Here is a 72,089-nt window from a genome sequence, read left to right on the forward strand (position 1 = left end):
CTGAAACAGAGAACACAGGTTGTAATGTAATGACGCTGAGATTCTGCTGGCCTTCAGCGTATAGATGCATCAGGATGTTGGGTATGCCTTAGTCTCCGTCTTGGAAAGGGATATACTGCCATCTGCCTTCACCACCGGTGCAACCGTAAGGACTAACATGCTGATGTGACATTTGGTTTAAAACCCACCATCATACTCTGTTTTAGAGAGACAACTTCAAAAGTTCAGAAGCTGCACGATAAACCAATATGACAATATATAAATCATCATAGAAACATTTTGGGAAAAAGGTCTAATTGTAAGTTTATTTCCCCATGCTGAATGGAAGCCTTTAAGTTCCACCAAGCAAAGCAATGTAAACCTACACAAAGTAACGCACATACACAAAGTGAAATAATATGTGCTGACAGTATGAGTGTGCATGAACCTATTGGCTCTGAGCCACACCAAGGTTATCCGTCTGTGGGAGATGTCAAGCACCACAGACATTTCTGAAGCTCCTTCCCTTGGAACAGGGGAACTCTGCTTGCCACATGGGGTGTAGATCTTAGTATGCTGAGCTATCTGTTGTGCAGGGTACTCATTCTAATTCTGGATAGTGTGACCACCACTCTTCCACCACCACAAGGAAGACTCTGTCTAAAAGGAGTGTGCCAAATTCCATTCTGAAACTCAACCAGGTATGATGTCCCGTGGTGGTGTTTGTATCATGGGGGTCATGTAGGTTTCCCAGTTTCTTGATGCCACAGGATGCAACCAACTGCTTCCTCAAACCTTGACTCCACATCGCGACCACACGTTCTCATATAGATGCTATTTGACAATGCTGAGCTCACCTTCTGCACCAAGTGCCTCCGCTGCAAGACAACAGCCTTCATTCTGCACGTTCATTTTCTTCTGTGCTCTCCAAACACATTGCACAGACTGTGTTTGCCAACCCATTTAGTGTACCAATTTGCACCAATGTTTTGCACCAAAGAGCTATAGACTAAACCACGTTGAATATTAGTAATGGGATAGCTTAGTGGGTTTAAGGGTTTATAATTGTTAGTCTTTATGCTTCATTTCAACTTAGTCCATATTACTGTTGTGTGGTGTAAAATTATAAAATCAGCTTTGATGCAGTGCCAGATTCAAACCCCCCTTTTTTACCTTGTATTTTTCAAAGGGTTCACGATACTGACTCAGACCAGATTCAGTTCACAGTCTCACACCTGAGTCTCACACTCTTTTTAACACATGATTCCGTCCACTGGCTCCCACTGCATGCACAAATCACCTTCAAGTCTTGCTGCATCATCTATAAGGCTCTGCATAAGGCTACGCATCTCCAGCAGACAGAGCACCACCAGAAGCCAGGACACACGCAGACTTGAAATCTGTGGCTGCAAAAAGGAAAAGAACAGAAAATAAACCTTCTCAGCGTACACCCCAAGACTACGGAACCTCCTCCCTATCGGCATCAGACTCGACCCCATGCTCCTCCAATTCAGAAACTAACTCAAGACACACCTCTTCAAGGAATCTCTCCTCTTCAACACCTAGGCCATCACAATGCCTCTTGTGTCACCTGACTCGCTAGATGCTGCCCGCCTCTCTCCTCCCTGCCACCCGGCAGAGCTGTAGTCCTCCTCTGTCCCCCTCTGTATCTTACCACAAGCTGTTTATCTGTTCTGTTTTACTACTGAAAACTGCTCCATTATGCATCTGTGATGTTGTACATGTGACAAATCAAGTGCTCTGTTCACTCAGAAGGTCAGGATCACAATGATATGTTATGTCATGTTATTTAGCTACTAATACAGCGCACCGTCACCAACAGAATTGGTCCCCAGGCACTCTTGTGTGAGTCGCACAGTATTATCCCTTCCTATGAGACTGTTAGCACAGCCTTCACTGCTGCTGATTTCTGTGTACCTGTTGCATTAGCAGGTATTTCCAACGTCATTAATGTATTACTCACTCCACCAGCTGACCTACTTTATAAAGCGGCATGGAAATTGGCACAGCTCCCCTGGGGCCAGTCTGATGTGGTCCTCTGCTCAGAGATGCACTGTAACTTTTATGTTACGCACAGCTCCAAGTGATGTGACCGCTTGTCTACTGGCTTGTCAGCACCTGGCTGGTAGTGAAGAGTGGAATGATGTCATATCCCTACTGCTGTAAAGCCCGCTTTCTACATACATACATACATCTTTATTTTGGAGTGCAAAACACTCCATAAATGTTCAGTCAATAAATTGGTCAAATACAGTCATAAGAGAAATGCAAAAAAATCCAGGTTCAGAATGAAAAAACTCCCCTTATTTTGGCAGAATTGCATGAATACAGGTGTAGTGCAAACTATACACCTGGGTTATTGCACACCATTAAAAAGGAAAGAGATAATCGGTAGCCCATAAAAGTAATTTCCCTTGAGATCGAGAGTATAGTTCTCAGCAGTATGACCTTGTACAGTGGGCAAAAGAAGATGCAATGAACCACGTCTTCCACCACCCTTGGATCATGCTTGCACCCAAAGGGTGCTTTGCCTTTGCTCCATTTACGTTTTTTTGTCTATAATGCTAAAATATTTAATCTGAATTGTGCTATCAAAGAGCAAGCATACCTCTGGGTGTCCTAAAATAGTAGATAAGGCTCACTACTACTGGTCCACTTCACAGAAGCATGGATTCTCAACCTTCGATTCCGAAGCTCAAAAACCTCTGTCTATTGCAGTTTTTGAAATAAGAACACTTGAGTCTATTTTTCAAGCAAGCATTCATTTCATGGGGGTTATCATACTAGTTAACTAAACCCAAACATGTTAACTGTTTTTTTAAATAACCATGCCATCTTTTTGCCTCTTCGGTTTTCCATAGATCATCCAAAATGTCTTGTGTTGGGGCACCCGAAGGGTTTGTCCAAATTGAGACCCATAACGGAAGATAATCCACAAAAAAACATAACTCCCAACTCTAAATGAGTCGAAAAGTTGTGGCCCCTTGCGGGATTCCTAATAGTTTCCAAAGGACCTAATTTCCACAACGTTCCAATGGGGCAGCCTTGGTATAGCCCCAAATGCCAGCACCGTGTGACAAAGTTTCCAGCATTTTGGTTCTGTATATCAGGATCATGTGATGTATGGAAAAATGCCAGATGTTTTTGGCAAAAATGGAAACTAGACGCATTTGCCTGCTTCAAACAGATTAGCACTTTTTCAACATGTTTCATCCATGACAAAGGTCCTTAGAAGGTAATGCCCAAATAATCATATTTAGGTAACCACTCAATCTTTTGATTTTTGCACCATTTAACGGTAGCCAATGGTTTCCTTTTCCCCACCATCATCACTTTGGACTTTGCACTATTTATTTATAAGCCTTCCCTGTCCTCCATCAATTTAGTAAATATATTGACAAGAGTCTGGAGGGCATTCCGAGCTAGCATAGAGGAGTAGCACATACAGACGACCAGCTACCCATGGGACATCATTGATGCCAGCAAGTTCTACTTGCAGATCATTGATGTATAGTTTGAAGAGCAGTGGGGCCAAAACACAACCTCTCTGTACTCCTCTCCCTGATGAAAAGGGTGTGGATAGCTTGCCATTTTATCCATATCTTACTTTAATTGTGAAGCCCGAATACAAGCTTTTCAAAACATTTAAGCAAATAGTGGGAATGTCTTTCTTCATCAATAGTGACCACAAGTGGGCCCTTTTCACACAGTCAGAAGCTGATGATAGATCCGTAAATGCTAAGTATGAAGGCTGTCCTTGGCCCACTGATACCTTACTAGTTCATACAAATAGATTCAGAGATGCTTCACTTGCGCCCATCTCCTTCCTAAAACCATATTGCATTTCTGCTAACGGGTAGACTTGTTTTGCCAAGTTAAGCACTTGAGTCTAGATTTCCAAACAACTTTGCTGCTGCATCTGACAGAGAGATGGGCCAATAGCATAATGGATCCACTCTATGATCCTTCTTGAAAATGGGGAACAGAAATGCCTGTTAACAAGAAATAGGGACTTCACTGGACTCATTAACTGCATTAAACACAGCTGTTAGAGTTGGAACCCAATACACAGGGTCCAGTTTGAATACATCAGCTGGAGCCTTATGATTTGTTCCTTTGAAGATCCTTGATTTCCTGGGTCAAAATTATACATCCTTCACTAGAAACAGCCAGGTTAGATATTAGCTCATGTGGCTTGCAGTTTGAATTTTGTAGCCCTCAGTCTACTCATTTAATGCCACAAAATGCTTAACTCAAGCAGCCCCAATTATGTTGCTCTTGAGTCCTGTTGTATCATGTGCACATCTAGTTGCTTCTGCTATTAGCGCCCAAAGCATGCAATGATAGCCTTTTTGGGCTGCTTCATTTAAGGTCTCCTATAGCTTTTCTTTCTGTATTTCCTCCCCTGGTTTATTGCCTTGCCATAGGCACACATTTTTGGGAGTTATTAACAACGTATTTCTTGTTTCCTTCTTTAGTTCCATCAGGAGTTCCATTTTTTGCTCTTTAACACGCCATGTTATACCACAGAGGAGCCTTCTGATTCCTACTCCGGGAAGATCATAAAGTCAAGCTCCACTGGGTGAATTAGTCTATAATTCTGCTTTAGCAAGTCACCTTTATCTGTTAACCTCCTTGGGACATTTGGGGGTTTCCTCCCATTAAGTGTTCTCAAGTCTTCTTACCCCCCTTTCACCAAGAAATTCCTCCCCCAACCATCCCTTCTGGGTTCAGACATCAAAATGTGCATCTGTTTCCTCGTCAAAAGGGTCTTCAGGTTATAATCCGCACAAACAGTATTCTTTCTTTCTTCCTATTCTCTAATAGGTTATCAATCGGAAGACTAAAATTATCAAGTGATTTCTTATCATTTAGACCCCTTGTTGCATTATAAGAATTTAACAAAATAAGGGTATCACAGCATTTCAATGTAATTTTTAGTATTAAAATTACATTTGTATCTAAGAGTCTTTTTGTGTTGAGTTCCTGATGATAAGACGCCCACCCCTGCTTATTTCATCACCTTGTGGATCTTTTTGCACTTGAAAATGCACACGAAAAGTAATCCAACTGTGGTGCCGTTTTGAACCATATTTCTTGGAAAAACATTAAGCCGCCGTCATTATCCATTTTTGAAGAAAGGCCTTCAATGTTCTAACTACCAATGCATCTGCTGGAATCTCTAAGTGAGGACCATCTTATTCCTGGGATTCCATCTTGTTGCTGAAATCAATCAATCTTATCCATGTCACTTCGGTTCCTCAAAACTATTTGAGCATGGCACTGCTATATGGGAGCCAAGAGACCGCTGTTTGGGCTCTAAGATTGACTGCTTATTCTTGGCGCTATTGTGGGTCTTATTACTTGTCTCTGACTCCGTTGACCAATCAGCTGGACCTACATTACGAGCAGGCTTGTGAAGCCCCTTGTATATCATTAATTGGAGTCTCGGTAGGAATTCTTCATAAGCCAGTTCCTTCTTTCACAATTCGTCAACAGCATCATTCTATGTTTACATGGCTTCTCCACCCACCCCATTGACTTCATTACTCGCTCACTTGTATAGGGTTTATAGAAGAACCGAAGTTGGACTGTCTTTATCTGAGAGAGGGCTGTGAAATCACCATTAAAAGATTTTAGAATGTTTAGAATTTTAGAATGTTTTTTGTAAATACAGATGATCTACATGTAATTTACAGCAAAAGCCAGCTTTCTGTTTGTGCAGCAGGCCTAGATACGGTGCCATGCATGAAGAGGACCAGATACTTGTACTCTGTGATGTTCTGTTTGGATGTAATGACGACAATCCCACAGGACTACAAAGGCCTCTTGCTCAATTTCAGTGTATCTTTGCTTCATTGCCTTAGCACTCTACTGTCATATACTATGGGGAGAATATTGTCATCTCTGCCCTTTTTTAACAGTACGGCTCCGACAGCATACACACTGGAGTCTACCGCCATTTCTGTGTGAAGCAAGGGGTTGATGTATGGAAACGTGGTCTCCCTGTCCAGTGCTTGCTTTGTTGCCAGAAATGCCATTTCGTCATGTGGCAATAAGCCACGAGGTGGCGGGCCAATACCGCCCCAGGCGAGTTATAGGCGCGAGCAAAGTGACAGCCTTAACAGTGCCCCGGGGGTATTACCTCGGGCGGTATTGGCCCGCCACCGAGTGGCTTATTGCCATTAGTACCCCGGCCCTTTAGCCCGGGGTACTAATTGCTTTTGTTTCTGTTCTGAAACGTACCGCTGTCTCCGGCGAGGGACGATGGAAGCCTCCAGCCGTGTGGAGGCTTGGAGCGAGTCTCCACATGGCTGGAGGTTTCCATCGTCCTCCGCCGGAGACCGCGGGATAGAAGGTAAGTGGGGTGGGGAGGGAGGAGGGAGTAGGGAGGAGGGAGGAAAGGCTGGGAAAAAAAAATCTTACCTGAGTCCCCGGCGGGGTACGAAGGAAGCCTCCAGCCATGGGGAGGCTCGGAGCGAGGATGGCCCCCCGCCGAGGACAAGGTGGCTGGAATCCCGGCCGAGAATCGAAGGATTGTCTCTCGCCGGGTACTAATGTTCGGTTCATGCTCAAGAATAGTCCTTCATTGTGAGATTCCTCTGGAGAGTCATAGATCATTGCTAAATTGGGGCAAAACCAACTGCCATAGTTTACATCCTCAGGCGGCTTCTGGCCTTTGATGGGTTGGTAGTGCCAGTGCCAGTGCCAACCAAATGTCTGCAACCTTTTTTAGGTCAACTGAGAGAGTGGATGCTTGGAAAAGGGGAAAAAAATATACCCAAATAGTCTTCTAACTGAGAAAATCCCATTTTGTCTGCTTTAGCTTTCGCCCTAACACAGTCGCTGCAATACATTTGACTATCTCTCCTGGTGCTCCAACTCGTAGGCAACACATTTCAAAACATCATCACTGACATATAGAACTCTTAGTAGCCTACTAAACAATATACAACATATGCGCTGAAACATCTCCGCCGCAGAAGAGACGTTGAAACTAAAATGTTTGCATCGCTAGACTTCCAGATGTGCAGAGAACATGGTTATGCATTTTGAATCGGATGGAGGGGGATCCTGATGAGATATCCAGCATTAAACTAGAGTGTTGACAACACTTGGGTGCCAGCTGCAAGCTCTGTAATCACTGGGGTAGGGTGGACTACCCTTTTTCCTTGTTAGGCTAGGACAGTTTAACACATATGCACAATAAAAATGGTTGATTCGATTTTGCAGCCACTGCTATAGGGGAGACCCATGGCATAGGGTCTGTCAATTTCTCTAGGACGCTGTCCTGCTCCATTTTGGCTAATTCCAGATCCACTGTTGAGCACAAATGGAAACGCAGTCTGGGGAGATGTAAAGTAATAGGCTGCACTGTAGCATCAATGTTAAGGTGAACTTGTTGTTTCTTCAGGCTGCTCATCTTCAGCAATCCTTCATTGTCTTGCAGGTACACTTCAAAAAAATCAAAATGGATGACTCTGAGCGCCTTTGCTGTCTCACACTGTAACAGCATGCCTTTATTGGCAGTCATTACGTTGTATTTGGCTTGCACCTGCTCCCAACATAATGTAGCCACTTAGGCTCCTTCCAGCTGTAAAACGTGGAGCCACCAAGCATAAAGACGTGGACCCTCAGATTCATCACAAGTGGTTGCGGGGCAATGGTAAGGAATTGTTCACACATCATTACATTTACTCAGGTGCCAGGCGCTTCCTTGTTCCGAATGCTGACTTTTCAATGCGTCTCACTTTGCTTGTTTGACCCAACTCCCAATACAGAAGACATCCTGACATCCTCCTGTACATCTTCTTGGCCCCCCATGTCATTTTCGGCTTGTTTCGACTGTGCCACTATGTGTTGTGACACACCAGGACCAGGGGTCATGCAACCCGATAGGGCCTGACTTTATGATCTACACACACTGCCAACGTGGCTAGATTTACTAAAGCAGATTCATGTTTGAGCTCTGGCTGGGCGTTGATCTTAAAGCTGGAAGGGACTGCCACAATAATCACAAAGGCTGGTCGCTGGAAACTAAATCCACTTCCGAACAGCGCGACCACCACTCTTCCAACACCACAAGGAAGTCTCTGCTGAAGGAATTGTGGCAAAGGCCTATTGTCTTCCAGGATATGGAGCCCACCAAACATGACATCCAACAAGTCTTTCCGATGCTGTCACACCGGCCACAAAAGGAAGCATTCCTAATCTGCTTTTACCAGTGGACTGAAGAGCACAGCCAGAGCTTTGGTCATAGCAGTGTATTATCTTTCAGCAGAGTGATAAAAGAGCCTTGTAAATCTTGTGGACTTCTCCACCTGCTCTACAAGGAAGCATCTATGTCTTTGCCATGACATTAGTCTCCATCACTGTTCCGAAATACATTTCTAGACATTCGAGTCACAGAGACCATCTGGAACTCTGTGGGAAGGCAGTTGCTGGGACATCAAATTCCCCTCAGGACATAATCAGATGGCTGGCGCCTGCAGATGGGGCACACTGGAGTCCAGTCCTCCCTCATCACTCCCATCCACCATAGCACATCAGGGACAATAGCGAACAGTAGAAATCGACACTAACCACACAAGCACCCTTCAACCAGTACTGCAGGGCAATGCTGAGGGTGGTGGTCTTCCGCCAGCACCAACCCAGTGCTGTACAGGGAGAGTCCACAGGCAGTATGGGGTAGGCCCCACAAGTACTCCAAATGGAGCCTCTAGCCTCTTTGTGGGCTAGAAATCACACATGAAAATGCTTTACAGGATTGTGAGTAAAATGAGAACTGGAGCTCAAAACACACCACAGTGCCAAGGATGCAAAACACACATGCTGGGCCTCACCACTGCCATGAGGCGACGAGCCGCTGTACACAAACAAGCCTCAGGAGCCACCGTCCTGGCTCCCTTCAATGTGACCACTGCATGCAATGTTCTCACTGGCAACCACCAGTTGTTGTAGACAGAGGAGTTGCTGGGGTTGGGGGATATAGCCCTGGGTCTTTTGGTTGTAGCCCTGGATAGAAGCTGAGGGGTTAAAACTAAAAAGGCTAGCTAGCCCCGAGTCCCGACAGTCCGAAAATTAGCGTAGCGCCGGATCTTTTCCAGACCTAACAACACCCCTGGTTGTAGGTGAATGTGCCGCCCCAGACTCCGGGACATGAGTATCGCAAGCGCAGAACAAAAGATGACACATGCGCTCACGTGCAGCTATGGCACTGACACCTCCTTTTCATGCCCTCACTCTTTTCATTAAACATACGTGATGACGTAGCTTCCTTCATCATATAAGACATTAGGTGGGCTTGGAAAAGCTGTCAACACTTGGCTCTTCCTCCGATTTATTCCGGAAATTTTTCTACCTTTCAATGGCAGGTGCTGCTTCCCCTTGTAACGTTGGTGTCCAGGGAACAATTGCAATGACCACCTTTAATTAATGGGCAGTTCAAGAGTCATGCTTTGTCAGGTTGGTTTTAGCAAATCAACAGCCTCACTTATGTAGAAACAGGGCAACGCAAGGGAGACAAGCTGACACTAACACCCTGGAATGTATTGTCAAAGGCGAGGATTAGGTAGCATCGTTCAAAAGTGGTGTGTTTTGTGTGTTAAGTTGTCATCTTTTTAACAGTGGCTTACTTAGTGTGTGCCTGAAGGAAGCACGCGCTTAGAGGTAGTGTTTTTAATTAGCGGTAACCCTTAGCAGGATGTGTGATGACATCACCAAGAGAGAGCGCAGAATGAAAGACTACTGATTGGAGCTTGGAAGAGAAATCCACGTTTTATCTTTTTGCGATACTCGCAGACAATAGGCCTCTGGCTAACATCACGGAAAAACATTTTGCGCTCCGCGGAATGCAGCTTCATTGCCAGCGAAAAAGATTGCAGCTTCTCGTATCCCGCGTGGATCAAGCACCCCTCCTGGTTATTCACATTCCCCTTTCGAGAATTAATACCCCATCTTAACCTGTGCATGTGTGGGTGTGTATTTAAGAACAGTGGGCCTCATTACGGGTACGGCGGTGCAGGAAAAAACTGCTCTAATGCAGTGGTAACTGGAGGTAATTCCACCACCTTACTTCTAAAACACAGCAAAACCAGTGGAATTCCTGCCAGGGATTATTGCACCGAAATCCCTCCTCCATAAATAGGGATTCATGCCACCACCACTTGTAATCCGGCAGTAATTCCGCCAGACCAAGTGGCAGTAACAGTAATTCCCTTTGGCAGTATTCCGGTGGATTTTCCACCGGAATAGCACCAAATTTGTAATGAGGTCCAATGTATTATGCTTCTGCACATATTAACACTGTTTTTTTGGGATGTGGGAATGGGCCGATGTGGCGGCAGAGTAAAATAAATGCAGACTGTTGAGTCCGAATTAAACATTTCACACAAGTGCGATTTCCAAGAGCTGCTAAAGAGCATTGCACATTGTCACTGAAACTGTTTGCTAGGAGAACAGCTCAAATCCAATGGCAACACAGGTCTAAAGAAAAAACGCAAAGCATTACACAATGGATCGTCACTGCTAGCACTCACTAAAATAGTCATTGGACGAGGATGGAGAATGAGGCGATTGTCATGGGAGAGTGTCTTTCCTTATTGCCATGAGTCCTTCAACCAAGTAGTGGTGATCGAATTTCCAAAAATATACCCTATGAGAAATGCAAGCTTTTCTGGATGGGTTTGGCCTGCCTCGTGAGATACGTGCAGGATTTCCCAAAGCCTGAACAGTGCTGAAAGTCTCAAGTTGGTGTTCAAGGTCGGCCATCCAATCACAAGGCCACTGACCTGAGAGGGGAGTTTAACCAAACAATTAGCTTTAGCTTTTCTTAAACAGGTTGTGAGGATCCTTAAAATGGCCAGTGTGGTTCTTGATTCCTTCGTATAATTGGTTTGTTTTTTGAGTTGGTAGTGGGCAGGACAGGCTCACAAAATGGTGGTTTTGGTGAGTTCAAGACAGTTTTGGTGTGTTTTGGTTATTAATGCTGTTTTTTGGTGTTTCTTGAACAATGTTTTAGTCCCCTTTTGTCTCTTTGTGAATGTACTTTAGGCTACCATTCCAATGTTCCTTTTTATCCTTACTGCCTTTTAAAATGTTTTAAAAAAAAAATATATATATATATATATATATATATATATATATATATATATATATATATTTCCCAATGCCTTTCCAGTGTTTGTGGAGAAATTGATGTGTATGTGTGTGGCGTTGTAACCGAGAAGTCTTCTTCCCTACTGTTGGAGTATTATACATCTTTTTCATTGCATGAGTTTTGTAGGAATCCCTTTATTTGTCATAGTCACCTGTTTCATGTTTTGCACATTTGCACCTTAGGCACATTAGTCTCTTTAGGGACATCTGTGTTTTTCACATTGAGAGCTTAGGCAACATGTACTTTTATTTGAGGGGACCACAAGGGGAGAAGATGAGGATCTCAACTGTTCTTCAACCTCTGTGTCAGAGGATGAGGTTGTCAATCAGCAGGTGGAGACAGAGTCTGAGGAGTCACAAACAGAGGTTAAGATAGTGGTATGCCGCGTTTTAGTGCAGCCAACTTGGCGCTGGCCGTTTCAGAGCTTTCCATGCACTAAGCGCATGGTGTTTGCATTAAATATACTGTCATCCAAAGCACTGTGCAGATTAATGTTTAGGATGACATATGTTTATGCAAACAGTAACATCTTGGCGTGGATAGGTCGCTGTGCTGGGATATTACTGTTTGCAGTGCAATCCCAGAGCAAACAGGTCCCTGTGCACTGTTTGCTGTGGCCAACAGGGTGCACCTGAAAGGAAGCTACATTGAAGGCACCACATCCAACGCGTCTGTGCCAAATTGGCTTTGCCACAATGTCCAGGTTCATAAGATGGAGCAATCGGTGGGCAAGACAGTGTTTGTGGAGGGGAGATGGTAGTTGAGAAGTGGAGATGGTTGCTGAAGAGCAGGAGACAGTGCATGAAGAGGGTCATGGGAAGCACAAGGAGGAGGATGTGGCTACAAAACTGCAGATGGTTGTGTTAGACACAGAGTCACTCAAGTATGCTAGCTTATGAAGTAGTTAATCACAAGATGGAAGACATGTGAAAAGCATGGCACATGCATGGTTTTACTTTCTCTCGGGACAGCTACAACACAACCTCCATGCTGTTAACCCCTTCCATACACAAGATGGCCTCCTGGTGAATGATATATGTTGGCTGATATCATGGGATTTGTTGACAAGAGGTGCAGGGGAATCTGTCTGGTTATGGCAATGAAATCTGTCCCTTGAGCACTGGTCCACACATCCATTGTCAGGTGGACTTTGTTACCCTAACAGTGGTCTAGTGACATTCCCACTGTGTCCACAACTTTGTAGTAGAGGCATGGTTTATGAAGTTTTGCTCAAAGTAGTTTTGACATACATTTTCTCAGTAGAAATCATTAAGGGCGAGGAGACATCTAAACCTATGGTTTTTCCATGAACCAATAGGGCAGTCAATCTATTTCCAGCATTATAGAAAGGCTGTAATCGAATAGGATTAGCTTTTGCTGTCTTTTGTTATGTATTGTGAGATTCTCAAAAGCCTTGGTGGACTGGCACATTGAGGAGGAAATTAGTTGTCTGGATAACCTGATATCTACAACAAAGATGTTGTTTTGATTGGGTTTGAGACAAATCTGTGAATCAGCAAGATTCTCTGGGGTTGTGGTGAAGGATGGTGGTGCAGATATGACTATTGAACACCTTTCCCTTTTCCAAGCATGCAGATGATGTTTCATGTAGCCCCACCAATAAGGGGTTCCCAAATCAGTATGCAGCTTCCCCCACAAGACACGTTTCTTGTATATATGGCAGGTGGCAGGGTGAGTTTGTTCCTATTCCATCACAAAATAACTCCAAATGTCTTATTTTGTGGGAGGGATGAGAAGGGCCCTTATCTCTCCTCCTTATTGGGGTCTTCTCATTGTACTTTGCAGTGGATGCTGTGTAGGTGATCTTAGCTGAAAAGCTGGTGTCATTTGTCGAACTGAGTTGGACTACCACTAGAATGTGTTTTGTCTGACCTGAACATTTTTGGAATAGACTATACACTATTGCACAGGGAGCATCTGAATCATGCTTCCTGTGTGCAGTAATTGTACGTGACAATTGCATGTGTTCATCAATGCCTACACCACCTTCACCTGCCTCTTGCCCTCCCTTAATGCTTGCAGTATCACCGAAGTAGAGATTCCTCTTTCTCAATCTTGAATCAGGGGATGTAGGATGGTATTTGTTATGGTCTTCATTGTCATCTGTTTCCACGGAAATCAGAGGTGGGGAATTTTCAGAAATCACCTCTTCTCCTTCTTCTTAATCCGTGGTCTCTCTCTTTGTTGCTGAGCAGATGTCATATCTCCCCCCTCTTGCGGCTCTATGATCCCCATGTGCATTTAGTTTGCGCAGTATAAGTGCCTCCTTGTGACTGTCTTTTTTTAATATAATGGTTTTGTAGCTTTAGTATCCCATGTCCACATAGTAGGCAGAAGAGAAGCCCAAAGCATTTACAACCCCACTGTCACTTAGTCGGTGTAGGAGAAGGCAAAAGCACTGTGAACCCTATGTATGCTTAAAAGACATAGGAAAAGGTCAAATCACTGAGTTCTCTGTATTTCATAGGTAGATGGGAAGGTCAAATCACTGACAAACACCATGAAGGTGTTGGAGAATTACACAACTTGGTGAACCCCACTGAGAACCACAAGTGTATATAGTAGGCGCAGTAGTAAGCACAAGCAATGACAATGCATTGGGCATTTTGAAGGCAGAGGAGAGGGTCAAAGCACTAAGAACCCCACGTGAATTTAGCAAGCAGAAGAGAAGACCAAAGCACTAAGAATCCTACATTCATTTTGTAGGCATAGAAGAAAGTCAAAACATTGAAAACCGATAAGCATTTAGTAGGCGTGGGAGGACAAAGCACTGAAAACCTTATGTGCATTTTGGAGAATTCAATTCCTAAGCACAGAAAGCCCCAAATGCATTTACAGGGAAAAAGAGAAGGCCAACACACTAAGAAGCCCCCATCACCTACTAGTCATAAGAGAAGACCACAGCACTAAGTACCCCACATGCATTCTGTAGGTGGAGGATAATGCAAGCACATTAAATGCTTTGGCCTTCACCTCCACATACAAAATACATGTGGGTTTTTCTTTGCTTTGGACCTCTCATGCACCTAGTAAATGCATGTGGGCTTCTCAGTGCTTTATCTTCTCATATGCATCATACATGCACATTTGTTCACACTGTTTTGTCCTTCTAAGGCTTTTTTCATGAACATGGGTTTTTCAATGCTTTGACTTTCTGCTATGCCTACTAAGTGCACTTTGAAAACCAGTCCTTTGACCCTGTCCCCCACCTATTAAATGCAAGTAGGTCTCCGTGTTTTGGCCTTTTACAAGCCTAGGAAATACAAATGGGATTTTCAGTGTATTGGCCTTTTCTTAAACCAGCTAAATTCACATGGAGTTTTCTGTGCTTTGTCCACCTTATCCACCTATTAAATGCACATATGATTCTCAGTTCTTTTACCTTGTTCTCCTCCTAATAAATACACATTCTCCAACAGCTAGTAAATGCATGTGTAGTTGTAAGTGTTTTGGCGTTCTCCTCTGCCTACTAAATGCATATGGTGTTCTCAGTCATTTGCCTTCTCCTATACCTTGTAAATGAATGTTATTTTGTCAGCATTGCGACCTTCTACTACACCTAGCAAATTCACATTATGTTTCAGCACCTTAGCCTTTTCCTTGGCCTGGTAAATAGCTCAGGGGCAACGTGCTTTCCTTGGAAGCAGGACAACACGGAGCAACACAGGTTCGATCCCGGTCCGCGCTTAGAAACCTCTGGGTATTAAGAGCGTTATAAATATCATATCATATCATATCATAGTAAATGCATATGCTTTGGCCTTCTTGTATCCCTATGTACATGTGTGGTTCTCAGTGCTGTGGCCTTCTCCTGTGCCTGCCGGTAACCTGTGGGGTCTCAGTGATTTGGCCTTCTCCTCTGCTTATACATTAGACATGGATTTGTCAGTGAATTGGCCTTCTCCAACTACTAAATGCATGTCGGTTTCTGAGTGCATTGCCCTTCTCCTATGCTATAAAATTACATGTGGGGTTCTCAGCTCATGTGTAAAGCAATCACACGTGGGCATCTCAGTGCTATGGCTTTTTCCTCAGTTTACTAAATGCTGTATGTTTATTACATGTGCGTGTCAGAGGCGCCTTCAGGTTAGCTGTGGTGCAGCTTGTCACGTTAGCTCAACGTTGCTAGGCTCTGCCCTATAGTCTTTTTTTCATTGTGCAGTTTCGGTGACTTTCGGAGTGCTGAAGCTGAAACCTGTGCAGTGATTGGATTGTAGTGGTCCAGCGTGCACTTGCTGAGGGCGGGAGAGCCAGTTGAGCTGTCTGAACTCCTTTCGCAGTGTGCCGTGTTGAGCTCTTAAATCATTTTCTGAACCTGGCAAGCGAGTTGACAGATACGGTACGTACGGTCTGATTTCGAGACTATCAGCTGCCCATACTTACCTTTTGCCACCTCGTCTCATTGACCGCTCACTGACTGAGTAAAGTAGGAGGCTTGAGCTCCTCTCTATCTCTGTCTATCCCCTGTACTTATGTCGAAGTAGCGAGTGCTTTGAACAATTGTTACACGAGCGGCCAAGGGAGCCGCAGTTACGAAGCAGGGAGCTATGGTAACCCAGCTCCAGATCTACCAGCCGCTTAATGCAGATATGTGTATGAGGGTGGAGGAGGACAATGCAACAACGACCAGTTTGGTCTGCCCTATTCATTACGATGGGGTCTTGCCCACCTTGGGGGATGGGTTGCCTCGCACCGCACAGGATAAAATCCAAAGACGGTCATCCAGAGCATGTCCTCAACTTATGGTTGCTTTGGGATATGCCACAGGGGGAGTAAACCAAACACTAAAATCACAGATTTTTACTCAGCACTTAATGTCAATCAGTTACACAATAGGGATGCTATTGATGAACTGTGCACTGATCCAACAGAATAGCTTATTGTTTCACTCCCCTGCTTGGGCTCCAAGACTACTGAGACTGCAGTTAGGGCCTTAATAGCTCCTGGCACTGAACAAAGCCCAGACTTTTCAGTCATAATGGCTAGCTCACCTTTACATGGCATGCCTGCAGTCAGCTTCTCACTTACCCGGTTGCAATTGTCTCTAATGTAGGCGAGAAGAGGTGCAAGCCTTAAATCTGGCTGAGGCTGAAGTTGAGATTGTGGTTGAGCCTCACTCATACACTTCTTACAAAAAATAAAATGTTGCCAAATCAACTTTTGAGTGACTTCCTAATAAATAAACTGCCACCAAATAATATATTGTCACCTGACGGTGAGCCATTGGAGGAGTTGAATTATAAATCACAAGCGAGTGACGTCAGCAGCTCCTCTGCAGCAATGTTTAATATATTGGAGTCTTTGTTCATTCATCTAAACATCAAATGGGACAACATTGAAGGTAGGTTGAATAAATGCTGTCTCTACCCAGTACAGATAATGAGTTCTTTGAACAAATTGACTAATGATACGAATGCCCTCACTAGTTCTCTGAACAAAATAAACGAGGACATGATGGCACACATAAAAGTCCTTTGGAAAATTCATATGCCGTTGGTGCACTGTTGAACCAGAAATCTTCCATGGTAGGGTTAATCTGTAGGGTTCACAGTGCTTTGGCCTTCTATCCTTAGCAAGGGCATGTGTAGTTTGTGGTGCTTTGGCCTTTTCCTCTTCCTACTAACAGCATGTGGGGTTCTCAGTGCTTTGGCCTTCCCCTGCCCCTATTAAATGAATTTGGTCTTCTCAAGGCTTTGGCACTCTACTTCACCTAGTACATGTACATGTGATCTGAGTGCTTAAACCTTTTCTAGGCCCAGTATGTCCATGCAGAGCGTTCAGTGATGTGGCCTTCTTGCATTCCTACTGAGTACAGATGGTGTTCTCAGTGCTGTGACTTTCTCCTCTGCCTATTGAAAGCGTGTGGGGTTCTCAGTATGTGGCCTTCTCCTCTGTATCCAAAACGCACATGGATTTCTCAGTGCTTTCCCCTCCTCCAATGCCAAGCAATTAAACATGAAATGCATGCACTGTTTTCAGTGCTTTGCTGTTCACCTACACCTACTAAATTGACCTTGGGCTCTCAGTTCTTTGGGCATTCCCTTTGCTTACTAAATGCAGTTGAGGTTCTCTGTAATTTGTCATTTGCATACACCTACTAAATGCATCTGTGGTTCACATTCTTTGGCCTTCTCTGACTAGTAGAGGTTTGTCGGTTTCTCAGTGTTTATTCCTTCTCCTATGCCTATTAGGTGCACCTGCTGTGTCCAAAGCTTTTGCCTTCTCTTTCACCTGGTAAATGTACGTGGATTCTCAGTAATTTGACCTTCTCCATGGGTTACAAAATTCAAGTGAGGTTCGCAGAACAGTGGCAGTCTCCTACTTCTAGTAAATGAAAGTATGATTCTCAGTGATTTAGCCTTCTCCTATCTTTATTACATGCACATGTGATTCTGAGCTTCTTGCCCCCTACGCCTACTAAATGCACATGGCGTTTTCAGTCCTTTGTCCTTCTCCTGTGCCTAGTAATTTAAATTGCTGTTCTCAGTGCATTGGACTTCTCCTACAACTAGTAAGTGTATCTGGGGTTCTCAGTGCTTTATCCGTCTCTCGCTCTTAGAAAATGCATGTGAGGTTCTCATTTCTTGAGTCTTTTCTTACACCTAAACAATCCATGTGTGCTGTACTGCACCGCCACTGACAATTCACACTCCACCAGCCCTCAAATGATGAGCCTCCAACGCTGCTATAATAATTTCGAACTTAATTCCCTAACTTTACCTGCGTTGTGTTATCGATTTAAGTCTACTCTACAAGCCTTGGCCACGTTTGCCCCTTCAAATGCCTATCATTGCCTATCCCTGTTTCTACTCACTCGAATTTATATAGATGCAAGATTGAACCAAGTTGAACCTCCTATCTTGCATCATGGGGAAAACATGTATAGTTCATCCTGGTCAAACACCTCTAAAATCTACGGTTTCGAGGTTTGCAAGAACCATTCCACCAATGCTTACTCTCAAGACCATAGCTGACAGACACTACCTGGTGGAATTGGTTTGTGGTTTAAGCACCCACTGTGCAGAGGATGTTAATTAACCAGAAAAACAGTATTCTGATTCCGGCAAGTTAGATTGACTCAGCTTTTTATGATTCCAATGTTGACAATATGAGTACATCGGGATTGGATAGTAAAAATGCACATTGTGATGCACCCCAAAAGAATGAATGGGCGTTGTATTCACACCCGGGGAAGAGTGCTCAGTCAATCAGGTTGCTGGAACAGCGGGGAAGAATACACATGCTCCGCCTGCTCTTCTAGCTACCCGAGGTCCTTCCCTGTGTGGACCAATTTTCTTTATTCTTTTTTAATGTGGGGAGGCAACAGAGAGCACCTCCCTGTTGCCTCCCCACATCTCCACCTCTCCAAAAAAAAAACACCTTCCTCACCCCCTTCCTCCCTCCCTCCCTACGCACCGCAGCTTTGTGATCCAGTCCCAGTGCTCCTCCCGCTCCTGACCGCACCATGGAAATAGAAAAGGGACTTAGTCCCCTTTCCCTATTGCGGCAGGCACCTTTTTTTTCTTCTTTTTTCAAAGAAAAACATAAATAAACCATTTGCATCCCAGTTAAACTCCAGGGTGTGAATGGCTTTCACCCCTACTGTGCTTCGCTCGGCCTACCTTGGCTCAGGCTGGTGGGCTGCTACCAGCCATGGCAGCCCCCACAGCACGAGTGAAAGCCATAGTGTGTCCTATAAGAATGTTTAATATTAATATTTTAATGTTTTAGCAATAGTCACATTGTTGAATCACTAGTGTCATAAAGTTTTCTCTACAGGAAACCAATATAGTTAATGCGCGGGGCTCAGTGTGTGTAATCTAGACAAGCCAAAATATGTCAGGGAAGGGAGGATGTTTCTGTTGACAGTTTGGAAAGATGGTGTATGGTCTTTGTAAGCATTTAATGATATGTTATTTCATTTCTACATATGTAATTTAACCAGTCTGGGACCAGATTACCAAATGTGTGGCCTTGTGTGAATGGTATCTTGTGCCTTTTGCCCTGAGGCTTGCAGAGCAATTATACAGAAGGTGCCACGAGGCCTCTTCTCTAAAACCGAACCAGTGCCTGCTAATTGTGGGTGTGCATCACAATATGGGAATTCCCTTAGTTGCATACAGGAGTGCCAATGGAAAATTAGGACATCACTGTAGACTGTGTTTATGTTTTGGATTACTAAAGCACACACATGGGCAATCCGCCTCTGCGGCATGTTCTGCATGAACCATACATGCAGACCATACTCCTATAATACCCTTTAGAAGAGGGGAAAGGGGTTTTAAGGACCCTCCTTAGGCCTCCGACATGTGGCAGAGGGTTGAAGGTACATTGTGCACTGTACATGGGGGGTGGGCGGGCATGTCCCCCTTCAACATTGTTGCCCGTGCACCTGTGTACATATTATCTGCTTGGAGGAAGGTAGTGAAACTACAATAGTTGATGGGTGTGCCTGGGATGGCTATGATGAGGGGCCAACACAGCCACCCAGTAATACTAATCTTCATATTTATCTACTTTATTATTACATAAGTCAATCTTTAGTTAAAACGGAATACACAGCAATGAAATAGTCATGAACAAATATAGAATACTAATTATACCGCATAATACATATGTGAACAATTTCATGAATTTAAAATGTACACTTCCTTTGTACTAAGCATGTTTCCACAAAATCATGGAACCAAAACAGCAATTTAAAAAACTCTCGCGCATCCTGTCGAAAATTGAGCGTGACATTTTGTCTTTAAATAGATTTGATTTAAAGGAGCTGAGCGGTTATCAGCATTGTATTGCCTTCATTCATATTAGGCTCATTGAATTGTGTTAGTGTGGTTCAAACTGACTTTGCAGTGGTGCAAAAGTGACATTGCACTGCCAAAAAACACCTTGATTCACAAAGTAGTGCATGGTGTATTTTTGCAGTGCAAAGTGATTCTGCACCAATCAGTGCAAAGTCAGTGCAAAGTCACTTTGCACTGCAAAAATACACTTTGCGCCGCTCTGTGAATTAGCGTGATTCTTGGCAGTGCAAAGTCACTTTGGACTGCACAACAATTCAATGAATCAGTCCTATTGTCTGGGAGAATATATTGAGCCCAACTCCGAATAACCTGAAATTTCATTGTATTTGGGTGATCTGGGTTCAACCTAACTTTTAAGAGATTCAGCTGATAGATTCAAGTTAAGCTTATAACAATTCATGCTGAATAAATGCTGCTGCAAACATTGGGTAGAAGAGGTCAGACCTTTACCTGATAGCAAAAGTTCAAAGCAAGAACAGTATGAAGTTAATGAATATGTCAGAAGTTCAGAAACATTCCTGCCAGGGATGCTCAAAGCAAGCAACGTTTATAATTGACTAACAGCTCGCACCTGGCTGATTTCTTTAATAGAGAAATCAAAATTAACTATTTGTGCAGGTGACATTACATTGTAATCTTTAAAATAAACGTTGTACCAAACTGACAAAAGGTTATGCAAATAAAAATTGCATAGATGATGAATTTTTAGTTGCATTACTTTGAAAAATGCACTGGTTACCTTATTTATCGAGGTGGCCCTTGCACTTCCAGATGGCTGTGCTGCATCACAAATGATGCTCTGGCCAGCGCCTCTGCATATTAGTGTCAGGAGCATTTATGCACCATCCCTGTTTGCAAGCAGTGCAAGGAATAATTAATTTGGGAATGTTGACAGCCCAGGACGCAACCCGTTTTTAGAATTTGGAACGATTTCATAGCTACGTCCAAAACACTTGACAAATAATTTGGCTGTTGCATCCAATGGGACCATTAGTCAGTAATTAACTGGGGGTAGGCAGGGACCTGGAACATTTCATGGAATTTGGAATTTGGATGCCACTTTTTGAGAATTATGCCACTACCCTATCAAGCTAATCTCTATGGAAAATGGTGATGAGTCTGGCCCAATTGTATGGAAAAATACATCAAATTCAATTGGAAAGGCCTTCAAGCCCATAGGAACACCAATTGCTTTGTCCTATACTGTTTATACTGTAATGTCTCCTTGGAAATCCATTGATGTGTATTCCTTTATAATAGATTTTCCGTTGACTGTGAGCTCTTATTCAAAACACACATGCCCAAAAAGACCCAAGTAACTGGCCAGCTTGCACATTTGCACGAAGACAAAACCTTCACCCCAGTCCTAAGTTTCAGAACACGTGTTCAAGTGCTAATGACCTATTTGCAGTAGTCCTGGATGCCACTTTGGCCCCTATGAAAGCTAAGCAGCATGCTGCCGCGCATCTCATCACAGGACAAAGCAAATGTGACCACATCACCTTCAAAGAGTTGCACTGGCTACCACTTTGAGCATGCATCTTGTTCAAGATAGCCTGCATTACCTGCAAAGAAGTCTGTGATGAACTGATGGTATCTGCCCAAGAGGGAGCCTTGCACTTTGAGGCTGCAGAGGTGAGCACGCTGCGCAAGACCCTCCCTTGGAGTCTGGGCAAGTGGGACCTCACTTGGGTACAAGGACTCCCGTTCCTGTGAGCAAACCCCCCACATAGTCCGTCATGGGACTACATTCCATGAAGAATACTTTGAAATCTGAATGTTTGGCTAAAGACAATGTTGAAACAATATATTTTGGAAAAAGCAAGGAACTTGTCTCTTTAAGGAGAGACGCATATTAAACTTGGATGAGTAGGGTGAAGAGAGAGTGGATTGCAAGCATGGGAAGCCCCCTGACCAGAGTACACCTTTGAGAGGCAAAGAGAGACTGGCATAAACAGGGGAATTCAACTGGCATCGCTACCCCTTGGAGAGGCAGAGCCGAGGAGCTTGCGACTTTCAAGAAAGCAGAGGACGCTAGTCCGAAATGCCGGAGGTCTGGCATTTGTGGGAACAGAGAAGCCATTGTGAGCCAGGAGAATAGTATCTTAGGCCCGGTGGTGTCATGACCATGACGACAAAGTGGTGGCCAGTATGCCCAGTGAACCGCGCCAAAGCCATAACAATGGGGAACTTCCTGATGTCTGCACCCATAAATGGCAGCTACGAGAGAGAAGGCCGAGTATGGTAAACCGAAGACATTGAGAAGCACGAAACAAAAAGCAGAAGGGAGTACCTGAGCGTGTGCCGAGATCTAGCATGTTGCCCTGCACAGTCAGAAGTGACGGCAAGAATGGGAGAAGCACTAGGCCACCAGGGCACCCTTTTGAAATGAGAAGAAATTATCCCAGTGAGACAAACAAGATACTGAATATAAACTGGAGGTATGAAAACACAATAAGGATAATAATGAATAACCCAGAAATCAAAGTAATCAGTGACTGGGCATGCATGCCATGGGAAGAGGGAAAAATGCCACATGGTTTAAGAAGTGAAGAGTGGAGAAAGCCAGTATTAAAGTCCAGTGACTACGAATGGGAAATCAAAATATCCTATGAACAAGATAAGGATGGAGACATTCAGAGTGAGAAACCCCAGGAGAGAGGAAAGGTCACATGGGAACAAGGCATACTCAACGTAAGGAAGCCTGGGCTAGAAGAATCAGAGAGGTATACAAGTTTAGCCCAGAGTATATGGAAGTCTATCAAAGAGAACTTCTGATAACTGTTTTATATATTGGAGATATCACAAACTGCTGGGTGTATTTTATTTTAGCATTTACATGTGTTTCAAAAGTATTACTACTTTAATCTCCTGTATGGGTATGCCCGAGAGACCACGGTTCACACAATGTACTCCCCGTTCAAAGCACCCAGTTCCCAACAAACCCTCCCCCGGCATATAAACGCAGTGCTCAGCCAAGGGTAAGTCAGAACTGTCCTTTATTTTCCATAACAGACACGGATCATACAGGAAAGATTTTTCCAGCAATCACACCTCTTGAGCCAGTGATCACAAATCATGGTTCTTCCCCAAAAATGTAAGAGCCTGTCTGATTGGGTGATTGGGGTGGTATCACCTATGGCTGGCCCCTATAGAAGTTATTCTACTGGTCCTCACATGTCAGGTGGCTTGCCTGGCCCTTCCCCAAAAACTATCTATTTCATTGTTGCAGGGTCACAGGATTACCATTGGCCTTTGCCCTCTGCCAACCACCCCTGAATTTGTGTTCCCCTGGTTGGCTGGAGCTGATCTCCCCAGGCCTGGGACCCAGCTCTGTTCTCAGCACTCAGTGCACCTTCTCAAGGTGATGAGAACGACTATGGGCCTCATTACGAGTCTGGTGGTAGCCGTGCCTGAAAAACCGTCAGGCTGCCGCCGGACCCGAAATATCATTCCGTCTCTGTGATTGGCGGAATCACCGGAGCATTATAACCCCAGTGATCAAGTAGTTCTTGAGGCGGAATTTAGTAAATCCCCATTCCCATGGAGTCCCATAGGACTTCATGGGGATGGGGATAATGGAAACACCGGTTCCGTCTATGACGGAGCCGGTGTTTCCATTTCTGCCTGCAGACGGGTGGCGTTACTCCCCCAGGTCAGAACTGGTGGGAGTGACACCTGCTGCCTGCAGAACTCAGAATCCACCTGTCCGGAAACAACGGTGGCGGCGGATTTACCACCAGGGTCATAATGAGGCCCTATGTGTTCCCAATGTAGCCACCAGTATTACCACTTTGCCTTTGTGAGTGTCTGTAGAGTTGCAATGTTGTAAAACAATATTTGTATAATTTTGTGTCTGCATCACTGGGAACTGCCCCTCTTCCCACTGTGGGTGAATGACCATTATTCGGCCCAGCTGTACCACTTGGGTGAAGACTGCAAAATTGAGCCTTCTTCTTCTGAAATGAGTGAGGATTGATTCGTTTTTTCAGCAGATGGCTCCTTGTCTCTGACCATAGTAATGTGCTGCTTGTCTCTGACCTTGGCTCTGAGCCTTAGCTTTGCTCTTTGTGCAGCCTAATTATGCTATGCTTTGACTTTCTTTCTGAGGCCTATGGCTTCATGTAACTCTGCTATAGTTATACTATAATTGATATATGTCTATATTGTGCCATTCTTTTTATAGGTTAGTATTATGTTGGTTCTTCCAGGGTACTTATACGATCCTGTAGTTCCATAGGATTCATTGTAATAAGCGTCTGCAAGCTGGTTCTGTATCTCTGCTATGTTTTGCATTCTGCGTTTCTGCATTTGGCTAATGAGAAAAATAATGAAGGCTTTTGACAGTATGGATATGTATCTGTCCTCTATCTACAGACCTGTGTAAGCATGTTCTTCATGTGTGCACATGTGTGTTCATGTAACTTTGTGCGTGGATGCAATTGTGCTTCATGGCTAACATTACTACATCGTGGTGTCTCTAATGACGTCAGCACCACAAGATATTTGTTATTAGTCGATCATGTCCATCCGGGCGGTTGGATCCACAATCAGTGTTGGAGCACCTGGATCCATGATGACATTAGCAGGATAGGGTTAAAAATGACTGTCTGAGAGAGTATCTGTTATAATATGTATTTGTCACTGGCACCCTAAGGCCTGCCTAAACAGGGACTGGCATCTTGCATCTCTCACTCGTCGTGCTGTAATGCTTATGGGGATCAAGAGGGTCATTCCAGGGACCCTCTCTCCAGTCCCCCCTCAGGTCGACTTGTCGAATAAACCACCAAACGTAGTCACTGTTGCCTTTGGCAGCCATATCTTCATTATTCCTCTGTGATGTTCATGATATGATGATTATGATGATATGATATGATGTGGCATTTATAACGCACCAGTACACAAGTGTTTCTAGGTGCAAAATCCACAGGTAGGAAAACAATAAGTCCATAGTAATTTGCAAGGGCATCAAAATTCCATGTCACGTAACTGCAGTCTCCTTCCGGGTTTCACCATACCCATTTCGCCCAGTATTTGTTGTTGTCATACGGATCATCAAATGTTATCTCAGTTAGGAACAATGGGCACTCCATTTTCTTTGTTCTCAGGTTATTTATTTCCTCTACTATCTTGTCATCTTCATCATTTGTATTTATATCTACTATCACATTCATCCCTATTGTTTTCTCTGTCATCTTGTGGCATTGTGTGATGCAGAGCTTTATCACACATAATGCTACTAGTACTAGTATTAGTGCTACTAGCAATACTTTTAGTCTGTCCTCCATCCATGTTGACATCCATGACCATACATATGACTGCCAGCTTTGGTCTTTTCCTGTTCCTTTTGCCTCTTTCTCCATCTTTATGTGCATTTTCAACAATCTCATCACTGCTTCTGTCAGTGTGCCATTTGCTTCATTGTTTGCAGGCACAGACGTGCAACAGGAACTCCCGATCTCGGCACAAACACCTCCTTCCATTGCTGCGAGAAGGTCTAGAACATATCTGTTCTTGAGTGCCATCAACCTTACTGCTCAGAGCTCTTCTTTTTTTGCTTTGAAGCCATTTACTGTCTAGTTTATTGTCTGCATAAGCTCCCATCTCGTAATCTGGAGCCAGTTTGTATTTGTGTATGTCTGTACAGCTGGAACTAATGACGCAAAGAACATCTTTGTCCTACTGAATAGTCTCCGTTCAGGGGGTACGTCGTCCAGTGAAGATTCTGATGCTGATTAGAAGTAGTTCTCTATTTTCTCTCTACTCACTTTTACTGACCTTTTCTTTCTTTTTGTAATGTTCATCTCAGGGAAGTCTTCTGTCTTGATGTCCTTCTGTGCTACTACTAATGCTGGTGTATTGATGTGTACCAATGAACATATTCCTCCTCAGTTGGGGGCAGCTTCTCATATGCCTTGGATCTGCATGCCCATAATGATCCATCAATACTGCCGTCCCAACCTTCAGTGCTGGATGTTTCTCTATGTACTTGCACTCTTTGTTTTCTGCAACCTTTACTGCACCATCATTTTGGAAATATAATTCTGGTTTCTTCAGTGGTTTTATGGGCATTGGTCCAGCATTGTTGTCTACTCAGGTCAGTAGATTCGTACTTGCATACCATTCCTTTAGGCACTTAGAATGTTCTCCCTGTGTTGTGTTCACTGGAGTCTGTAGGAGTGTATGTGCTTTTCTAACTCTGTGGTCTCTCCCAACATCCTGGTTCACCTATTTCCGTGGGTCCTTTCTGAGGGCATGGCAATCCTTTTTGTTTTATTGTTTTTGTCTCTAATTTATGTGGACTGTCAGTTATGTATTGTATAGCCTAGTCTAGTTGCCAGTAATTGTCCTTCATGTCAAGTGTCTTTATATAATTATTTTCATAGGGACATGTTGCCTTGGACATCAATCTCAATGTTGCTGTTTTCCCTTGGAAACTTCCTAGGGTTCTGCGACAGGTACATAAGGCATTGAGCTCTTGATGCTGGTATTTTGGTTGCTATAAATGTACTGGAGGCACTCATGGCATAGGGGATTAGTGAGTAGACATAGCAGCTCTCCCCAGTGGTTTGCTTACCTACTTTAGTCATGTGCTTGTACCACATGTTATTAGATACTTGAGGGGTATCAGTGAGATAGAGTTCCACCCCACCCATGTCTGCTTCTGCCGTGTGTCTACCTTTCTTTGGTGTACTTACAGTGCTTACCTGTCCACCTGGCATGGTCCTTCCACCTGCTGGAGTTTTGTTAGTAGAGGATACAGCAGTGTTGCTAGCAACATAAGATACTCACCAAAAAATGAGGGTGAAACTACTACATGAGAATAAGACACACAATACAATAAGCATGTTTTAAATACTTCCATTACTTACACCTCTTGGATCCTTGTGTAGGTTAAAGATATCAGTTGCCCACCTGTAAGGCGCATAAACAAGTGTCATGTTGTTATTTTTTTATTAATGGAAGCTCTGCAAACAAAATAATCTGCCATAGCAAGAAGGTACAGCTGTTCCCACACAGCTTTTAATCTTGGGTCACGCAGTACTGCAAGGATGGATGGATTTCCCCTTTCCAGGTGTGGATATACTTGGGACAAATAAACTATGAAGATGCAGACATACACGTTAGAGTGGCGTCTTCTTGTAGTATTGAACCTCCTGAGAAATTGGACAAATTGACCATGGAAACTTTCAGGATGAGGATCACGGGGAATCATGAGACACTGCAATACAAACTATGCAATAATAACAATCGCATTTTCACGATGAATGTGTGTAGAAAGAAAAATGACAAACAGACAGTGTGCCCTCACTCTGGATGTGTAGGAAGTCCTTGCCCTATCTCTCTTGCATATGAGCGAGTGACCATTGGATGTCCTCTGCTGGGCTGTGCTGAATCCAAGTTATTGTTTTGCTCTTCTGTTTGTGGATTGTTGGCCCTTTCGATATTGGTGCTAGGAGAGGCCACCGCTTTGTAGGGCTTGATCTCCCCCAAGTAGTGGCATGTTTTCATCTCCAACGTGACCGCTCTCTCAGTCACTTTCTCAACAGTGTAGGGAACAGTAAACTGTGGTTTGGGGCACTTTCTAGAAAGGTTTCTCAAGAGGACCGGGTCCCCCGGACAGCCGTGGTTACTTTCGTAAGTACTTGTTGGTTTCACAGTTGCAGTTCTCTTCTCCTGCTTCAGGCCTCTCCCGCTGTCTCTGCAGTTGACGAGAAATAAAAGAGGCACTAGCTATCAAGGAAGTGGTGTACTTGTAAATTTTCTGACCCAATCCATCAGATACCATTTTTTCATCTTTGATTGCCCTAGTGGGAGGAGCCAGGGAAAGTCGCATGCATAGTCCTGTTACCACCTCATGTGGGGTTAAATGGTGGTCAGACCCGGGTTTATTGCACAATGCGAATAATGCTAATGGCAGACAATTAAGCCAACTCTTGTTGAGAGTTTTATTTTTCATTTTTGCATTGCTTTACTTGAGCAAGCCGTTGAGGCCCTCACACGCCCCATTTCCTTGCTGTGATAAGCACAGGAGAATTTGTGTTGTATTCCTAACATGGTTGTGAAGTTTTGGTACATTTCATTGGTGAAGTGAGGGCCGTTGTCAGACCGCAGGACCTCTCACACGCCCCATCATGGGAAGATCTCCAAGATCAGGAATTTTGCTGCTCTAAGGGCATCAGGAAGGGAACAAGGGAAGGGAACAAGGACCAGCTTTGATCCAACGGGAAAATGGGCACACAACCACTATCATGTAGTGGTACCCTTGGCATACTTGGATCATGTCGACACAGTCGAGGTGCAGCTGTTTGAATGGACCCACTGGGCATGGTATAGCTCCTCTCACTACCCTCAATGCATGACCTGCTGTAAATTGTTTACACAATAGACAATTAGTCATGAATTCAGACATGTGTTAGGCCCAGTTAGGACAAAACCATGTTTCTCCAATATGAGCAGCAAGCACCTCCTTCCCCATATGGGTAGGATGGTGTAATTGTTTAAGTGCAATGTGCAATAAAGGGAATGGCATTACTGCTTTTCCTGTCTTATTTTGCTGCCAAAAGGAATCTGACGGAGACACTGTACATCCCTTTTTAAACCATAGGTCTTTTTCTTCCCTACATGCAGCTAACTGCAATTGCAAAATCTGTGTCACCGGTAGTATGCTGTATCCTTCCTTTAGTATCATTGTTCATGCATAATCGTGTGCTGGGGACAAAGCACCCATTTCTAAGATGCACCCAAAGTAGGCAGCACATTTTGCTTCTGCATCTGTTGTTTCATTACCCCTGGAGATGGGGTCCTCCCCCCTCAGTTGTGCTTGGAAATTCCCCACTGCTATGCACTGTGGGAGGTCTATTGCATCTATCAGCCTGCCCAATAGTAGTGCATGCTTCACTAGTGATCCATCAGCACCTCTGAAGCCCCTTCTCAGCCAACGTGACAGCCTAGAATGCACAGTGGATGTCACGTAGGCTGAATCCAAATACAGTTACTTCCTTCTCTATGCTAATATTGATGCTTGTGTGAATAAATGTGATGGTAGACATGGGCTTGTCACCACCTTGCTTTTCCCGTCCTCTCTCAGTCTCACTACTGTTGTTCCAGTATGTCTTTCACCAGTTGTTTAGTCATAGTTGATGACCCATCAATGTAAAGCACGTCTCCCCCCTAAAGTGGGTTCTCCTGTACTTTTATAGTATCACGGAATAGTTCTATGTTGGCTGCGCAGTCATGCACATAGTCGTCCTTCTCCACAGGGTCGGCGACGAAAGTCGGCGGGTTGACCAATCTGCACTTCGCTATCTTCAGAGCCGGGTTTGACAGTAACACCTCATACCCTAACGCTCTCTATGTTGTCAATGTACTTTTTGGTCTTTCCAGAGTTAAAAAGTGATCATGGTCCACAAAAAGGGTGGTGCTGCATCCCATGGTAAAATTTGCTGATTAGTCCATTGCAAATGCGGCGGCAGCCAATGCCTGTTTGCATGTATAGTGTCCTCTCACTACTGGGTCTAATTTCCCAGTGTAGTATGCTAGAGGCTTGTACCCCATGCTCGTCTTTTGTGTCAGTACTGCAGTCATAACCACTCCATCGGAATGTGAGAATAAGAAAAATTCCCTTTGATAGTCTGGGATCCCTAACACTGGAGCTGTGTATATTGCTTCTTTCAGCTTGTCAAATGCCTCAGTCATTTCTGTTATGCATTGTAATGTCCTCTGCCCTCTTTTTGCTTCCTACAGTGCACTTAACAAGGGCCTGGTGTACGTGCTGGTGTCAAATACCTATGCCCTTCAGTAGTTACATAGTTCTAGAAAATGCTGAATTTGTCTTATGGTTGTGGGCTGTGCTGTCCTGTGTATTGCTTCTGCTATTTCTGGTGTCACATTTCTCCCGTCTTGGGATATCAGATGTCCAATGTCTAACATTTCTGTCTAGCAATATTGTAATTTGGCCTTGTCTACCTTGTACCCTTTGAGCTTATGGCCCTTGGAATGTGCATCTGTTACTGGCTGGGACTACACCAGCATAATCCAGAGTCCAAATAACAGACAAACTCAAGAAGATGGCTTGTTACTGTTTTATTAAAAATGATCTAAAACAGGGAGGTTGCAATGAACATCAATGGACATACGCTCAGTGTCTCAATAATTTTCACAAAAAATACAATTTATATGCTTCATTATGCGTCAGAGTGGTGTCATACGTGGCAATAGAAAAACATATCGGGGGCGGGATTGGTTAAGGGAAACATCTAAATATACAATCATATAGGAGCTAGGATTGTTTTTGGCTGTCCAATATCAGGAGGAAAATTTATGCCTACCTCTTCATACATGTAATTTTAAGACAAATCATTTAAAATGTGTTTCATTGGTCTCTTAAGCTATAATGTCCTTTGTTAAACAGACTAATACAATTGGTATGGCGTGCGTGTGCCATGTCTGGAACATTTGGTTAATCTAGCAACATATAAGCCAAGACACCACGCTTCCACTAAGCTTGCATAACGTCATGCAGCTCAACATTACTGCCAGCTCAACGCCATCTAAAACATTAGGCACACCCTTAGAAAAACAACAGTTAGATCACACCAACCCAAAGCCTCAGCCAGATATTTCGATTTATAACAAAGGAGGGGCGCACACCATTTCACACCCCATTGGCACCTTTAATTGTATGCTGCTCAATACAAGATCCTTAATCAAGCATGCCCATGAAATTTTTACGTATATTGATGGCAATAATCTCGATATTTGCGGAATCAGGACCTTCATTACAGCTTGCCATCCCAGAAGGCTATTGCATGATTAGGCAGGATAGAGAATCCGGAAGGGGAGGTGGGGTGGCCTATATCATAAGGAAATCACTATCTGCCTGGAAAATTAAGGATCACCTTATGGAAGGAATCGATTTCCTCCACATAAAAATTGGGATGAACAGAAAAACCACTGTGAATATGGTTCTTATTTATCGGCCTCCCTCTTGTCAAGGTAATTTCTGCACAGAACTTGCTAGCTACCTTCTCCCATTACTAAAACCTAATTCACGCTTTATTGTGCTAGGTGACTTTAACTACTGGCTGGGTCACCCAGATGACCAGACAGCACTGGAACTTGCGCAATCCTTCTATGATCTGGGCTTCTCTCAAATTGTGCAGGTCCCCACTCACAATTTGGGACACGCCCTTGATTGGGTAGCAGCTATTAATAGCCCGCACCATGATGTCTTTGTATCACCATGCCCATGGTCGGACCATGATGCAGTTCATTTTTCTATTACCATACCATTCGTTTCTAAAGACCAAACAGTTCGCTCGGTGGCTGCTACATATCGCAATACCAAGCTGTTAACCTCGGACAAAATTGAATCCCTTTCTTCTCAAACCTTACATATCCAAGAGACAGATAATCTTGACACTCTTACCAAGAAAATCTGTTCTAATCTTAAACTAGTGGCAGACACTATCGCTCCCATAAAAGACAAAAAGAAACCGTTTGAAAAGAAACTCACTAATCCTTGGTTCTCGCCCGAACTCCAATCTCTCAAAGCCCTCTCTCTCAAGCTATTCTATTCTTGGAAAGCCAATCAATCTTCAGCACTTTCCAACTACAAGGAAGCTGCAAGAAATTACAAAAGGGCGGTTATTGATGCCAAGAAATCTTACTTGGATTCCAGAATCTCCCAGGTTATATCAAACTCTAAGGAGCTATTTAAAATATTAAAATAACAAGAGTCCGTCCAAGAACCGGCACTATCCGCCATTATTAAAAATGACGAGTGGTGTTTGGATATTCAGACCACCATGGTTAATAAATTGGACGGTATCCCGGAATCTGTAGCAACCAAAAAATCAGCCTCGGATACACCAGATTTCAACTTAGTTAATAACACTTTTATCAGGGATCCCAATATTCCCATCTTTGACTTTACACCTATATCAGAGGAGGAGTTGGCTTCCATTATTAATAAACTTAAGGCAACCAACTGCACCGGGGATCCCTGTGCTTCAACAATTATCAAACCTGTCCCCCCTCTCTTGTTCAAGCCATATGTAAATTTGTAAATGCCTCGCTGCAGAACTGTTCGGTCCCAGACGATTTGAAACAAGCATGGGTCACTCCCTTGTTGAAAAAACCCAGCTTGGATCAAAACGTCCCTACAAATTATAGGCCCATAACTAACACTCCTTTCTTGCTCAAAATACTGGATCGAGTAGCATATATTCAAATAGCGCAACATCTAAATGCCCACCCTATTCTTAATCCTTTTCAGTCAGGATTCAGACAAGGGTTTGGTACGGAAACTTCGCTTCTTGACCTTAAGTCTCAGTTACTACAAAGAATGGACTCTCAAAAGATCTCTCTTTTAATCTCCCTAGATCAATCGGCAGCATTCGATCTCGTTGATCATGCCATACTAGCAGACAGGCTCATGTTAGTAGCTAACTGTTCGCAGGCCGCTACCAACTGGATACTTTCATTCCTATCCAACAGGTCTAGCAGGGTATGTGCCAACAATGCCAAAGCGCCTGCAATTCAGACATTGTTTGGAGTGCCACAAGGCGCCAGTCTGTCGCCTTGCATCTATAACATCTTCATGTCCCCTTTCTTTGCCCATCTGGCCCATGAGGGCATGCTCTTTTCCAACTATGCAGATGACACTCAATGTGTCATCCCTCTTACAGGCCAGCATTCGGAGGATGAAAAAGAACTTAATCGCATCTTTGCCATGATAGAACAATGGATGATGTGGAACAATCTTGCACTCAACCGCAGCAAGACAGAACTCATGGTTGTAGGATCGGATAGCATTATAACCAAATTGGACTCAACTTACAAACATTTCCAGCTGGGAGATGCTCTTATTTCCACTCTTCTCAAGGTTAAAATCCTAGGCGTGGTATTGGATCAATCACTCAAGATGAATTCTTATGTGGCCAGCACCGTCTCTTCCGCCAATTATTATATTAAATTGTTTTCCCATCTGCGTCCATACATTTCCCAATCCAATGCTGAGACCATCGCCCGAGCCATTATAGGCTCCAAACTAGACTACTGTTGTAGCCTATTAGCTGGCTCCGGTAAAAAAATCATCAAACGCCTTCAGGTGGTTCAGAACGGAGCTGTCAGAGTGGTATTCGGTCTTGCATACAGGGTACATGTCTCGGAGGCACGTCGAGCACTACACTGGCTGCCCGTAGAATCAAGAATCTCCTTCAGACTTATGGTCATCACTTTTAAATGCCTTGAGGGCAAGATGCCCTCCTACCTGCAAAAGTACATTGGAATAAAATCTTCTGCCAGAAACCTTCGGTCCAACAACCGGAACCTGCTCCAGCAGCCCAGAGTCAAAGGCAAAAAGGCACAATGTGGTGCTTTTGCCTCAGCGGCACCGGCACTTTGGAACACTCTGCCTGACCAACTGAGAAATTCATCATCCCTGAATACATTCAAGAAGGGCCTTAAAACCTTCCTCTTCAAATAGTTGCCCCTGGTTTTCAATTAATGTTTTCCATTAGATCTTTCAGCCTCTCTATCTCCCCTTTCTTTTTATGTTTTTTTGTCTGCGCCCTCACACCTATGGGTTTATGGTGCGCCATACAAATGTAATAAAGTAAAGTAAAGTAAAATGGAGATAGCACATGAAGCTACCTCACCAACCAATTAGCCCAGCATCTCTCATCAACCATGCTTTCTGCCAAGAAATTGGGCCTCATTACAACCCTGGCAGTAGCCGTGCCTGTCACGCACCTTTTTTCCAGCCTCTGGCAATGGGGACGTACAGGGCCATTTCGACCTTGGCGGACCCTATATGTCCCCAATGCCAGGGGCTGGAATCCATTACTCCCCATTCCCGTAGAGCCCCATTGTCCCCATACGGCTCAATGGGAATGGGGAGGTTGGATGCACCAGCACCGTTTATAACGAATCCGGTGCATCTGACATGCTGTGCTCACGGGTGCCGCCTGGTGGGCAGAAAGGCACCTGCAAGCACAACTTGTAGTTTGCCGGTCCAGGAACTACGGTACCGGCAAGCTTAAAGGTACTGTAGTTCCCAGACTGGCAAACTCGTGATGAGGCCCATTGTCTTTGTACTTGGCCTGGCAGAGTATTCTTGTCCTGGGAATGCACAGCAGTGAGGGCACTCGCTATCATGTCTGGAACTTCAAGTTTCAAACTCTAGTTCCATCCAAGTCTTCCTCAAGAAATGTTGGTGGTGCTTTTAGCATTATCGCCATTCTCTGTGGCACCTCTTTGTAATTTATTTTCATCCAATTTGTGATGCTCATTTCGAACACTATCTCGTCTGATCTCTTGTCTTTCAGTAGTTCTTCATCTGAAACCGTAGTCAACCTGTATCCTTCTGGCACGGCGATCTCTGCTCGTCATGGTTGCCCTGTCTCGTCTGTCCGATGCACTGCTATATTGGAACAGATCCTCATCTACTGGCACCCCCTGTGTACCATGCATCCACAATATGCTTGAATGATCTCCTTTGCGTTTAGAAGGTGCATCCCTGTTGTGGAGGAACACACTATCCCTTTGACAGTGAATGAAATGGTCATGTTAAGTTTGCTCACCATTGGCCTCCTTACGAGAATGGAGGTAAGGAAAAAAGGAAGGCGGAATGGCAATACCAGCATCATTAACGGGTCCGGGGCATTACGGCCTGACAACCTGCCAATACCGCCACCGCCCATACCGTGCCCTCTCATACCGGCATGGGCGCGTACACGCGCTCCTTCGAGGAGTAAGTACCGGGAGGATATCACAACCCACACGGGCATGCAATAACCAGCATCCCAAAGGCGGTAATTAGGGCCTGCACGATGGCGGCCATACAGGCATCGTGGACCACCCCTAAACAGCAATCAGCAATCAAGCAAACTGCCATATGTGCACACAATCACCACAGGTGGAGTCAATGGAGCCTGTCCAGCATAAAAGGAGTACACCCACACACCACACCCCTTCCAACACCAAAATGATACCACTAGCTGTTGCAATCATTGGGCTGGAGGACATGCTTATACTACTACAACTACAGCAACAACATCAACAACAGCAACTACAACAACAACTACAGCAGCAACAACAGGCAGCAGAGAGGAGACGAAGGAGGAGAAGGAGGGTGAGACAGGCCCAGCAATTACCACCAGTGCAGCCAGTAGTACCTCATAGGCAGCCACCAATCCCAGTCCATTCAATCTAACCCCTGTGCATATCCACACCTGTACCGGTTGGACCGGGACACCATCACCATCATAGTGGACATGATACACAACAACATCGTCAGCCTCATAGAAATATGCACTGCCATCCCAGCGCTACTAAAGGTGGTGTCTGTGCTCCACTTCCTGGCCACAGGCACCTACCAGCACACAGCGGGCCAGCTGCATGGCATTTCACAATGGCTATTTTCACACATGCTGACCCAAGTGCTGGATGCCCTCCTGAAGCACACTACCACCCACATATCCCTACCAAGGACTGCCCAGGAGATAGCCGACACCAAAGTAGGCTTCCATGCACTGGCAGGCATGCCCAATTGTGTTGGTGCCCTCGTCTGCACCCATGTAGAATTGGTAGTCCCTCATGCAATACAGGCTGTGTTCCACAATCGCAAGCAATACCACTCCATCAATGTGCAGATGGTATGTGACTCCAGCTAGATCATCACAGATTGCTGCGCCCGATATCCCAGATCGACACATGATGCCGTGGTGCTGCGGAACTCCACGCTACCCTGTCACATGGAGCGACATGCTGGACGATGTGCCTGGCTTCTTGGTGAGTTGCCTGACTGGCCCATGGCAGTGCATTAGGGTAGTGATGTGTTGGAATGCATACTGCACCTTGGTGGGAATGGGGGGGACGCATACTTCACCTGGGTGGAAATGGGGGGAGATGCATACTCCACCTGGGTGGGAATGGGGGGGTGCATACTCCACCTGGGTGGGAATGGGGGGGATGCATACTCCACCTAGGTGGGAATGAACGCTGAGTGGAGAATGCACGCAGAGCTAAACACTCCTGACCTGAACCTCCCAACCTCAACATAACACATCACTGGCACACATTGGACCAATTACATATATCAATGACAACATGTAAGACGCACAACCGGGACACCATGGGTATGTCAAGCAATGCATTACTAAACATGATTGCAACTGTGCCAATGTGGCTAGTGTGACCATGCACAGTGTAGTATACACAGCAAAAATGTCAGGCAAAACATCATCCTGCAACCACAGTACTTCTGCATCTGCATGCAAGAATTCACCCTGCATCATCTGTACAACGCCATCCAGACTACCACACCATATTCCAGTATAGAATGCATCTAAATAATATTTGTGCATACATACAGGGACATGTGCATGTCGACAGCAAATAGCTGCGGCCATGACTGTGAATCCTGAAGGTGGCAGCTCAGAGTGACTCCATTAGACCTACTTGTATTCGCTTGCAGGTGATGGAGGATATACCTTGAAGCCGTGGCTACTTACCCCTGTGCGGAACCCGCAGAACAGCCAGGAAGAGGAGTACAATCGGGTACATACCCGTACCCGTGTTGTGATTGAGCAGACCTTTGGCCTGTTGAAGGCGCGGTTCCGCTGCCTAAGCAGGTCTGGTGGAGCACTCCTTTATAGGCCTGAGAAGGTGGCAAAGATCACCATGGCCTGTGTCATGCTGCACAACATGTGTGTCTGGAGAAATGTACCACTGCCACCTGACATTAACAAGCATGCGCTGGGTGAGGATGATGAAGATGAAGACGGAGGAGAAGCAGCACCCCTGCCAGTACGTGATGCACAGGATGGCCGTGCAGTACGCCAATCACTGATTGACGAATACTTCTGACACACAGGGACGTTCATAGATATGTGTCAGTGACACATTGTACACTGGGTCCATGTGGACATGCACACAGGGAATGTGGGGAGTTGGGCACTGTGCACCGTCATAAATTGAATGCATACACACGAAATGAACAATGTACAGGCATTGAATGATTTTTCAAACAATGGGTGTATTGATATGAACAGCAGAAATGTGCAACCCCCCCAATCCCCCAATGAACTCCCAAAACCCCCCAGTGAACTCCCAAAACCCCCCAGTGAACTCCCCAAACCCCCCAATGAAGTCCCCCTAATACTCCCATTCACCACCAACATCATCTGAGCCACACACATAGTTCTTCAACACTATTTCCTGGATGTCTTGATGTCAGGGGGCAGTATTTCAGAGTGCCTCGCACTCCGTCTTGTTAGACGCACAGGGCTGGAGGGTGCAGAGGAAGTTGGGGCAGAGGAAGCGGGTGTGGTGGATGGGGTGGAAGCCGTGGGGATTTGCATGTGCAGCAGAATGGAGGTGAGGACCTGCGTAATGGCCCCCAGACTGTCCCTCATCAACAATGCCCAGGCATAGACGGCGGCAGTGTTCGCCGCTATGGCGACTGTGGTCCCCGCTATGGCCTGGGCTATCTCACGCCTCGTGTCCTCCCCATCAGCAACATATTGTCTGAGCAGGTCCAACATAGAGTCTTGTCTGGCCTCCTCCCTCTCTAGCCGTGCCTCAAGGTTGTTGGTGGGAGCAGCAGTGGTCGAGGGTGCTGTGAGCGGGCCTGCATTGGCAGTGCTGTCCTCGGGGAGGCTGCTGAGGTCAGAATCATGCAGCATGGGATTCGCACTACTGCAGGTGTGTGAGGGCTGAATGTGGGGTTGGGGGGTGGACACGGGGCTTGGGGAGTGTGGGCATGGCACATGGGTCCGTCCTCCTGGTCCACATACTCCTCCACTGTGGTATCAGTGTTGCTCAGTGGGTCAATGGCCTCACCTTCCACTGGTGTAGCCAGCTCAGTGTACACGGTGTCAGGCACCCTGGGTGTTGGTGTGGGCTGCGAGGCTGCCCCGGAGGTGGTGTTGTCGGTGGCCGTTGTCTTTGGCCGGGACGTGGATGCCTTTGTGGTTGGATCCTCGCTGGCATCTTCTCCATCGGTGCCTGGGGGGGGTAGAAGAGATGCAGGGCATCAGTGATGGTGTTACATGCTAGATGCATTATATGGTGCTGTGGAGTATTTCATTTATCATGCATTCATATTTTATAGGTGTGTCACACATTGTAGTTTGAAGGGGTCATTTTGGCAGGTAGCATGCCGTTGTGTTGGGGTTTGTGTGATGTATTATATGGGCACGGTCCATGTGTTTGGCTGTGTGTTGGTAATGGGATTGGCACTCAGCATGCATTTCAGTGTGGCAGGGTTTGGCCTTCCATCTGCACAAGGATATGTTTCTGTGTGTGTTGGGACATGCATTGGCTTGCCTAGACTCTCTTCCACATCACTTGTGCTACGTCAGGGTTTCCCCTACAGGGATCTGCAGGGTCACTCACCTCCGTCTGCAGATGTTGCGGCACCCGTCTCCATCTCCCCAAATCCCTCGATGGACTCCATCTGAATAAACGTGCTTGCAGTCTCCTCCCAGCATGACAGTTTGGCAGGTGAGTGGGGACGCCTGCCTGTAGCCATGGCCTCCCTCCTGTTACTGACCAGGATATTCCGAACCCTGAGGCGGAGGTCATCCCACCTCTTTTTGCAGTCCTTCACTGTCTGTGGGGTGATGCCGACTGCCGAGACCTGTGGGCTACCTCCTCCCAGATCTCCTTTTTGCGCTGCTGCACCTCCCTCTTCAAGTTCTGCAGGTTGATATCATCTGCATGTGCGGCAAGTGTGTCTGCCAGCATGTTAAGTTCTTCATCTGAAAAACGCTTTTTGCGCAGGCGGGGGGTTGTTTTCCGGGTAGCCTTTGACATGGTGAAGGGATTGGCACTGGTCTCTCCTGAACACAACTGGTGGTTTGGGAGGATTTCAATGGATTGTGTTTTTAAAGATGGCCGCCGGTGCATTTCCCATTCTGGCGTGATGACGTTACTTCCAGGTCCGGTATTACGAGCCCGGTATTAGCTTGGTGTTATTACTGGGTCGGTAATAAGGGGTGCCTCCTAGGCAGAGGCGGTATCGGCGGGTCCCGTGATGGTGCTATGGGGGGTTGGAGGGACTTTAGCGCCATGGCGGTATGGCCATTACTGGCATGGGGGTTCGCGCATGCTAGCGCACTCTTAATCACCCGCTATTAGCGGTGTCATACGAGCACGCACCCGCTAGTTCCTCCATGCCGGTAATGGACCTGTTTTTACTGCGCTTCTCGCAATGAGGCCCCACGTCTCTCTGCAGTATGTTTACTGGTGTTTGTCGAGAATACAGTAAGGGTAGAGCTAAGTCGTTTTCTACTATAGAAAGTGCAACATCATCTGTAAATGGAACCACTTCCATCACCCCCAGAGAACCCTTGTGCATTCATGGTATCGCCTGACATACTATACTTCCCCCTCGCAGATGCAGGATCTCGTCACCCCTATGTCTACAAGAAAGGAAAATGTTTTGTCATCTATTGTCACCCCTATGCATGGTTCCTCCACAGAGTTTGGTGTAATCAATAGGATGGAACACATCAGGTCTGTCTGTTGGTGGGCTGTCCTATTTTGAGTATAATGAATATTCTTTTCCCAAGAATAGGTTGCCCCCCACCACTATGCCCCCCCCCCCTAGTTTCCCAATGGGAGATGTTGTCATGGAGTCTGTGTGTGCCACTGTCCTGTTGTTTGGCTCTATGCTCTTCTGCATCTGTGGTATCTGCTGTGCCATGTATGATGGCTGTGTGTTACCCTGCGTTTGCGGTATCTGTGGTGCCTGCAAATAATGTTGCACAGGTGCCTGGATTTGTTTGGCTGTGTCATGGGCTGGTGTGACTGCGGGTATGCATTCAGTGTCTGTCCTTGTTGCTGTTTCTGATCCTGGCCATATACCTAATTCTGTTCCCTTTGATATGCTGGCAGGTATTGCATGCCACCATTCTGTTGCATCCCTCCCCTGCTTCTGTATACCCTCGAGATGTGTCCTATATGTCCACGCACCCAGCAGTCGGGTGGTTCTCTTATTTGCTTCTGATACCCTCCAGTGAACCCTTCTGGATCTTGCTGCATTTGTTGCCCATATCCTAGAAACCCCCACAAAATCCCCCTTGGCCCTGTTGCATTTGATGCCCATACCCATGTACACTTGGTGGCCCCTCTCTTCCTTGGAACCCATGCTGCACATCCCCCAACCCATGAACCCTCCTCTTGTGGGAGGTAGCGTGTATTGTGTCTGTGGTGCCCTTGTCCTCCCTTGCTTGTTAATACTGCCCCATTCATGGCGTATTTAGACAGTTTCTTCTGCACTAACTCCACCATCTCCTGCTTTCTATCCTCACACCTTTTCCATCCTCACACCTTTTCCTCGCGTTTTCTTGAATTAGCCTGCAATAATGTACTATTGTAAGTTGTATTTCTGACCATGGCTTTGCTTCCATCACCACCAACTTCTTTAGTTGCCTTTGTACCTATTCTGGCAGTATCAGTAGTATATCATAGAATAATGCCACTATTTTATCCCACAGTCCTCGTGTTTCAAGGCGCCATAACTCTTGAATAGCCTGAATATATTGTAAGGGGGCTTCGTCTTCCCCCATTCTTCGTGCCATGATTGCCCTAATATCTGACATGTCTGGGTATTACAACTGTAGAGCTTGCCATACGGCCGCTCTGCAATTTGCAAACAGTGAACCATTGTGTGCCGTGTTCTGTGTTGTTAAACCTGGATATCGTGTCCTTTTCTATATGTCATCAGCAGCCTCTCTGAGGACCGCCACTAGTAAACCTTTTATATCCCGACTGCTATTTTTTCTACTTTCATCCTTTATATTTCGTATATGTCCATTTCCCGCACCTGCAGTCAACGAGGGTAGCCTACACCTCACATTTTCCTTGTCAATATGTTTGCAGCGTATGTACTGAGGTTGCCCCCCTCCCTTTTCCAGTAAAGGGAACTGTGACAGCCGGGCCCCCCCTTACAGCCTGCCGGTGTCTTTGGTAGATGCGGATGCCCTTGCCACTTCTCCCCTCCTTCTTGCTGGAAGATCTATAAGCATTTGCACATAAGGGTTAAGTCTTCCAGGCTGTGCAATGTAGCCCTGGACTGGTGTAGTCTCTCGTCCTTCTCACTCCGCACTCCTCCTGTGTCTTTGTCTGCTCCTCATGTTGAACTTCAATCAGTGTATTTCCGTGTTGATTGTCGGTCAAGTTGTCCTACTCCCTCACCCTCACTCTCTGTCAAGTCATCATCTGACTCAGTGTCTCCCAAGTCGCTGATGAAATTGTCATGGAAGCTCAGTCTCTTCAGTACCTTTGCTCCCTTTAGTTCCCTTTGTAGGTCAATCAAGTTCTTGCTGTCCCCCTCACAGAGGACCCTGCGTTAGTTTTGTCTGGCAGTGTGAGTGCCCTGTCACATTTCTTGCTGTGTTATTGCTCCGGTTGCCTATCTCTTCCGTCAATGGTGATGAAAAGTAGTCAATCTCACCCTTCATCTTATGTCTCTTACTGCGCGCTCCTCCTCCTTGTGTTTGCGCTCTCTTGCGAGCCGCTCTGTTTGCCACTTTCTCTGTTCCCTCTTTTACTAAAATGTGCCTTTCCTTCTCGTCTTCCTCCTTTCTCCTCTCTATGTCTTGGAGCTATCTCCTTCTTCTCATCTCTCACTGCTCCTGCTCCTTCTCTTCTGCCTTTAGCGTCTCCCTTTTTGCTTTATTGCGTTCTTCTTGTTCCTCTTTTTCTTTTCTCTCCACCTCTCACATTATCTCTGCCAACTCTTGTGCTTCCCTGCTATCTCTACAATCTGCTACTTCCTTACTCACCCCTCCTGGTTCTCCCACTGTGTTCTCATCTAATTTCAGGAGTATTTGTCCTCTTACACACTCATTTGATGCTATGTTCTCCAGCCCTTCCCTTGTGCTTGTGTGGGTATCGCTGTGAACCCCCTTTCCACCTCCTGTTTGGCCGGCCCCTTTCTGCTCATCCTCTTTGGTATATGGTGGGGGTTTGAATATAGATTTGAGTACCCCTCCACTGCTTTTAACTCCTGTATAGGGCATAATCCTTGTGTACCTGCTGCAGTTCCTTCACTCTCATGTTCAAGAGGAGGTGGTGGTAGTGCGGAGGCTGAGGGTGTCTCGCCTGGGGACTCCTGTTAGCTCTGCATCCATTTGAAATATGGATGCCTCACCTCATCTACTCCGTTGTCCTGAAACATTTTCCAGACCTCGAATATTTCCAGGCACTTGCTCAATTTCTTCCCCTTATAAACCTCTTGCAAATGTGTGTGTAATGGTTGCTGCACATATTTGGAGAATCTCCTGTACTTTGGCCATGGCTTAGCCAATTTACCTTCTGTGTTTTATGTCCATTCTGTGCTATATTTACAAATATTGACCGTGTACCGAGGAAGGGCCTTACATAGGTGTTGTAGGAGCATTTCCCCCAAATCGTTAACGCAATACATTGCTTTCATTAATTACATGACTTTGAATCATTGTTTTCGACAACTCCATAGTTATTTTACAAAATCTACCTTCTCATGCAAAATGTCAAGTTTTCAAAATAACAGTTGTTTTTGTCCTGTCTAAAGCCTCTCAACCAACTTTCCATGCGTGCTCTGCACTCCGCCCCTCTGCAATTCTCTAGCTCCTCACGCACACCCACCACTCTCATGCATACGCCTTCCAAGCACCACCACAGAACATCATCCTCCTCCAATTTTTTTCGATGACCACAACCGAATTCTGCACTGCCATGTGCTCTCCTAGTACTATACCCAGACTTCCCTGGTGACATCATCTTTGTACTAAATAAGGGACTGGTAGAAATCACTAACAGAGCTCACAATTATACTTTCTCAATACACAGATATTTTTCAAAAACCCTGACATATACTCACGGCCGTCATCCTGACTCCTAACAGGAAATGACAATATTTCACGTGCTCAATGTGTACCTACAACATCGCCTTGTAGCTAAAACCATCAGCGAGACTATTTGTCATGATCTCTGCTTCCAAAAGGCCAGGACTTACCCAACTCCCTTGGAAGCAGACCCATAACCCAGGTTCCGAGTGCCAATCAGTCCCAATTGGGACCTTTTGGACCCTGTCCTGGCGCCAGTGGCGCCAGGCTCATAAATATGCCCAGTCCCAGCGCTGCAAGCGCCGGGCTCATAATGCTTCGGTGGACTTACCTGCAGCAGACCATGCTGCTTACTGACCTGCCAGTATGAGCCTCTGATCCTCTTCTGTTTGGGACTACTTTTCCTGTTGGGTGGGGCAGGAGCCACTCCCTAGGCTCAGAACACTGGAACTCTTCTGGAAGGCAGGAACTCTTTTCTTACCTAGGCGAGGCTGTGGAAGAAGACAGCTAAGCACTACAGGAGGCTATTTAAACCACACCCGATGGATGAATCTTGCTTTGCGTTATTCTGCATCCTCTGCAGCAGAACGCTCATCGTGTCTTCTGCATCTGATCCTGGGCCTAAAGGAAAAAGGCTTACCATCCTGAATCCAGTCTTCAGCAACATCTATAAAGACAAGAAAGAACAGGTTAGCACTACGGTCTTCAGTGACAGCGCATCTCTTACCTGGTCCATCGGCTGTCATCAACGCCTCGCGCAGCATTCCTGCATCTGAAAGACAAAGGCTTACCTACTCTTCACGCGCTCCGGAGGTCATCGCACTGCATTCCGGCATCTGAAAGACAAAAGCTTACCAACTCTTCGCACGCTCCGGAGGCCTTCGGCGCTGCATCCCGCATCTGTAAGACAAAAGAAGGTGCGTTTAAAGACATTGGGTAACGTTAAATACTCACGTGCCATTACTCCATCCACGCCGAACTCAGTGGGCATTCCGGCATCCTTCAGCAGCTCCGAACTGGTACCTGCAAAATAAAAGGACAGTTAGTGCGCATCGTGAAGCAAGCAACAAGCGCTTACTTATGCGCTTCCAGGCGCTTCTATTCCGGATACGGGTCCATCCTCAACTCACTTCAGCCAGTCAACCGCCATCGCCGGAACCCTGCAAAATAAGAGACAGCATTACAAAAGACTTTTAAAGACATTTGAAATACTCGGAACTCACCGTTCGTGAAGTAAACGACGGACAGCAGTCCTCTGAAGTCAAGAGGTCTGCGCTACCTATCCAGTGAAGAAACTGGTTACAGCACCCTGCCCCGAGGCAGATGGAGAGCTCGGCGTTCACTTACCTAAGGTGAGAGCGTTAACCTTTGGGGTTCTACAGGAGAGGAGAAAAGGAAAGAGATAGGGACACCCCAATAACCCCAGTTCATTAATCCCATATTTTCTATCTGCAGACATCTTACTCTTCGAGTCAGGCATACAGTGCACAGAGGTCCTGCCCAAAGAGCAAACCGGGTGCTACACATCACTTTTGAAGATACGGTAGTCGCCCAGTCAAGACCGGCGCCTCTGCGAGAATCAGGTGAGCGTTACACTATTAACCAGAAGAACACCAACTGCAATTGAAGCTAGCACCAATACGGGGATACCATCATCCATGATCCAAGCTAAAACGCCTAATTCACAGACTGTCCACTATTAACATAACTTCTGTCATCCGTACCCTTAAGTCAATAGTCTAGACTATTCGCCCAAACCTTTTAACTCAAGACCGAATGTTCCCTAACCACAAAAATGACAACTACCCCCTACTATACTTCACAAGGCTCAACAATACTACACTGATACTCAACAAAACTACACCGATACTCAACAATACTCATCACCACTCCAACTCAGCATTTCTTCACGACCCACCTCAATTGCTGTGTGGCTGAGTCAATACTTACACTTTGTGATCCGCTGCTCGGCCACTGGCTCCCCCAAGGCTTCCACACCACCCTTTTGGTCTGCTCAGCTCCTCAAGGACGGGGTCAGGATATTTCCAAGACAACTTCTGATGGCCTCTGCACGGTGTGCACATCCGTATGCACTCACGCTCCACGAGGCGCCTCACAGTCCTTCAGGCACTGCGACGGAAGAGGCAGCTATGCCCAACGGGTGCAGCGAAACATCCCTCTGCTACCACTTTGTAAAGGTATGCCAGAGAGACCGGGGTTCACACTTTGCAGTCACCATTCAAAGCACCCAGGGCCCAATGAACCCCCACCAGCATGCACACAGAGGACTCAGCTAAGGGCAAGTTAGCACTGTCCTTTATTTTCCATAACAGACAGGTATCATACAGGAAAGACATTCCCAGTAATCACAGCTCCTGGGCACGTGTCAGGAGTTTTTGTGCCATTCTGACATCATAAATCAGGGGTCTTCCCCAAAAACCTAAGAGCCTGCCTGATTGGGTGATTGCGATGGTATCACCTATGGCTGGCCCCCTATAGAAGTATTCTACTGATCCTCGCATGTCAGGTGGCTTGCCTGACTCTTCCCAAAAAACAATCTATTACATTGTTGCAGGGTTGCAGGATTACCATAGGCCCTTGTCCTCTGCCATCCACCCCTCGATTTGTGTTCCCTGGTTGACTGGAGCTGATCTCCCCAGGCCTGGGACCCAGCTCTGTTCTCAGCTCTCACTGCACCATCTCCAGTTGATGAGAAAGACTATGGGGGTCATTCCGAGCATGGAGGTAAGGTAAAAACCATGCCGGTAATGATTTACCGGCATGGTTTACCGCTCCATGCTATTCTGACCCCTCAGACCGCTAATTACGGCACCGTAAATTACGATGCCGTAATTATCGGTCTTGGGTCTTGCGCGCGCCCGACCATGCTGAAATTATCAGCATGGCGTAAACGGGAGCTGATCGCAAATGAGGAGCACATGTAAATAACGGCCTCCCCAATGCCGTAAAGTACCTTACCGGCATGGAGTACATACAGGCATCTCAGAGAAGGAGTAAAAACCCTGAGCAGTGGTTCACAGGGCCACAGGTGCACACATTCATCACAGATGGAGGCTATGGAGTCTGCCACAGCAGAAAAGGAACACACCACACACCATCCCCCCCCACACCAAGATGACACCAATAGAACTAGCAAGGCCACAACCCCAAAAACTTCTGCGCTTGTGGCACCAGACTCACTCACTCCCATAGGATAACATTGGGGATTGGACTTGTAGTGCATTGATGGGGACAAGATGGATGCCCCCACAAATTTCAGTTCCCAGAACTGCATGTGCAGTCTAGTCTTTTGGGTGTGGTTCAGCCCAGAGACACCTGGGATACCCAGAGACTATTTAAGCCACGCCCAGGCTGAGAAACATGCTTTGTGTTTTCTGCACCTAGAGCGTGACACTCACTGTGTTCGGATCGGTCTCCAGTAGGCCTGCATCTTTCTTCTGCGCTCAGCTCCTGCAAGAACAAGAACACTGTTAGGAACAGCCTTACCTTGCGGCGCTTCTTCCCATCATTCATCGCTCCTTCTGTTCTGCGGGCATCTTCAGCGGTGTCATTCCCATCCCGGCACGCCGCTTCCTAAGGAAAAGGGAAAAGAACAGAAAAAAGGCATTAGTAAGCATTCTGCAAATCTTCGCTTATTTTTAAATACTGTACGAGCTTCAAACGCTTACCTGAATCCCAGCCGCTCTGGGGAACTCTGTCTCCGGAACTTTTCATCCATCTGCAAGAGGGAAAAGACACACCAGGTTAGCGTGGAAACATCTAGAGGCGCCGCATACCGCGCTTACTCACCGCATTTGTTCTTCATAACGCTGAAAACGTCGTGGCACCTAAAAGAAACAGGAAAATAACTCAGTTTAATACAATACCGAAGTACATGTGGCCAGGCAGAAGACCAAGACCCTGAAGAGAGAGCTGATAGTAGCCAAAGAACGCACTGATGATTTAAGCCGGCAAATTCTCCAGTCACAAGCAGGGCATGCACCATTGCCGGGAAGCGTGCCCTCGATGCCAGCGCTATCAGCCAATCCCTTTCAGAAAACCCTTCCTGGGGCATTTCCCTTGGCCCCGCCCGAACGATTTACGGGGGATCCCAAGAGGTTTGCAACGTTCATGAACCAGTGCCACCTGCACTTCCTTTGTAGGCCACTTCCTTTGTAGGCCAGGGGCCTTTCCGAATGACCAATCATGGGTCGCTTTTGTGCTATCCTACCTGAGTGGTAGCGCTGCGGACTGGTCTGTACACTTTGTGGCCCAAAACGATCCTTTGCTGCATGACTCCAGGGGCTTTCAGCAGGAGATGGAAAAGCTGTTCGCCCGTCGTACTCATGGGCAGGCATTAGACAATGAACTTCTGTCCCTACGCCAAGGGAATCAAGACCTATTGGAGAAACTCTGTCAACACCAGCTCTACGCCAAGCTGGAGCCAGTGAAGTAACTAGGCAGCAACGAGCCCGCATCAATCAACGCGCCCCTGCGCTGAAAGCAGGATGGAGAGCACACTATCCAAGAAAACAAGGTGAGCTGTGGATCAAAGGGAAGGGTTGGACTTCGGGTAAGAAGGGGTTCAAGCACACAGCAACAATAGGGAGTTAAACTCTACCAATCCTGTGTTTCAGGCCCAGTCTCCAGTCGAATAGCCTCCAGGGAAGGGTTTGAGGTCGTAAGAAGTCAGAACAGGCTGAGCGACGTCCCCGTGGATACCAGGTGAGCGTTACAGCAACACCTGTTGCTGGCAGGTGCAGCAAGCAGCACACCTGATGCGTGTGCATGTTAGCCAGCTTTAAACGCCTCTGTTTGCTTCAGTACAGAGCTGGTCATTGATGCAGTGTTCCTGTTTGTGACATTGATGCAGTGTTCCTTGTTCCTGGTTCTTAGCTTAGTGTCTTGTTCCTAGTTTCTATTTTCTTGTTCCTTTTCCCTGGATTTCGAATTGAATGTGCATATTAGTTAGTTCTGCTTCCTGGATTCCCTATCTGTCATCCTCTGTTTTGCAGTCAGCACTTCCCAGTGCATTCCCTTTTCTGTGCAGCCTAGTTTGCCTGTGTTATATATTTCTTTGACTGTGCCCTATTCTGCTGTGAAACCATGATCATTTAGTCACTCCTCATTTATAGATTTAGTATTTTGCCTTTCTTTCCCTGGATGGGTATGGGGAGGTTTTGCCTGTGTAATTTCGTTTCCCCTGCTCCTTTTCCTTTACTTTCCCTTGGATTCTATTCCAGGTTTTCTCTTGCACTTCTCCATTGGTTCCCTAGTGATTATGAGGTATGGTGTGCTGCTGTAGCAAACTCCTGTGAGAATGCCTATGTTTTCCTCACTCTTCTGTAATCACTATTTCTACTTGTGCCTTGGAGAAGTTGTATGTATTAGGTTAACCTCCCTTTGCTGTTATAGCCTTTCTGAGTCCCTGTTTGATCAACAGGATTCGTGGGCTTTGCTGACATTTCAGACTGTATTTTCGATCCTCGTGAGTATTGTCTTTAAGTTACCTTATACAACACCATCAACGTTGTTAGCTCACAGATCCTGTTGTTGCTTGCCCTGTATGTGGGCTTAGTGCTGGCAGTATCTGTAACAGAAATTGTAGGTAAAGAGCTTGCTGACTTTGTTTGTAATCATAAGGAGCTTCTAAGTGCTTGCACCACATCCCTTTTCATATATTTGCATTGTTATCATGCTCTACTTGCACAAGCAGGTTTTTAGTGTACATGTGTCTTGGTTCCTGAGTGCATGTTGTTTGCCTCAAAGCTATTCACTGTGTGTTCTTGTGCACATTTCCCTTGCCATATGCACTGCCTTTGTCCTCTCCTGACAAATATAGTTTATTCATAACATTTTCAATTTCAGAGTCTCATTTAAATCAAGGAATACAGATGCATAAACATATTTAAATAAACAGCTAAACAAATACAAAACATCTAAAGAACAAACAGGAGTTATAAACAATCAGGTGGGAAATAAAGCAATGAAGGAAAGGGGAGGGGAAGAGGGGTACAGTAGGTATACAGTTAGCCAAACAAGAACGAGGAGTACACATAGTAGTTGAAGAACATACAAATCATTAAAAGGGCCCCTTGTTGCATTATAATCATCTAAAGAATGTTTCCTTGTACAGGGCACCTTTTCCTCTAATGACAGTAAAACCATTCCATATGTCCAGTCTTCACGCAGCGGTTTGTCCGAACATTTCCATTTTCTTAAGATCACTTTGTTTAATGTTATCAAAGTCCTATACAACCAGTATTTTGTCTCATAAGACATATTTGGAATAATTGATAACCGACCCAAAATAATGAACATTAGTGATCTAGGAATAGTACAATTTGTCACAATCACCACTGTATTTATAGCATCATCCTAATTGCCACATAAACATAAGTGAGTTAGTTCCCCTTACAACTTTACATGACCAGCATAGATCTGTTGGTAGCAGCTTGCCAATTAGCCTGCCTCAGTACAGGGCTGCATTCTTGTTGGTGTCCAATACAGACAATAAACAATTTTCTAGTGGGAGAATCTCAGATCCAGATCCACCTTCATTCAAAAAATAGTACTAAATATACCTGACCAACAACTTCTGATATGAGAACTTAAAGTTTGTTCTCCCAGAATTGACACTTCAAGTTAGTAATACAATGAGTGGGAAGCAGTAGATGATATAACATCAAAGCAGGCATAGGGTGCACCCTCAAAAGATAACTTAAGTCCAGTTCATTGTGCAGCATTGCATTAAGCGGGGAACAAATATGTGCAAAAAGGCTGGATAATAACTGATATTTCTGTGCCTCAGATGCACGTAGCTTATATTTGAAGTGTAAGCAGCCAAAATCTGCCAACCCACCTCCAATCAAGACATCTTTGAGTTTCGAAATGCCAGCACTCTTCAAGGAGCACCAACGTGTCAAGGTATTCCCCCATGAAATAGTCAGGTTGCACAAAATAATTTACTCAAGCGATAGCAAGGTTTTAGCATCATTTTCTTTGTGACCGGTTATCCAGTTCTCCACAGTATGATGAACCATTGATGGTACTGATCTACTCATCTGAAGTGTTTCCATCGTCAACAAGCAGTCCATAGCATTAGGAGACTGATCATCATTCTCAATAGAGAATGATGATGTTTGAATTTAGCAAGCTATGAAGGCCTCGAAATGGGCATGTTGTGGGATAATTCTTCAGTATCCGATAACCAAAACCACCATCCTTGAACAAAATCCTCAAAATCTTAATTGAGATGCATGGTCTCTTTGTTGCACCCCACGTGAAATAATTATATATCTTCTGTGCCTCTTTCAAAATCTTGCTTGGGAGTGGAAGCAGAAGCATATGGAATGGATAGAGCAATTTAGGGGTTGTGACAGTGTCATGGCTTCAATGTTACCCAATAGCGTGAGATTCAATTTAGACAACCTGTTATATTCAGAAATAATATCTTGTAACTAGATCTTCATGTTATAGACCAACATATTGTTTGTAATTTGAATCCCCTAGTATTTGAAACCATCTTTAGTCCAATGTACATTTTGATTCCCAAAAAAGTTCCTGAAACATGTCCTTGTGATCGGGTATATCTCAGTCTTTGAAATATTCATCTTAAAGTTTGAATATTTGCCATATCATGAAAGTGTTTCCAACAGGTTGTTTTAAGACATTTTTCGATCTGACATCAAAGCAAGTGAATGATCAGCATACAATAAAACCTTAGAAGTATAACCACCACAATTGATACCTTTGATTCCCTTGTCAGAGTGAAGCAGTGCAGCAAGAGGTTACATATGAAGTGTAAAGAGGAGGGGTGACATCGGACAGCCTTGACGGGTTACGCAACAAATCTGACATGGGTAAAATGTTGCTACAACGCCAGCATGTTTTTCGCAGAGTTATTTGCCTGGTAGTGAAATGGTCAGTTCACTCTATCAAAAGACTTTTCTACATCAATACCTATTGTTACAAGTGGCTCTGAATGGTCTTTACAAAGGTGAATCTATTTATTCCCTCATATTATCAAAGCCCATTTGGTTGCTATCTACCAAACGTGATATCAGTGCCCCTAAATGGGAAGCAAATATTCTGTCAATATTTTAATGACGTCATTCAATAAGAAAATCGGCCTGTAATTAGCACAATCAATATGACCTCAACCAGGTTCCGGAATTAAATGCACATACTCTGGTATAATTCTCCTCTCTACAATATTCACATAAACCACCCGCAGTACTGTTATCAATGAGTCTTGAAATGCACAATAACGTTCAATCGCATAACCATCTGGTCCTGGACATTTTCACCTTTTCAAGGAACCTATAGCCTCAAGTATTTCCTTGTCCATGATGACAGTGTCAAGCTCACTAGATTCAGTGACATTCAACCTATTAAAATCAACATCCTGTAGGAAACTGTAGGTATCATCTTCTACACAGTTTTTGTCACCCTTGGACATATTAACATAGAATTGTTCAAAAGCTTTATTAATGTCTATATTTTCCAGCTACCTTCATCTTTACTATCGGGGATATGGTGGTTGCCCTTAACAATTTGAAAAACCATAAAGCAACCGGCCCTGATTTGATCACCTTTTTATGGATGAGGTTGGGATATGGGCCCTGTTCTGTGTAAGTTGTTTAATGCTATCCTGTGTAGTGGTGAGATTCAAGCTTCTTGGCAGAGAGCAACAATATGTCAAGGATGGCACTCTGTCAAGAGTGGCACAGGGCCCCCAGGTAGGGTTTGGGTGGCTGTGTTGATGTAAGGTGACAGATAAGTACACACACAGCAGGAAACTCATCAAGAAATAAAAGTAGGCAACTGAAGTTGTGAACAGAAAGGGGCAGGAAATACAAAGATACAAACAAACTGGATTCCCTCTTGGGGTGTATGCAGATATGGAAAAAGAGTGTTCCACGGACCTTTGGAAACTCCAGCCTTCTGCACGGATTACTATTACAGAGGCCCACTCTGTCTGCTCATGGCTGGAAACAACAGCTGTGGGTGTCTGTTAAACAGAAAACGCGACAAGGGAAGGGGCAGAGGTTGCCTGCCGGAAACCAACAGTCAAGCTCTGTACAAAGGATCAACATAAGACACAAGAGAGACAAGAACAGAAATAACCAGGGACAAGGAAGTCTAAGAGAAATCTAGCAGAAGGGAATGAAGGAAGAAACAGTACAATGGAAATGGGTAAACTAAAGGGGAGGACAGAGGATTCAAGGAAGAGAAGGACAGGGATCAAGAACAAGGGGTTGCAAACAAGGAAGAGAGCAAGGGAGCAGCAGCCAGGAAAGAGGGGGGCTGCAAACAAGGAAGCAGGGCTGCAGTACCAAATGGTACAAGGTACAGAAAAACTGTAGTGGATTGCAGAGGACTGTAGTAGGCTGCTAGGCAGAGAGTCCAGAGGAGCAGGACTGAGAGCTGTAGTAGGCAGCAGACAGAGAGCCCAGAGGAGTAGGGCAGCAAGGAGCGAACCCAAAGGAACAGGGCGTAGAGGTAGAGAGACCCGAGGGTCAGGGCTGAAAGCAGAAGAGAGTAGCAGGCTGCAAGGCAGGGAGCCCAGCAGAGCAGAGCATCAAGGAGTGAGCTCAGAGGAGCAGAGCAGCAAAGCAGGGAGTCCGGAAGGCTATGGCTGTAGGCAGCGGAGTGTAACAGGCTGCAAGGCAAGAAGCCCAGAGGAGCAGGGCTGTGAGGCAGGGAGCCCAAAAGGCTAGGGCTGTAGGCAGCAGGGTGTAGCAGGCTGCAAGGCAGGAAGCCCAGAGGAGCAGGGCTGTGAGGCAGGGAGCCCTAAAGGCTAGGGCTGTAGGCAGCAGGGTGTAGCAGGCTGCAAGGCAGGAATCCCAGAGGAGCAGGGCTGTGAGGCAGGGAGTCCAAAAGGCTAGGGCTGTAGGCAGCAGGGTGTAGCAGGCTGCAAGGCAGGAAGCCCAGAAAGAGCACTGGAACAAAAGCAGGAAAATGCAGCAGCAGGAACAGAACACAAATTCGAGACAAAAGGCAAAAAGGGGCTGGGAGGACTCTTGATGCAAGAGACTGAGCTGCTGCAGGCAGCTGCTTAAATACCGCCCTGCCCTGTACTGAGGCAGGCTAATTGGCAGCACCTGGAGCAGCACACCTGAATACAATCTGCCTCCTCCCTCTCTGGTCCTGAGATGGTGGAAGCAGCACTGATCCCTAGGGCTTCTGGGGATTGTGGTTCCAATGCTTACGAATGGGAATGGCCAGGAATTGATAGCTGTAGCAAGGTGCATTGTGGTACATGTAGTTAGTTGAGTTATATAAGAAGGCACCAAAGTCACGCAAATGGGAATTAAGTGCCAACGTGTGAATAGGGGTTGTTCCAAGAGTATTCTGAAGATAAACGAATAACAAATAGTCCATGATGGTTGCAAATGTGTGCGCCCATGGCGCAGGCATGACACAATAGTACCGATTCATAAGAAAGGTTGCAGAGACTTTGCAAGTAATTATCACCCCATCTCGCTTCGGTCTGTAAGCTTTTTGGTAAATTAATACTTAACTAACTCCAGGAGTGGGTGGATGTGAAAATGTAATCACTTATTTTCAGGCAGGATTCAGGTCAAACAGGGGTATGATGACCACTGCTTTATTCTGTTTTGGATCATCGCTAAATACACATTAATAAAGAAAATGTATCTTTATGCTTTTTTTTAGATCTTAAAACCGCCTTCGATACCGTTTCAAGAAAGCATTTGTAGAACATCCTGTTGAAGTGAAATGCCCCGCCTGACCTCGTTGCTATTACACGTTCTCTATATTCAGCTAATACTGCTACTGTTATATATGGCGCAAGGGGTGAACAGACACATGAATTTGGGGTAATTATTGGAGTAAGGCAAGGCTCTACCCTGGCCCCCTTCATATTCAATAGTTATATACAAGAAATTATCAATGAATTGATGAGTGGGTGTCAAGCCAGCCCCAGGATGGACAAATATATATATCCTGCTCTTTTCTATGCATATAATGCAGTCCTCCTGGCTATAACACCCCAGGGCCTGAAGTGTGCTTTGACCATTTTTTCAAACAAATGTTCTGAATTACACCTTTCACTAAATACGGCAAAATGTAAAGTGATGGTCTGCAGACCGCAGCATGCAAAAAGGAGAATATTAAGTTTGCGTGACTGTGGTGACAGTATTGAACAAGTCACACATTTTGACTACCTCCGAGTGCGGTTTGAGGAATTCGGTAGCTGGGAACCACAGGTTAAAAAATCATTACTATCTCTTAACACATACTGTGGCGGAATCTTATTTTTTTTTACGAAACATGTCCTCAGCCCTGGAAATGTATAATAAACAAGCAGTCGCAGCAGATATGTATGGCTCAGAATTATGGGGACATACCAACACCCGTGATCTATGTGTATGAGAAAATAATAAATTTCTAAAGAAATTACTATTATTACCTGTGTCAGCAGCATCAATCCCGGTCCATCTTGAACTAGATAACAATAGGGTTGTAGATAGGATTCTGTACAGACCTGTTAAGTTCTGGGCCAGGATCTGGAATGGGGAAGGGTTGGACGTACACAGGAAGGCATTGTCACACGTAATGAGCCATGAAGGGGAGAAAAACCTAAAGTGGTGAGCACATGTGAAGGACTGTCTCCTAGGACTAGGTATGCCTGAGCTGTGAATTAAACCCCAGGTACCATTGGTATGGAATCTAACAGACTTGAGAAATATGGTCAAAAAGCACATGTATGATAAACTTAGAGTAAATGCCACAAATCTGAAGTTTGGTGTGGAATACCTTGATAGCACAGTAGAACTAGGGTTCAAGGCTTACCTTGATTCTACCCCTGTGCCCTTTGAGAAATCCTTCTACATCCGCTTTAGGCTTGGACCCCTACCAGTAGCCTGTCTATCTAAGAGGTGGCAGAGGTCCAAATCAGATTTGTGCCCAATGTGTGGTTTTGGATCGGAAAATATGCAGCATTTTCTATTACTATGTAAAAGAAATTGACCGTTTGAGACGCATGTACCTGCAACGTATTCTGAACAATGCAGGAATTTGCCAAGTAATGCCAGCTCTATGATTTTTGATGACTCCTCCCTTATGTGGTATCTGGCACTGCCCATTTTATTCATAGCGCATGGCTGCTGAGAGACAGGAGCATCAAGTATGGACCCGACAACATGGATATTGGTGAGTAAGAGTCGATGGCGGCGATCACCACTCTGTCCGACAATTACTGCACTTAAATCCTGTCAGGAATACCACTGCATACTGACCTATTACAGCAGGGATTCCTTCCTTGAAGTTCAGCATTTACACTCCTCTGTACTGTAATGATCTGCTCTATTCCCCTGTATGTCGTAAATATTGTATAATGTATGGATCCTTTTATCTACTGCTAATATTTTTGCACTTGTACCTTTTTTGTATGAAATGTATTTTTAGAACTCTTGAAGGTAAAAAACGCAGAATAAAAGTATGTTTTGACATTTTTCACTAACCCTGCACCATCAACCTGAAAAATAGACAATATTTGTTTTTTTTACTACATGTTTTGAAGTCGGTTAGCAAGTAAAGCGACCACTCTTTCACCATGTCCCCATTACGAATATATTTTATAGAATATTTCTTGCTCTGCTTTACCTGTGAGCCAGTGAACCAGTGCCGATCTGGCCCTAAAGACAATTGCATTATGTCCTTCTGACGCCATAAAAAATATTACTGTGTTCTGCCTCCCTAAGATTTGTTTCCAATTCGTCCCCTTCTGACATTTTCCTTTTCTTTTTATATGAAGCAAAACTCATAATTTGTCCTCAGATAAAAAACGTTTAAGGCATCCCAAAGAACAAAGATATCATGTACAGAATCTTTATTCTCATTCGCATTGTGTCTTTTTGCCTCTTTAATATGCTCTAGGAAAGCAAAATCTTGAAGAAATGGTTCAGTTGCCATACCATTTCCCTATGCCTCGCACCCAACGACCAGTCCAGAACAAAGCTAACCTCAGCATGGTCAGAAATCACTATCTCACCCACTTGAGCGCATATAACCTTCAAGAATAGTGATCGTGAAATCAAATAATAATCTATGCATGAAGATGTACGACAAAGGGCTGAATAGAACCTGTACTGTGGCTTTAAGCCCCCGTTCAAAGGGCTGGAATGGGGGCAACGGCCCAGCAGCCCAAGTTAACGGCCCGACCTAAGCAAGGGCCTTTAACGAGGGCTTTGGGCCGTTACACCCCATTCCAGCACCTTGAACGGGGGCTTAAGGCCATTAGCACCACGGGCTACCAAAGCAGTAAACCACGGTACTAAAAATAGTATTTTCCTTTGTACAACGGGATGCGCGCGGCATCCCGTTGAACGAAGGAAAATACTTTACCAAGATGGCCACCATGGAAAGGGAAGCGGGACCCCCACTTCCCTTTCCATGGCGGCCTGCAGGAGCGGAGAGGAAGGAGCGCCGGTGGCGTGGAGTGCCACCACTGCAGAAATAAGGTAAGTGGGAGGTGGGAAGGAACAAGAAAATAAATATATAGCAGGATGGAGGGTGGGGGGAAGATGGTGGCAGGGGGAGCCAGCCATCAGGTGGGATGGAATGCATGCTTTCACCGGCAGTTCAAGCCCACGTTCCTAGCCACCTGATTGGCTGGCTCCCCCCCCCCCCCCCCCCCCCCCCCCCCGCCAGTGTACTAATGCCACTTCTAATGCTGGCAAGCCTGTATTGAGGGTTTCAGTCTGTGCCCTTACTGAAAACATCCCATCACCACTCGTGCCTGTCGCATCCCAACTCTATATGTGACTTTTTGAGAGCAGGAAGTAAGAGTCCCTACAGCACATGTTTTGTGCAAGCAGTCCTTAAACCACTGAACCGTCTCTTGCTGTATTGCACTGAACGATTGCTTACAACGGCTGCTATTCTGTAGTGATTTCTTGCACAAGCTACTTTGGTCTTTAAACTACCAATTTGATTGGTCTCCCCACTGTTACTAAAGATGTTTTGTAAAGTTTTTGGACAAAAGGTCTGTTAAGGGTCGAAAGTGTAGGCTGGTAATTCATTTCTTTTATACATGCGCCAGTCCGGTATTCGAATGAGCTTCAGTTGTCCCTTGCATTCTTTTGCATTTCATGATAAGGGTGTGGCTTTGGATGATATGTTGTTCTTTCTCCTTTCCCTCTTTTTTCCCTTCAACTCTTTTATCCCAACCATTATGTTTTCCTTCCGGTTTTACTTCTGACCCAGTATTGCAGCGATACCGTTTGTATTGCCCCATTTGTCAAATTTTTTTTATTTGAGACTATTCTCATGCTACTTACTACTTGCTTTGTTCGGTGTCTCGCATCCGCCGACACAGAGAGCTATATTACAGTTTTGTCGAAAGTAAGAAATATATAAAATACATGCATACACCTCTAAATACGAGATTCACTGGTTCTCTTCTTGAAATTCAACCCCCCTAATTAGACTGGGATTCTTCCATTTGACACATCCAGCTTTCTGGAATCCGAAAATAACGATGAGCGTGTCCTCTGCATGGACCTATGCCCAGTTGCTGCTGTCAGAGGAGTATGCTTTTAGGGCTCCCCTTTTCAACACCTCCCATTAACACTGGGCGTGATGTTGTTGGGCAGTTTGCAAGTGGCACGCCAGTAGAGGAAAATATTGCTGCATGTGAAACGCTTTTGTTCACAGTCGGGACGCCTGATGACAAACATGGTTTGTAAGCCCTCACGCGTAGAGGCCTGCAGCTTGAGCTCGGAATGTGACGCCATTTGTTTCCACATTTTTGTATGTCAGGTCAATAGATGGTTGGCATATCTGCACAGATGTGTCCTGATTGGCGGCATGCACAGAGGCATGTGGAAAATAAGTGACACTTGGATTTCTCAAGTGCAAACTTTTGCCAGATACTCTAGATCACAGACTGAGCACGATGACAGCTATATAAGCAGGGCGTGGAGCTGGTTCCTGGCTGTTCGTGCAGTTGCCCTGAAAAAAAGTACTGAACATCTTCATCATTTTGCCAAAGTGAGCTAAACGACACTGGGCTCGATTTACAGAAAAAACTGTGCTGTGCACGTGAAGCAACTTTGCGCCCACTTGCGCGCCAAAGTCTCTTTGTACGTTCTGCGCATTCATGGATTTCAAAGCTCAAAGTAACCCGAAGCGCAAAGAAAAACAAGCTGCCCCTGAAACGCCCTAGGCACACCCCCAGACAAACAAAATCACTGCCAAAGAACACCCTTTGTGCCTAAATTTGTGTCCACCTTTGCCCCACCATCCAGCACCCTGGCGAATCAGCATGCGGGGCCCCCGTAAGTCAAGGCTGCATCCCGGTCAAACTGTGCGTGGTCCTCTGCAGATCACGGCTGCACCCTGGCAAAACTGTGCGTGCTACCCTGTAAGTCAAGGCTGTACCCCAGTGAAACTGCGCGGTCCATCCTAAATCACGGCTGCACACAGGTTGAACTGCGTGCGGTACCCCATAAGATACAGCTGCACCCCTGTGTAACTGCTTCCGTGGCACCCCCTTAAATTAAGGCTGCACCCGGCAAACCTGCAGACTGTCCCCCTATTCTCAAGGCACCCAAACTGCTGGCCTATACTCTTAAGTCATAGCAGCCCACTCAAGCCCTGACACCTCCCAACAGCCTCCCTCACCTTCGCCACCACCCCAGTCAGCCCATTGACAGCCTGCCACCCTATCAATCCAATGTGGAGCTGCAACTTACCTCAACCTCTCTGGTCTGCCTCCACCATGATGTATACCTGCCACATGTCCTCCACCGACAGGATTAACTGGTAGCACTGTTGTTCAATCCAAGACTGCAGCATCTCCTGTCACTCCATGGTAGACATGAATCTGCAGCGCCGCAACTGGACAGCACACTGTTGCACCACCTACACTGTGGCCACCCCATGTACATGTGACATGTAAATGCAATACAAAGTGGCATATGTATATGCCCATGTGCCATTACAATGGCCTCAAAGCACTGCAAGTGAATGCCTATGTGGGAAAGAAGTACAAAGAAACATAGATTTTGCACATCCACAAAGAATTACTAGGTGCATGTCAGCCCATGCAAAAGTTGCCTGGGTGGTAGAGATGGCAAAGTACGTGTCAGGGACAAACACATGACAGGCCTTTATATTGGTGATGGGAAGCCAGTCAGAGAATGTGTGACTTAGTGAGACAGGAAATGTGTGCCGCAACACTGAAACAGCAATCATGGGACTCAGCTGCATTCCAGTGGCAGAGGTGGTGCATCATATGAGAGCATGTAGTGCGTGACTGCAAATGTGTGACGAGATGAGTGACCATGACATGTAAGTGACACAGCAATAAAATGTCAAATGCACAAGTGATGTGTCCAGGCCACCCATCCGCAGTGAGCCCACTTCCCATTGCAGCACCCAAAATGCCAATACACATTACAGTGAATGGAGTGTGGGCACATACACAATCCCAGGCATATGTCAGGGGAACACCTGATCAACAGTGGACCTGAAATGCAAACAATGCAAAATAAATTCCACCTCCAGTAGCAAATGTGCAGAGGCAATACAGATGACACCAGATACAACACACAACAAACACATGTGGAAAATATGGCAATACACATGAACAGGTGGCAATACATCCCCAAAGAGAGACTATAAAAACCATCATGACATACACACATCACCACAACCATACCCGTATTTCCACCATCACACAACAACAGAAGCCTTCACACCAACAGCCTTCATTCCTCAAACACCTCTTACACTCTAACCAAACACAACCACAACTTTTAAAACTGCAGCAACCTGCACACACTTAACGTCACCTGCAGAAACAACCACACCACGCAGACCCCAAAACAACAGCACATGACAGACTCAGAACCGAATAACACACCAATATGCTTGACGAACGGTTTTAACCGAAGCTGACAACAGTAATTCACAGCTTCCCTGCCCTTCTCCAAGTTTTGTCCTATTAACACACCTAACCTACCCACTTTTTTCAAATCTGCCAGAGTGCCAGGGGACCACTCTGGTGGTGATAGTGCACGGTACAAATATCCTTTAACATTAACATTAACAACACCAACACACTGACGCCAAACACACAGGGCCCCTGCACATGGAATGGAACCTGAACATCATAAGGGCACCCTAAAGCTGTCTGAGGGACACACTCCCACATGTCAGGCACATGTGCACCCCTTCCCCCAGAAAACATCACTGCATTAACATGAGACACACATTGAGGCAACAATACACATGATCATAATGAACAGATGCACTGTGAGAACATTAAAAAATCAATTGTTTAAAAAGACACAGACTGCACGAACCGTGGAATGAACTGATGCCAAACCTGTATTCAAAATAAACTATATACTCAATAAAATGCAAGTAATGTCAAAATAGTCTGGGGAAATAAAATAAATAAAAGTCAAAAATTAAACCTAATCCTAAAAAAATATTTACAAATGCAGCAGACTAGTCCTCTCCAATCTCAAACAAAGCTTCGACAAGTGCTGAGTCGCAAGTAATATCCTCCTCTCTGAGGTGGGACTCTGTTGTTGCCTGGAAGGTTTACAGGGTGGCCACCATCTGCAGCTCTGTCTCCTCTGCTGACCTGCAAGTAACTCCATGATTGCAGCCCGCCACCTTACTCACTGCAGTGCCACCTCAGTCCTGCCCACCATCACTTCAGCCTCGCTTGCCCGCTACCTCTCTGCCACCAGCTTCCTGTAGTACCTCTGAAACATGGATGATAAAGCCTGCATGGCCCCCTTTGGTCCTCCTGCCTGATAATCAAGGGAACAGTGCTGTGGGATGCCTGCACGCAACACATCATCAGAGTCGGCTGCTTGGAGACCTACAAAGTGGAACATCAGTTGATTCCTGGGTACAGCTGGTGCAGGCACGCAAGGGAGAAGATGTGTAGTGACATGTGCATCTTTCTTGAAGTGAGCTTGCTATTTTCTCAGTTCATACGACTTTTTTCATGTAGATGTGTATTGTGTACATGATTTTTGTCAGGGAATGGGGCGCAAGTTTGTCTCTATGTTGTTGTGCAACACACATAGGGTGACCAGGCCACTGCTCACATGTGTTTGTTACAGGTTGCTTTTGCACTGTGCCTTGTCACTTGTGTTCTCCTGTGTGTTGGTGGGGGTCTGTGTGCACATTATTTGTTGTGGGGCATGTGTAAATGGTAAGGGAGTTTGATGTATATGTTGTGTAGTTTGTTGTGTGCGACATGTATAGCATTGTTTCAACTTTCTATGACTGTCTCAGTGGTTAGTGGATTTGATTTTAGGACTATGGACATACACATTTTGGCTCTCCTAGACACACATTCTCAGGGTATTGTTATGGGCACGATGTATTGGCCCCAATTCATCACTGGATGGCACCAGGGATGTGGCTTCACTTTGTGTGCTCTGTAGAGGCTGGTATTTATGTGAAGTACGATTGCACAAGCTGATTGCATCCAGCCTCTCCATGTGCCCTTTGTCTGACTAATGGGCAAGGGTGGTGCCTGTGGCTGAGGCTGATATCCCTCCTGCATCTCTACTGGTATGTCACGCTGTGTGGCGACATTGTGCAGGACACAAGCTGCCATGATGATTTACCAAAGTACTGGTTGGGCATATAGCAATACGCCGCCAGAGTGGTCAAGGGAGTGGAAACGTGACTTGAGCACCCCTACTGTGCACTCCACTATGCCCCTAGTGGCTAAATGTGTGGTGTTGTACCTTACCTTGACTAGTGTGGCAGGATTCCTGAAAGGCGTGAGCAGGAAAGGTGAAAGCGGGTAGGCACTGTCCCCTGCAAATGTGTAGACAAATGTTATTGGCATTGGTTGTCATGGTCGGTGGTTTAGTGTGTCATGTGATTGCATGTATGTGCATGACAGTTGATACTCACCAAGTAGCCAGCTGTTGCCGAAGGTTCCTGATGCCAGGGCCTGGTAGAGTGGGGACCGGCGGTAGATGTAACTGTCATGTGTGCTTCCAGGAAAATTGGCATTGACTTGCATGATGATTCCTTTTTGCATCATAGATGATCTGCACATTGATGGAATGCCAATGCTTCTGGTTGCTGTAAATGTGCTCTGTCAATCGGGGGGGGGGTTTAGAGCTACATACGTACAATCAGTGGCTCCAAGTACTTGTGGGAAGTGTGCTACGGCATAGAACTCCTAGCACACATTAGCCTTTCCTGCATTGTGCATGGCATGTCATGTGATACAGCCAAATACCTGTGTAGACACCAGGATTGCATGGCTTGAGATATGCCCCCTTCACTAGCAGTGGTGTGCTGAAAGGATCCGGTGATTATGAAATGTAGGGCTGTCAGCACCTTCTCCAGGGGGGTGAGTGCATGGGAGCAGATGGTGGGTGATGCAATGTCTTCCTCCCACTCCCTGACCAGGTCTGGGATGCCTTGCATACACCTGGTCCTCTAGCATCCCAAATAGCGTGGTGTGTGTTGAGAAAATCTGGGGCTGCCGCAACTGCCTCCCCGTTCTGTGTCTGTGTACGATGGATCCCAGTATACCTGCATTCATCCTGGCTGACCGACGTTGGAATGGTGTGCATTGCATGTTTTATCCAGGTTATTTCTTTTGCGCCTTGTACTTTGTGTGTACTATCATGTGGCGGTGCGATCACAAGGTTTGCATGTGACTTTTCCTGACCTGAAGTTGCGCATTTAAATCCTTGAATTCGGTTTTATTTGTGCTTAGACGGGCGCGTGGTTTCTTTGGGTGGTCCATCCCTGAAAAAAAAACATGTTATTCTTTGTTCTTCCTCATTTTGCCGGGGTAATGGGGCATATGCATGATCCCCCCCTATTTATGTCTCTGCGTAGGCCTGTCCAACACTTTGAGTGTAGTGTCACGCACATCACTCGACTGCACACACAAATGTGACAGACCCGCACAAAGCCACAGAAATTCACGCAAAGTCTGTTCCATGATTCGCTGAAAGGAGTTACGCGCTGATAAGTGAGCAGAGTAACATTTCAGCATGCAGAAAATTCCATAACTTAAGGCCTTATTTGGGCTAGTCCGCCCGAATGATGGAGGAAGATGGAGTCCTGGGTAAGAGTGGTATCTTACCGAGGAATTTCCTGTTAAAGAGCCTTCCTTGCACAACAGTGTGGTCGTTTTCTGTGGACAAACAGAAACAACTATTCTCACCTCATACGCTTGCTCCAAAAATAAATAAGTACATTTCTATTACAGACTCTAATAGCTCCAGCAAATCAATACAAATGATACGACTTCATGCAAATAGCAATGCAGTCGGTTTATTGCCAAAAAGACTGTGCGGCATCTACCCTTAACTGAACAGGTCGCCCACGGAGCATAGGTTGTATATGGAGCATTTATCCAATTTCTCAATTTGCAGGGGAAAATCTATATGAAATAGGAGCCATTCGGTTTCCTCTGCTTGGGTGTCAAATCACCCACATCTGCTCTATTATTGTGACTCGACGAAGAGACCTTGAGAAAGACCTAGTGTCGAAACACATGTTGGCTGCAATTTGTACATTCAAAGATAATTTTGAAGTTTGGAGTCATACAATTGAAACTGACTGACAACTTAAAAACAGTGTTTTTGGCAATAAACCGACTGCAATGCAATTTGCACGAAGTCTTATCATTTGTATTGATTTCCTGGAGCTATTAGAGTCTGGAATAGTAATGTACTTATTAATTTTTGGAGCAAGCGCATGAACTGACTAAACATTCTGTTCGGTTTGTTTACCATAAGGGATGTTTAGGGTATTGCCTTCATATACTCAACAACACAGCATGCATTCTTCTTTGTGAGTACAAGGGTCTATGCACACAATATATCGGTTGTACCAACCTTTGTTCTTTATCGTTTTCTGTGGACGAGCCTTCCTGCCAGTGGAGTGTGGACGTTTTCTGGGGAAGGCCATTCCTGAAACAATAGTGTGATCGTTTTATAGGGAGGTCATTCCTAGCACGGCAGTGGGTCGTTTTGCGGGCAGGAGAGTTGCTGGCAGAGGGCTGTGGTACATTTCCGCAGAAGAGCCTTCCTGCCAGAGTAGTGTGGTCGTTTTCTGGGGAAGGCCATTCCTGAAACAATAGTGTGATCGTTTTATAGGGAGGTCATTCCTAGCACGGCAGTGGGTCGTTTTGCGGGCAGGAGAGTTGCTGTCAGAGGGCTGTGGTACATTTCCGCAGAAGAGCCTTCCTGCCAGAGTAGTGTGGTCGTTTTCTGGGGAAGGCCATTCCTGAAACAATAGTGTGATCGTTTTATAGGGAGGTCATTCCTAGCACGGCAGTGGGTCGTTTTGCGGGCAGGAGAGTTGCTGTCAGAGGGCTGTGGTACATTTCCGCAGAAGAGCCTTCCTGCCAGAGTAGTGTGGTCGTTTTCTGGGGAAGGCCATTCCTGAAACAATAGTGTGATCGTTTTATAGGGAGGAGCATTGCTAACAGGGCAGTGGGTAGTTTTCTGGGCAGGAGAGTTGCTGGCTGAGGGCTGTGGTACATTTCCGCCGAAGAGCCTTCTTGACACAGGAGTGGTGGAGATTTCTGGGGAGGAACTTCATGGCAGAAAAGTGGGGTATTTCCTGTGAACTTGCCTTCCTTGCAAACAAGTATGGTCGCTTTCTCAAAAGTAATCTTCCTGGTCCAGGAGTGTGCTTGTTTTTTGGAGAGGAGCCTTCCTGGCAGAGGAGTGTGGTCATTTTCTAGGGAAGAGCTTTATTGGCACAGGCGATCTTGTCAGCAACCCCGCAACTTGCGAAACTCTTGAATGCCATTTCTTCTCTGAGAAGCAATGGTCAAGGCTGATAGATAGAGTCCTCCAAGAAAAGAAGGGTTTGCGAGAAAGCGTGGCCACGGAACCATTCCAAATCTCATAACCCTTCCCTTCTCCACTAAGTAGAGAAATTACCAAAAACATGATTGATCTAACAACATATTGTAGACTTTTTCCTATTGTATAAAATTAATTTTAATTTGCAACATTGCTAATAAACGTATCAATGTAAGACATATGTTATGTTTTTCCTTTTTCTTTCTACTTGTCAACAGCAATGTCACCAGGTGTTCTATACCAAATTCACAATCTGTTAAACAAGTATCTTGTGATGTAAGGCCTATTTTTATAGGCAATAATAACATGTATTCTTCTTTCCCACGAACATTCCCCATTTGAGAAAAAAGGGCCTTTTAATGTCCCACAATATTATTTAGGAGCATGCGTTGCATTGAGCAAAACATATTGATCAAAGCACAAGTCATCTGTTATGCAGTACAAAGCGAAATTGGAATAGGCAAGTTGAAAGGGGGTTCCGTAGGAAAAAACGAAAGAAAAAAAAAACGAACGGACAAAAATGCTCAATTCAGCATTGGAAAAATGACTGAAGTCCCATAATGTCGATCAAGAGGAGCAGCGGTTGCGGGGGTGTCCCCCGCTCACCTTGATCGACATTATGGGACTTTGGGGGTTGCAGGTGTGTGTCCCGCTTCCATAAAAAGGAAAGCAGGGGACAAAGATATTTTTTTTTCCTTTTTTAAAGAAAAGAGACTAGAAAAGGAACCTGCAGCAGAAGTTCCGCCTCTCAATGGGGAGGCAGAACGCACGTAGCAGGGTAAGCGCTGCAGAGAAAGATAAAGGTAAGTTGGGTGCCGGAGGTAAGTATTAGGGTTAGTTGAGGTGGAGGGAGAGGGGATAGCGGGCAGTGGTGATGTTCCTGATTATTTATTTTTGAACATTCGAATTCGTAATTGTCAGATTCGAAATTTTCGGAAACAAAATAATCACGTACATCCGTTGAAAGGTACAACCTAAATCATGTATGAAATATCTTCTATAATTGAGTGTTCAGTAATGGTACAAACTAAACGAGCAGACTCTTGGATTGACTCAAAGAAGAGGCGAGGTCACCTTGTCCAAGGTTCATGCCATCCATGGCTGGACAGGTCTCCAATGAGGTTTCAAACGCAGGACTATACCAATCTTCCAAGGGATTGAAATACCCAAGTCAATCATATGACATTCTAAATATTGTATGGTCTTACCCTTTCACAAAGACACATTGGGATAACAGTTGAGAGAAGATGGATAAAGTGACAAGATCAGACGATCTTACATGACCTCTCTGGGCCTGTGAAACCATCAAAATAAGCAGGTACATGAATGAGAGCAACCTTAATGGTGGCTTAAGAGTGCAACATCATCCCCGTAAGGGAAATGGGCAGCTTGTTCTTAAACGAATTGATGATGCTTAGAGTGAATCCAGAAGCAAAATTCATGGAAGCCTAGCGCCTCGTCTTAGACTTATTTACCCATCAACACATTGCAGTAAATGACAAGGGGATATTATAAAAAAGATTCAGGACCTAGCAGGAGAGCCATACACTAGGTAAACATCCAATAAAGGGTGGTCGTCACTGATAATAGTTCCCTTTGGTTTATACAAAGCTTGATTGCCAATGTGTAAGTTATGCGACCTTAATTGTTAGCGATCAGGTTTAAACTGTTCTCACTTCTATTTCTCTAGAACAAAGGGGAGACGTCATGCACGTTAGCAGGCGCGCTGTGGTGCACCTGCACAATACGGAAGAGTCGACGTGGACATGGACTGCATCATTGTACACACTCCACAATGCCCGATTTGTATCATTTTCGACCTGGGCTGGATGATGGCTCTGGAATCTGAGAGGGGCCCCCGCATTCCGTGTCATGATTGACTCCAGGTGGAATATGCATGTGGATCACCACAATGCGTGCATGTGCACATGGCAGCGACCAGTCGTGTTAGCTGATGTGTACGAACACAGCCGCTGCCATTACCAGGGATTCTTGTGAACTCTTCCTACCCTAAGCACCACCGTAAGGGCAGGCCCAATCGGTAGGGATGCATGAGCCTCTGCCCCCATCAACATGTACTGTGGATGGAGGCGGCCGCGGGTTCCCTCCATGGAGGGGGAACGTCACACTGAGGATTACCTAATCCTTGCACTGGTCTGTCTAGGGGATCCACATCAAAATGCCATGGAGGAGTCAAAGGCATGCAGAGTACTTGCCACCTCATCTGCTATCAGCATCCATGTCATATTTTGACAAGCCATAAAGTGATGCCATGAGTGTTCACCTAGACATTATATGATCAAAGCTAAGGGCTAGAATGAAGAAACATGTCATATCGGTGAAGAAATGAGTGGCTGCTGCTACACGCGTTTGCGATAATAGAGAGAATATGAGAGAAATAGAACTAAAAACTAAGCCCAAATAATGTAGGGCCTTACTAGGAGTTTGGTGGTATACCACCAGTCAGTAATACAGTGCTGCATGCGGAAAACCATGATTCCGAATCATGGAGACCCTTCAGTTTTTGGCCGTTTAGAAGTTCCATAGGACTGCATGGGTATTTGTATTAGCATATGTGGTAATTACCACACGAGGTAATTACCAGATGCTGTTTTGCTTTTGGGTGGAGGTAGTTATCTGGCTTTAAGCAAACATTACAATACAGTGGTTGGTTCTAACAGCAAAATTGGCTCAATTACCGCCAGTACAATTACCACTAGTGGTAATTGTGACGAAATCCCCATGGAGTCCTCAGAACTCCGAAAAAGTTGGACTTAAACTACCTACCGCTATTTGTAATCCTGTGGTATATTTGCAGGACTAAGTGGCAGTAACGGTAACTCCGTTTGGCAATATTTCAGAAGATGTACCACCGACATACCACCAAACTTTTAATGAGGCCTTGTATATTTTACCACTGCAGCCAACCTTGTAATCAGGAGATTAGTGTAAAGAAAACATGCTATCTGCTCTACCCTATTAGTAATTTTGGCTATTAGGTGGCAAATATTCACCACCTATAAAGCAAAAGTATTGCATTGGAGTACAGATAGGACGGAGATCAATATGAGTTGGCACGCCCAGGTTGTGGGTGTTGTTTAGATTTGTATCCATGTATTGACTGCCCATGGCCATGCTAATCATTTAAGCCATTCCCACGCACTAGCTGCTTGGCCCTGCTGCAAACACAGCTCAACTGGGATTTCTTTGAGCTAGTTCTATCATGCAGTAACAACAAACTCGTTGCCTTATAGGGTCTGTGTTGTGATGGAGGTTGGAGGGTTGAAATGACAAGTCAGGAAACTTAGTTAAGTTATACGGTTTTTAGTAGGTTCGTGGTCATAGGTAAGTACAATAGGTTAGAGTACAAGACAAGTTCATGATAACGGACGCATCCACCGGTCCCACCTGTGCCAGGCTCAGTTTCCAACTGCTGCAATAAGAACTTAGGCACTCACACAATAACATTCTAGGTAGAACACTCTGATGCTAACATTCTAGATACATACTCACACATAAATAGGCATTGGCTGCAAACACAGGATAGTTAAAACATAACAGTCTGCAGGGACGTCATTTAGGGGTGGCCAGAGTTCGCAACTGCGACCTCTGAGGTCTCCCTTACGACCTCTAGAAAAAAAAGAAGAAAAAAAAGGAAAAAAACTTTTCTTTTTTTTTGTAATGCAAGCTCATGGGCTGTGGCCAGCACCTTGTGGCTCTTTAGTTTTAGAGTGGCTGGCTTTCTTGTTAAAGCCCCTTAAAAAAAAGAAGAAAAGGAGTGACACAAGTCTAACCCTTTCAGCAATGACCCTAAATAACAAAGATTAGGAATACCAAATAATGTGTCTTTCTGGTATTCTATACAATAATTGCCAGACTGTTTAAAGGTTTATTTCAGGCACACTTCAGGGGGTGAGAGACTGATTTAGTCTGTTCTTAAACACCTCAACTCAGCCTTTCATCCTTCTGAGGTCGATAAATGAGTACCAACACAGGTTGGGTGATATTGGGTGTATATTTTTTCTATATAAGGCGCTTAAGCGTAAGTGCTATATAATAACACATCATTATCATTTGGTCATGGACGTCTACTTACATTCACAGTAATTTGGTAGTATGGGCCTATACACACTGATCTTAACTATTCATATGGCGATCCATTCTTGTATGAAATGTACATCACATTATATCGTAACCATATTTTTTGTAGTGTACAATGCTATGTGATAGCACTTCCTGTTTTGTTAACGGGTGAAAGGTCACGTTCCATCACATCCCGCGATATCACTTTGGGGTGGGTCAAATGACATCACTTCCTGTGATGTCACCAGGGGGGTCAAGGGTCGTGTGATGTCACTTCTGCTACCCCTGACATTTTGGTGAAAGGACGTCCCTGACAGTCTGCCAGTATTATTTCTTGCAATTTTTCTAGGTTGTATTGCTTAATGGGCGTTATAAACGTGCACATGATATAACAAACATGTCTTACACAAGAGTGCCTTCAGTCACTTGATTCATAAACAAAACAATATGTGTGCTCTTACATCTGTTTCTAGCACTGAACATATTTGGCTTGTCTCTTAAGTATTCAACAGGCACTTGACATGCACTAACATGATATGCCCATTTTCCACCTGTCGCCATTTTGTGGTCAGGTGGTAAGGACTACCAGTCTGACCGTACTGGACAAATGCCCATCCCATGGCTATACAAGCGTCAAAATGTGTGCCTTTGCTAAAACTCGTTTTGTTTGTTACATTGTAAAGGGCATACATTGATTCCATACATTCCAGTTTACATTTTAAGGGGATTATAAATCTCTCGTCTGAAGAGATACAAGCGCTGGACCATGATTTTGGGCCAAATGACATTCATCTGCGGCATTCTGGAGTTGGGTCCATTGTACAAATGAGTAATTACAGACCAAAACAAATCCACAAGATTGAATTGCTGGGATTAACCACGGAGCTGTTAGTAGTTTCCCTTTTCTGTTCACACTGCCACCGCACATGCAAAACAATTCCATTCACTCAGCGGAACACTCTTAAAGGAACGCGCAGGACAATGGTAATGGCGCTTGATGGCCCCCACTCGATGAGAGACGAGGCGCTAGAGCGGGGAGGCAGCATCCGTAACAATCAGCAACACGCAGGCGTCGGAAAGAATGCTTCATATATCCATAGACGAGAACGTCATCCTCTCATATTGGCATGGGGTGGTGGTTTGTGCTTGTTTTTGTTTTTCAACCATTCCTAATTGCAGATCCTTCAGTCTTGGTAATCTTATGTCCTTTGCTTTTAATAATAATAATTTGGCATTTATATAGCGCTACAAACCCTCAGGCATCTGAGCACTGCTTATTATTACCCACAGTGTGTGGTGCTCATTTACCGACCTCGGAAGGATGAAAGGCTGAGTTTGGTCCTGCCAGGATTCGAAGCTGGTCAGCAGGCTCTGCATGGATGTCAAAGGGAGTGCTCTACTTGCCGTGCTATTGGACCAGCTTTTGTCATAATAAGTTCTGCTTGATAGTTGGTCTCATTACGAGTTACGCGGTAAGGGTACAAAAAGTATGCCACTCGGCCAAATTACAGGCAACCGGAAATAGGCAGCAATTCCCCAGTGCCAATTTCAATGGCGGAATCAACACTTGAGGAATGACCAACAAGAACTGGCGGTAATTCGCTCTAAGGTTAATTTCCACGAGCAGGATTAGCAATTAATAAAAAATTCAAATTTCAAAGGTGACGGACAGCTGAAATGCCACCAAAAACAGGCTGTAAGTCTGCTGCCAAACACTGTGCAGTTTCCTCCTCCCAAGAGGTGGTGGTTAATACATCTAAGTGATGGAAATAAAGCCACTGGTGCACCCACTATACCCTTAAAGGCTATGTGAGGGCCACACCTTCTCCAAACACACTTCCAAACACCATGCAGCCACTACCACGAGGAAGCGTTGAGCTGCAGAGCATCCTGCAGTTCAATGGCAGCAGCATCCCGTCAGAGAAGCTAGACAAAGGCAAACTGGACACGGTGTACCGCGCTCTCCCATTCCCTGAGTCAGACCATGACCCTGGGTAGTCACTTATGGGTAGCTCATTACACTGCACCACCTGAATAGGGAGACCACACCTGAGATACTCACCCTGATACAGGCAGATATAGAGAGCAGCACAGGCATAAGAACTGCCATCCTGCCATTGCTTGAGCTAGTGTTGGTCCTGGGCTTTTTTGGCACAGATGGTTTTCAGCACTCTGAGGGCACGCAGCCGCGTTTTCCGTAATACTTAATCAGATGCTATATGCGCTCCTGCGGCATGCCCCTCAGCACATCTCCCTGCCCACTACTCCTTCAGTGGTAAATGCAAGATTCCATGCAACTTCCCACTTGCCAAACGGCACTGCAGCTCTGGACTGTTATATTGGTGGCCCCACAGGTATCAGAGGATGTCTACCGGAACAGGCCACACAGAATTCCTTAAACGTACCGGTGACCTGTGATGGGCACCTGATCATGAGCAGCTATTGTGACAGTTCCGATGTCCCACATATGATGCCATGGACTTGTGAACAGTACACTACCTGCACATACTTTACAACCTTACCGATTTAGGTGGTAGGCTACTGCTTTTTAAGCAGTCCTTCCGCCTACAGATTTGGGATGACCGATCCTACAGCGGCAGGTAATTTATGGGACTATGGCATGCTGCCTGAGCCCAGGCCCAGAACAGACAATACCATTTTATATTTATTTTTTGCATTTTTAAAGCGCTCATACAGCCTGGGGGCATCGAGACGCTGTTACAGAAATATGTCTCTTAGTTGCGTATTTATAACGCGTTTAATACCCAGAGGTTTCTAAGCGCAGCCCCGGGGATCGAACCTGTGTTGCTTCATGTCGTCTTGTTTCCAAGGCGAGCACGTTGCCGCTGAGCTATCCTCCCGGTCAAATGCATTCATCAGCGTGTGTGCGTGATGGGGCGGTGGGTGAGTGAGTTATTACTTTGATTTAAGGGCTCAGATCCATCCACTGATCTGGCAATGCCATGACTCTGCACCGCACTCTTGTGACAGGTCACCACCAGTGAAGCCAAGTGTCTGTGCATTGCGCTGCCACGCAGCATCTGCCTGCCAGGCTGAGGAGGGAATCCAGTCTCCGTGTCGTGCAGTGTTGCACTGCAGAAATAAACACATGCTGCCCTTGCTACAGAGCACTGACAAACGCTGCCTGCTAGCTCTGTGGGACGATGTTCTGTGAAACTAGGTATTTGAATTCTGGGTTAGCTTATATTCCAAATTATGCATTTAAAACATTCAAACATCTTTCCATGTTGTGCTATGTGATAAGTTGCGCATTGTAGAATGCTCCAGTGAGGCCAACAATATATTTTGTCCAAAGAAACCC

This window comes from Ambystoma mexicanum, chromosome 1q, assembly GCF_040938575.1.
Source record: "Ambystoma mexicanum isolate Mex_15411 chromosome 1q, UKY_AmexF1_1, whole genome shotgun sequence".
Classification (NCBI taxonomy): Eukaryota; Metazoa; Chordata; class Amphibia; order Caudata; family Ambystomatidae; genus Ambystoma; species Ambystoma mexicanum.